Source organism: Mytilus trossulus, chromosome 12, assembly GCF_036588685.1.
Source record: "Mytilus trossulus isolate FHL-02 chromosome 12, PNRI_Mtr1.1.1.hap1, whole genome shotgun sequence".
NCBI lineage: Eukaryota > Metazoa > Mollusca > Bivalvia > Mytilida > Mytilidae > Mytilus > Mytilus trossulus.
In genome coordinates, this window is record NC_086384.1 from 23,040,991 (window position 1) to 23,113,079 (window position 72,089).

At 31.8% G+C, this 72,089-nt stretch overlaps 4 protein-coding genes across 4 annotated transcripts; all 4 read right to left on the minus strand.

Moving 5' to 3' along the window:
* Nucleotides 1-3,622: 3,622 nt before the first annotated feature.
* Nucleotides 3,623-6,003, minus strand: LOC134693052 (acetylcholine receptor subunit alpha-1-B-like). The gene has a single exon (XM_063553756.1). The coding sequence runs from the start codon at nt 5,983-5,985 to the stop codon at nt 4,798-4,800; it is 1,188 nt and encodes a 395-aa protein (XP_063409826.1). The 5' UTR covers nt 5,986-6,003; the 3' UTR covers nt 3,623-4,797.
* Nucleotides 6,004-11,101: 5,098 nt separating this feature from the next.
* Nucleotides 11,102-19,339, minus strand: LOC134693359 (xyloside xylosyltransferase 1-like). The gene is made up of 2 exons (XM_063554133.1): nt 18,887-19,339; nt 11,102-13,049 (listed from the first exon to the last, which is right to left on the minus strand). The coding sequence occupies exons 1-2, from the start codon at nt 19,307-19,309 to the stop codon at nt 12,360-12,362; spliced, it is 1,113 nt and encodes a 370-aa protein (XP_063410203.1). The 5' UTR covers nt 19,310-19,339; the 3' UTR covers nt 11,102-12,359.
* A 6,808-nt stretch (nt 19,340-26,147) lies between these two features.
* Nucleotides 26,148-40,345, minus strand: LOC134693085 (3-galactosyl-N-acetylglucosaminide 4-alpha-L-fucosyltransferase FUT3-like). Its single transcript, XM_063553793.1, has 2 exons — nt 40,223-40,345; nt 26,148-27,404 (listed from the first exon to the last, which is right to left on the minus strand). The coding sequence occupies exon 2, from the start codon at nt 27,392-27,394 to the stop codon at nt 26,153-26,155; it is 1,242 nt and encodes a 413-aa protein (XP_063409863.1). The 5' UTR covers nt 27,395-27,404; nt 40,223-40,345; the 3' UTR covers nt 26,148-26,152.
* Nucleotides 40,346-59,996: 19,651 nt separating this feature from the next.
* Nucleotides 59,997-68,225, minus strand: LOC134692317 (steroid 17-alpha-hydroxylase/17,20 lyase-like). The gene is made up of 6 exons (XM_063552767.1): nt 67,722-68,225; nt 66,476-66,685; nt 64,268-64,397; nt 62,629-62,894; nt 61,780-61,907; nt 59,997-60,207 (listed from the first exon to the last, which is right to left on the minus strand). Exons 1-6 carry the CDS (start codon nt 68,223-68,225, stop codon nt 59,997-59,999), a joined length of 1,449 nt encoding a protein of 482 aa, XP_063408837.1.
* Nucleotides 68,226-72,089: the final 3,864 nt, after the last annotated feature.

Sequence of the window (72,089 nt, forward strand, 5' to 3'; positions counted from 1 at the left end):
ATGGAAATTAAATCACAAAAGTCAATTGTGTACGGTAAGATTCAATTTTGTGAGACAAAATTGACTTTTGTGAAACAAAATTGACTTTTGTGAGACAAAATTGACTTTTGTGAGACAAAATTGACTTTTGTGAGACAAAATTGACTTTTGTGAGACAAAATTGACTTTTGTGAGACAAAATTCAATTTTGTCATTTTTGTTGAGACAAAATTCAATTTTGTCATTTTTGTTGAGACAAAAGACAATTTTGTTAATTTTGTTGAGACAAAAGTCAATTTTGTAAATTTTGTTGAGACAAAAGTCAATTTTGTTAATTTTGTTGAGACAAAAGTCAATTTTGTCAATTTTGTTGAGACAAAAGTCAATTTTGTCAATTTTGTTGAGACAAAAGTCAATTTTGTGACGACAAAATTCATTTTTGTGATGACAAAATTCAATTTTGTAACAACAAAATTCAATTTTGTAACAACAAAATTGACTTTTATGAGACAAAATTGACTTTCGTGAGACAAAATTGACTTTCGTGAGACAAAAATCAATTTTGTTGAGACAAAATTCAATTTTGTTAATTTTGTTGAGACAAAATTCAATTTTGTCAATTTTGTTGAGACAAAATTCAATTTTGTCAATTTTGTTGAGACAAAATTCAATTTTGTCAATTTTGTCAATTTTGTCTCACAAAAGTCAATTTTGTGTAACAAAAGTCAATTTTGTGTAACAAAAGTCAATTTTGTGTAACAAAAGTCAATTTTGTGTAACAAAAGTAATTTTTGTGTAACAAAAGTAATTTTTGTGTAACAAAAGTCAATTTTGTGTAACAAAAGTCGATTTTGTATGCAAATTAGTTCACAGAATCCAAACTAAACTAATTTAAATACAAAATTGACTTTTGTCGCTCAATTTTCAAATTAGGTAACAAAAGTCAAGTCTGTGTAACAAAAACGAATTTTGTCATGACAAAAGTGACTTTTGTCATGACAAAATTCATTTTTGTTACACAGACTTGACTTTTGTTACCTAATTTGAAAATTGAGCGACAAAAGTCACTTTTGTATTTAAATTAGTTTAGTTTGGTTTCTGTGAACTAATTTGCATACAAAATCGACTTTTGTTACACAAAATTGACTTTTGTTACACAAAAATTACTTTTGTTACACAAAATTGACTTTTGTTACACAAAATTGACTTTTGTTACACAAAATTGACTTTTGTGAGACAAAATTGACTTTTGTCTCAACAAAATTGACAAAATTGAATTTTGTCTCAACAAAATTGACAAAATTGAATTTTGTCTCAACAAAATTAACAAAATTGAATTTTGTCTCAACAAAATTGACAAAATTGACAAAATTGAATTTTGTCTCAACAAAATTAACAAAATTGAATTTTGTCTCAACAAAATTAACAAAATTGAATTTTGTCTCAACAAAATTGATTTTTGTCTCACGAAAGTCAATTTTGTCTCACGAAAGTCAATTTTGTCTCAGAAAAGTAAATTTTGTTGTTACAAAATTGAATTTTGTCTCAACAAAAATGAATTTTGTCGTCACAAAATTGACTTTTGTTTCAACAAAATTGACAAAATTGACTTTTGTCTCAACAAAATTGACAAAATTGACTTTTGTCTCAACAAAATTTACAAAATTGACTTTTGTCTCAACAAAAATGACAAAATTGAATTTTGTCTCAACAAAAATGACAAAATTGAATTTTGTCTCATCAAAAATGACAAAATTGAATTTTGTCTCAACAAAAATGACAAAATTGAATTTTGTCTCACAAAAGTCAATTTTGTCTCGCAAAAGTCAATTTTGTCTCACAAAAGTCAATTTTGTCTCACCAAAGTTAATTTTGTTTCACAAAAGTCAATTTTGTCTCACAAAACTTGACTTTTGTTACCTAATTTGAAAATTGAGCGACAAAAGTCACTTTTGTATTTAAATTAGTTTAGTTTGGTTTCTGTGAACTAATTTGCATACAAAATCGACTTTTGTTACACAAAATTGACTTTTGTTACACAAAAATTACTTTTGTTACACAAAATTGACTTTTGTTACACAAAATTGACTTTTGTTACACAAAATTGACTTTTGTGAGACAAAATTGACTTTTGTCTCAACAAAATTGACAAAATTGAATTTTGTCTCAACAAAATTGACAAAATTGAATTTTGTCTCAACAAAATTAACAAAATTGAATTTTGTCTCAACAAAATTGACAAAATTGACAAAATTGAATTTTGTCTCAACAAAATTAACAAAATTGAATTTTGTCTCAACAAAATTAACAAAATTGAATTTTGTCTCAACAAAATTGATTTTTGTCTCACGAAAGTCAATTTTGTCTCACGAAAGTCAATTTTGTCTCAGAAAAGTAAATTTTGTTGTTACAAAATTGAATTTTGTCGTCACAAAATTGACTTTTGTTTCAACAAAATTGACAAAATTGACTTTTGTCTCAACAAAATTGACAAAATTGACTTTTGTCTCAACAAAATTTACAAAATTGACTTTTGTCTCAACAAAAATGACAAAATTGAATTTTGTCTCAACAAAAATGACAAAATTGAATTTTGTCTCATCAAAAATGACAAAATTGAATTTTGTCTCAACAAAAATGACAAAATTGAATTTTGTCTCACAAAAGTCAATTTTGTCTCGCAAAAGTCAATTTTGTCTCACAAAAGTCAATTTTGTCTCACCAAAGTTAATTTTGTTTCACAAAAGTCAATTTTGTCTCACAAAATTGAATCTTACCGTACATAATTGACTTTTGTGATTTAATTTCCATATCAGGTAACAAAAGTCAATTGTGTATGCCTTTAAGACAAAATTGACTTTTGTCATGACAAATATGAATTTTGTCTACAAAATTGAATTTTGTCATGACAAAAATGAATTTTGTCTACACAAATGAATTTTGTCATCACAAAATTGAAGTTCTCACAAAACAAGTTTGTAGCACATAGTTTTGTAATACAAAAATGATTTTGTTATGACAGAATTGAATTTTGTACAAAACCACAAGAGTCCCATTCGGCGCCCCGTACGTACCCCATATTTATGTTTTATTTAATGACCTCATGATAAAACTTACTTATGAAATACAAAAATACAAAGATCAGTGGAGACAGGACATGTAACTGCTAATAATATAAATGCTAAAAGAAAAAGATGTTGTATAATTCCCAAAGCTATAATTCAAACCCACACCACTTAGTAATTTAAGACAATTCAAAGGAGAAAACCAACTGTCTAATTTATCCACAAAATAGTGAACGAGAAACTTAGTAACACAGTAACAAACTACAACCACTGAATCCAGACTCCTGACTTGGAAATAGGCACATACAGAATGTGACTGCGTCAACTTTAGCATGCTAGTTGGTGTCCAATCCTCCTCTAATCAGGTACAGTGTTGTAATAGAACAACATAAAGATTATTAAGTGGTAATTGAATAAAAAAAATCTATAGGGTGAACCAATGCATTTTTTTATAACAAAATCCATACTAAAAGTTATTGTACAAGTAATAAGTGAATTTGTACAAAATGCTACATGTTCACAGACAATGGAATTTATTACAAAGGATAATAATAATATATACTGGAATAGTCCTGGGTCCAATTGATTTTATATGTTTATGTGATGTATGTTACTGAAATTCTTCTGCAAATACAGGGCCACCCGATATCACCAGTAGAAAGACCATAATAGTTATACATTGTAAGAAAATGTGGTAAGCGTGCCAATGAGACTATTATCCATTCAAATCACAATTTTTAATTAGCTTCAATTTATACGGTAAATTGGCTGTCAAAATGCTAACATTAAAATTTTCAATAACAGTTAACAGCAAATAGATTTTCACAATAACAGAAAACAAAATAGAAAATAGTCCTATAGCACTCACACCACATCTTCCTATATCTATAACAGCTAACAAAGAATTAGACAATAACAGCTAACAGTAAATATATTTTCAGAATAACAGATAACAAAGAATTAAAATGCCCCATAACAGCATAACAGTTAAACCCCTTGCCCCCCCCTCTTCAAAGGTCACAAACCAAAACTATACCGACTACGTCGGAAAAATAAATGATTCCAAGTCACATGGCGGACATTTATAGTATATAACGTATGCTAACAATAAATAAATCATATAAGTGTTTTATTCGTAGAGCTTACATAAAGTTGACGTCCAAACTTAATAACACGTGTTAGAAGTAGACACGGTTTAATTGTTTTTTTAAGAGCTATTATAAAAATATTAGTTTTAACTATTTAAATGGTTTTATAGCTGAATATTTGATTTCGCTCATTAATTTTCGTTGATTTATGAACCATTTATTACATCTCAAATTATATTTCATTGTCGAGGATAAAAAAAATAGATAATCATGTTAAATTTGAAATAAAATTGTTATTACTGGACATCAGACTAGAACCAGTGGTGCTGTTGGAAATGTACCTTATTCGGTTTTTCTGCTAACGGATATCTGGGCAAATCTTAAATTTTTTGCATCGTCCTTCGTTGATTATTGCTTTGCCAAAAAGAAGACGTGGTGTGAGTGACAATGAGACAACTCTCAATCACAGTCACAGTGTGCAAAAAGTAAACATTTATAAGTTTAAGTACGGCCTTCAACACGGAGCTTTGGCTAACACCAAACTATAAAGGGCCCCAATATGACATCTTCCGGATCTTTTTTTATATTCAGATACATTGTAATGCGCTGTAGGCTGAAACTGACATACTTCTAATACTACGAATATTCCACCCCCTTTTTTTGTTTTACATAAAAACAACACAAATGTACATGACAAGGAACATACTGAGTAAAAAGTACGATAGAGTCATGAAGAATCGATCCAGGAGATGGGCATATTCTTTTCCTGAAATATTGTATTTTAAATCTAGTGTGTCGTCTTTCTCATATTCTATCACAGCATCTTGGACTTTATTCGTACACCTTGAAACTTTTATCAGACACGCAGCTAACTTTCCCGGCTTGAATGTTTCTGTGTGGTAGTAACGCATTGATATGATTACAAATATTACTATCATACCACTGATCGCTATAATGAGTATCATGACAAGCAGGAGAGTGCACAAGGGGTCAGATGATGTTGGAAGCGACGACAAAGCAATTGTCAAAAATATAGCATATGATAATAGGATAGTCACTGCATAAGATACACGCTCTCCTGAGTCTGGCGGCAACACGAACACTAATGGATTCAGAATACAGAACGATAAAGTCGGTACAACTAACATTACAGCATAGTAAAGTGGACGACGTGTTAAAGTTACTTCAACGTTAAACTTTATGGAGTATATAGAAGTCACCTCCACATACGAACGACTTTTTACTATCCAATCAGAGTTTGTTGAGAAGTAATCCATTATTACATAGTCGAAAAGCGGAGATAATGTGATATCCAGAGCTGATGTTCCCCATGGTTGAAATTCCAGAGTACAGACTTGTGTGTCAAACGGAAATTTTGTAAAGTCTGTAGAGCATTTTGCATTCAACACGCCACCGGGAAACCATGCCACCATTCCAAAACTATAAACAGTAAGAACGTTGTTTGTGTCGTAACCGAATGGTTTCATTTCATTTGGAGAATTCACGAGAAAGATATAAGGATGCCATATTTTTGAGTTGTCTAAAACAAGATTAGTAACACCGCCATAACTTGCTGGGTTCCATTGTAAAGAGACGTCATTCCATCTCATAGAAAGTCCGCCAGTCAAAGATAACGTTTCGTCGACACCATTAAAACCATTTACAGTAAACAGACAAAACCCGAGTTTGACTTCGACAGGACTTGATGCGTTTTCCTTCGGAAGAAGATGTTTTTCATATCCATTCATGATATAAGTGAGGACATTTTTCGAATCTTGCAAAGTTTGCGCTTGCGATACTGTATACAAATATCCAAACATAAAGAACAGAAATAAACGATTCATGACGGACATTAATGCTACTGGTATATAGCGTATATATACTAACAGTTAATAAATCATATAAGTGTTTATTCATAGCTTATATAAAGTTAACGTCCAAACTTAATAACACGTGTTAAAAGTGGACACGGTTTTAATTGGCCTTTTAAGTGCTTATTAAGATTAATATGAACAATATTAGTGTTTACTTTTTAAAATGATTGTAAAGCTGACTATATGATTTTTCTCATTGCCAAATGTAGAACGTCTCATTTGAGATCACAATTCACTTTAATAGTAATCTCCTAGTGAATTAAAAAAAACTGTTGACCCTGATAAGTCCACATGGACTGGGTAATCAGATTTTTAAAAAAAGTATTTCAAATATTTTTTTTTCGTATTTCCTGTCTATTTGTAATACATTTAATATTTGTACGTTTTCTACCGACCGTGCAAGTATATATATATAGCCAGTCCAGGTCGTTAACAAGTTCTGTCATCGTCATTAACGTTTTTTTTTTACGTTAGCAACATATTTTCCTTTTTTCTAGCAATATGCAGTTTACTATTCACATCCATACACTGTAAAAAAAAACAACAAAAACTCTGTTAACCGAGTCCCTGTTAATCAGTCGTGATATTGACAAAAAAAATTAACATTAGATCTCCACAGACCAATCTCCCTTAATTTCTTGGATGACGCTTCTAATTTATTAATGCATCTTAGTTTCGGACATTGAGTTTAAAAGTCTTTCGCAAATTATACCACTTAGCACAAACCTATCCTTAATTGACAATTTAAAACAAATATTTGCAATTTTAAAAGTATTGTACCACTTTGTTTCCAAACTACTAGTCAACGTGGTCCCTGTTATTTTACCATACTGCCTTCGATCTTCACATGATTTGAGACTATATCAATCCTTTATATTAAACACTAGCTCTAGAATATTAAAAAAATTACCACTTCACAGGTGAACATTATGAATACATGTGCAAAATTAGCTATGAACACAGAAACAAACTTTTATCTTAGATCCATGTACAAAGGATTAAAAACTGATACACCCTGCGAATGCGTACGCCTTGTAATATGAAAAACAGACAGCAAAGAAAACTTCACCTTTGACCTATGAATCATGAAAATGATGTTACGGTCAGATGGACCCTTCCAGATGGACATGAATATCATATAATCATTCCATATACAAATGTACATTTAACCTGTTACTGTATAAGAGGAACAAACTAAAACACGAACATAATTACCCTTGAACCTTGAAAATCAGGTCAAGGTCAGATTACACCTGCCAGTTGGGCATGTTCAAATTACAATCCTTCTATAACCAAATATACTAGACCTATTGCTTATAGTATCTGAGATATGGACCACCAAAACATAACCTCATTTGCTGATCCACGAAATGAGGTCGAGGTCAAGTGAAAACTGCCTTGACGGGAATGAGGACCTTTCAAGGTACGCACATACAAAATATAGTTCTTCTATTACTCATAATAAGAGAAAAATAAACCTTACAAAAAAATCTTAATCGTTTTTTCAAGTAGTTACTGAACTGAAATTGAGGTCAAGGGCAATGCCTATGTGACAAACGGGAATTTCGCATCTATATACAAAGTATGAAGCATCTAGGTCGTCCATCTTCTAAAATATAAAGCTTTTTAGAAGTTAGCTAATGCCGTTACTATCTTCTGCCGAGTTTTCTGCGACAAAAGTTGCATGCTCGACACAAAGATAGATGATCAGTATCTTTAAAGATAATGAAGTTGAATACAGGTAATTCTAGATCATAAATTAATTATCCAACCAGCAATAAACATGCATGCTGAAGATAGTGACACGCGTGTAATCAAAGTATATATCGTGCTTTACTAGATGACGAGGTCAGTTGTAAGGGAGCTACCGTTGTATTGGATGGGTCCAGGGTGCAAGGATGAATTATTTATTTTATTTAAGTTGTAATCTTTGTCCTGGATTTAATATTTAGTTTATCAAGACTTTTTTACATAAATTGTCATTCCGGCTTTTTTTTTATGACCCGTTTAAGGGCATTATATTTTCTGCTATGTGCGTCCGTTCGTCTGTCCCGCTTCAGGTTCAAGTTTTTGGTCGAGGTAGTTTTTGATGAAGGTGGAGTCAAATCAACTTGAAACTTAGTATACATGTTCCCTATGATATGATCTTTCTAATTCAAAATGCCAAATCAAATTTTTGACCCCAATTTCACGGTCCACTGAACATGATGGTGTGAATTTCAGGTTAAAGTTTTGGTTAAAGTTTTTGGTCAAGGTAGTTTTTGATGAAGTTGAAGTCACATCAACTTGAAACTTAGTACACATGTTCCCTATGCTATGATCTTTCTCGTTTTAATGTCAAATAAGAGATTTACCCACATTTTCAGGGTCCACTGAACATAGAAAATGATAGTGCAGATAGGGCATCCGTGTACTGCGCACATGCACGTTCTTGTTTTGTCAAGTGTCTCAACTTGCCTTTTTTCAAATTTCACCCCACCCCATAAACATCAAATTCAAATATTAGCTCCCTTTAAATGAATATTATCATTGTAGTGTAACAGAAGTCTGCCTCCAAACCAACCAGTCTTTGCTCTCAATTTCTGACAGAAAAGAAGCCAGTGCTTATAAAGACGTGACTTTGACAAAATCCAGAATCAGACTACTGATCTTCGAGGCCCCTCATGGGGGGGGGGGGGGTCCTAGTAATCACATAATCACAATTGTTTTGCCAATATAATCACATAATCATTAAATATTTGCTTATCTTTAGTAATCAAATAATCATAAACTAAAAATACAGTCCTAGGTAATCAAATAATCATGAAATATTTGGCTTAATAATCAAATAATCATTAAAAAAACGGCCAAGTAATCACATAATCAAAAACCCCATGAGGGCCCTCATTTTCAAGATTCATGGTGATCATCTCTAACATACTACACCACAAAGTGTTATATATAACTAGCAGTAAACAAAGGTGGATATTCTGTAAACCTAAATACAAGGCGAACATTCGTGTGAAATACAAATTCTATCCACATTGTGTTCATTTAATATGCAAATGAGATATAGTAATCAGGCCTCTATTTGATGTTCTGTCATATCCTATTTCATCATGAAAATCATAGTATAGTTTCATCAGCATTTAACCTTTGACAGTCATTGAATTATTACAAAATAGGGGGTGGGGTAGGAGGGGTCCAGATACCGAAATCCCGGGCTTAAAAACTCAAAATCCGAGGTCCCAAATTTAAATAAATTTAAACCCCGAAATCCCGAAATTCGAAAAAAGAATTCCTGGATCCAGAAAGGGTCAATCCCAATTTCCGGAGCTTAAAAACAACCGGAGTTCCGATAAAGGTCCTATCCCCCTCATAATATGGTGTGCTATATTCATACTAATTTATCTGCAGTTATAAAACTTTTTAATGAGGATGCTGAATGAACAACATGATTGAATGGCAATAATGTAAAATAATAAAAGATTGTTTCATAAAAAATCATTTTATTATTTTGGATTTCCAATAACAGAATATTGTATACATCTTGGTTATGACATAATTTCCACAGAAAAAAACTGATTTAAGGTCAAGATTACCATTTGGTTCTTTTTCAGAGTAACTCAGTGGCGGATCCAGGGTGAGGGTTCGGATGTTGGATTCCAACTTTTTTTTGGGTGAAAATCATTGCATTTGATTGGGGACATATGGTTGAAACCCCTCCCCCTCTTGAAAATGGCTGGATCCACCCCTGAAACTTAAATATAAATATGAACAAAATTGTATGGCTTGCCCTTATCACTGAAAACAGAGAACAAGACTGCAAAGCTAAATATAAGGGACAAATGTACATGAGATAATGTTATTACAATTTAACATGCAGGGAAATTATTTTTACAAAAAGAAATTACTTCACCAATGTAAATTTCAACTTCTGCTGTCTCAGATTTCATGTATAAATGGATACACTGACCCCCTGTTTTTGTGTATAACTAGGTGTCTCTGCCTTTCTGAGAAAATGTCTTAGGTTTTGATTATTAGATCTTTCCAACCTACCAGTGAAATTCGATTGTAATTATACTGAAGAATTATTTTTTCTTTATACCATGATTTGTTTGCTTTACATTTTTACTAATACTGAGAAATGATGGATTCAGAAAAAAAATGTATATGAGGTTAGACAGATGTTGGTCCCTAGTGAAGTATAAATAGGCTCTAAACTAGTGGTCCTTGCATTTCACATTCTAGGTAAAATTACCCTTTTAAAAGTAAAATAATATAAATCTTTGTAATGCCATAGGGACCATCAGAAGAGCATACTAATGTCTTGGTCTATTAGCATTCCACATTCTAGGTAAAATTACCCTTTAAAAGTAAAATAATATAAATCTATGTTATGCCATAGGGACTATCAGAAGAGCATACTAATGTTTTGGTCTGTTTATAAAAGCAAGACAGAAATATAACCCTTTAATGCAAAATGTGACCAAAAAAAGTCAAATATAACAATATTCACATAAAAATCTGTAGAAACATGCAACAGTGCATTTGTGAGGGTCTGGATAAAAGTCTTCTCATCCCGGTACAATTTTTCTTTTGAGAGGCATTTATCTCTTTTTTTTTAATTGTTTATGATCATGTTATTAATTATTCTCTTTTCTTTATATTTCAGCATACATTATTAACTATTTTTATATTCTAATACTATTATTATCTGTTCTTTATCTTTTAATACCACATTATTGTCTTCTTTTTTTTCCATTTTGTGGCCCATTTGACTCTAACCTGGGTTTCTTTTCGCCAATTAATCTCAATTTTCTTAACCTGTCATCCAGACTCTTATCTTATAAAACAAAATGCATTTTTATGAATATTTTCAGATTAAAGTTTTCTCAACAGGTCTCTCAAGCTGATTTCTCAAAAATTTAATAGTTTTGTAACTAAGTGTAACATAGATCATCATCTCCTTAATACAGATATAGCTCGCATAACATGTAGGGTAATAAAATACCATAAAATACTAAACATTAAATGCCAGCTCTGCTGATGAACAAACAGTCCAAAAATGCACTTTAGAAAAAAAAACCACAGATGTTTCTTGGAAAAAATAATATAAATATATAAAAGTCTTTTAATGAATGATGACTTCTACAAAAAAAATACCAAACAATAAAAATGTTACTAACCATTTCTAGTATACAACCTCAAATTGATCCACAACTTTCACATATGCAAAATAAACTAATTACAATTTTATTCTGGAAACAATACCAAATGTCTTTTCCCTTTTCAGGTTAATATAAATAAGCATGCATATATATATAAAGATATAAAAAAAAAAAAGCTACAAAGCTTCTAGAAAAGTGACAATTTACTTGCAAGGTTATTTATCAAAACCAGTTTGGACTGAAAGGGTTCTAAATTATCTAAGGCATGCAAATTCTCATCTTCACACTCAAGTGTGATTTTATTTGTGTTCTTCCTTAATATAATTTTTCCTTAAAATGTATTTTTTATTACAACTGCATCACATCTAAAGATATTTAATTTAATCCCAATGACCATAATATCCAATGTCAGCATAATAGAGGTGACAATCAAAGTTGAAAAGAAAATAATCCTGAAAAGAATAATCAATAAATGCTTAATACATGATGTAAACAGCACATGGCACATGAGATAGTATATAAAGGTATCAGAATAACATTCCAAAATTCTTAAAAATAATATGAAATCATCATTATGAAAATTGCAAGTAACTTAATCTAAATGGAAAAAAAAATATATATATATTAATTTAATACAACAACTGGCACTGTATAACAATATAAAAAATAACTTGAAAAGAAATTCAAAGTAAAATATTATCAACAACCAAATTCTATAAAAATAGAAATAGCTATACCATCTAATATGTTACCAAATTACAACCAATACATAAACTTGAACATTGATCAGTTCATTTCTTTCCCCTACATTTAAAGTACTGCATGTAAGCCATGTATATTAAGCAATATGTAAAATTACCTCTACTGTTACAAAATTAAAATATCACAAATTAAGTACTACTTAAATTATCTCCCTTATTAAAGCTACTTATAAAAAAGTAAAGTTATGCTATCATAACAACTTTTATATTTAAAAATATTATTTGAGCCATTTTAAAATGTTTCGTCATGCAATTTGATATCATTTGCTATTACATGTATAAGCAATTAAATGAATTGAATATAATTGTTGTCTTCCAAAAGATAAAAATTTCATATATGCATGACTCTTATTTAATTTCCCTGACTGTGTGAGGGCTTCATAGCCAGTCAAGGTCATTAAAAAAACCCATCATCATAATTTTATTAAAGCAAATATAAAATCTATTTTTCCCAATCTAATTTTGGAATATCTGTGTTACCATTTCCATGGTAAATATTAATATGACCTTCACATTTAAAATATAGGTCAAAAACAGACTCATAACCTTTATCTTTCCACCAAATACAAAGCTGTCGGTTCCATGTGCAAGGCAAAATATAAAATAAATTTTCATGTTCTAATGATAACAAAGTAAAAAAATCTTGATCACCCAAATGACCTTGGAATGAATATTTTTTTGTTAAATCGTCAACAACCTTTGGATTAATTAAGGAATTATATAACTCAGATTTTCTCATTTTGTCTAAGTTTAGAAGTAGCACACCACTGTTAAAACCTGTGATTCCGTTTGGTGGTGGATCACCGACCCTTGTACCTGGATTAGCGCCACGATATACTGACAACACATGTCTATACACAGGTTGATTCTCCCTGGCTATACCCATGACATTTGTGTCGGAAAAGTTATCAAATAGATCAAAAAGCTCCTTGACATCGTTATTGAATTTCAAATCGGCGTCCATCATGATGACTCTGTGTAATGTTTCTGGCATCACCCTGTGTATTGCGATAGAGAGAAAGAATAGGGAATGACTGTAATACGCTCCAGGTTTATAACTAAAATGCTGCTGCATCTTCTTTATAACTTCATGTAGTTTCTTGGCTAAATCATCAGTATCTAGCTTCACCAACTGAAATTACAAAAAAAAAGATTTTTTTCATACTTCATTTTTTCTATCATGCATATGATAAGGGGCACGGAAGACCTCATGATGGACCATTGCATAATTCTTTCATTATAATAAAAGCTAATTGTAACTCTTACAAATTCCAAGAAAAATGCAACTACTTATATTCCATTATCTTGAGTGCCTACAAATGTACCATGTCTCCCATGGGATAAATTTTGGAACTGCCCTATATTGATAGTATACAGGGGAGGATCCAGCCATTTTAAAAATGGAAAGTTCCCAACCCAGGACAAAAAGGGGTGTCCAACTATATGTCCCCATTGATATGCATTGATCGTAAAAAAAAGGGGGGGTTCCAACCCCCCGGAACCATCCCCCTGGATCTGCCACTGGTATACCAAAGTCTGATCAATATCTGCAGGCATAATGATAGCAAACTTGTACATACAGTAACTAACAAGTACAATTTTCATAAAAATGTTAAAGGTTGTAAATTTGTAATTCAAGGTAAAGTTATTCAACCATAAACCTCAAATGCTATCAATAAATACGTAATCATTTTACAAATGAGCCAAAATTAAGATACATGTATCAACAGGCATACTTAAAAAGTGCTGAACACTGTTTCATTTCAGATTAGGACTGAATGCCATTATAGGATTTACATTTGTGAATAAAAAGGTGACACATATGTACATTTATAAATACAAGTTTGAACCAAATATCTGAGCAATCTGCAAAAAAGGAAGAAAATATTAACTATAGTAACATGTTTTATGTATTCAGAGCAATAAAAATCACTGATTGAAAGATTTGTATCTTTTTGTATCCATAACTTCAAACTTTTAAAGTCCTCCATTGAGACAACAAAAAGCATGATATAGCACTATATTCTTCAGAATGATAAGAATTTGTTTCATTAACTAAAATGACCTTAATGTGTCTATGTTAAAGGTTCACTGAATTCATAGAACAATGTCCTTTTCTTTAATTAACTGACTTCTTCTTTATATTGCATCTTCCCTAAATCTGCTTAAAATAAATACCCCAACCTCCCAATAATGACTGGCATGTATTGTTTAAATTTGAAGTTGAAGTGCATGTCTTTAACTGTAATATTGGCTTAATATATTATAAGACTAATAAAAGACTATTACATTTACAAACCGTAGATTAATAACAGGTTTATAATTTATTATTACTAAATACCAAGGTCAAAAGAGTGGATTAAAACTTACATATATTTAAACTGTCAGAATAACATCAAATCAAAATGTATTAAATGATATCAAGGCATTGACATGCACAAAAATCTGTCAAAAGAATAACAGCCAACAGCATATCAAAGAGGTTAATTGTTGTTCAAGGTTAATGTTAAGAAAAGCAAATTATTGACTGCTGGTAAATTCTTCTATGAAAGTTATCCTCTATCTGCTAAAGTTTCCATAAAAAAAACAAAATAATGAATCTACTGTATTTTTACCAAAAAATGTAAAACTTAGCCTCTTTTAAGGGCAATTACTCTTTTAAACCAGATGCTCCACAGGACACAGCTTTATCGGACTGCAGAGGTCAAGCACTGAACGATTGCTAACTTGGGGCAAGTATGGACACAACATTTAAGCTTGATACAGCTCTGAATTTGGATTATAATTAAATAGTTGACACAGTATAATAGGTTTCTGACACAGAATGAATGTGGTCTAATGAAGTTAAAATATTTTTTTGCTGTTGAATATTAATCCTCTCCAAAAAAAAATGTTTGAAGAAATTTTCTTTTAACATGTCTAATTTCTGAAATCTGAAATGAGAAAAAATTACCCCCCCCCCCCCCCCCATTTTTTTCACCTCCTCCTTTTCCTTATTCCAAAAATAATCTCAATTCAAATTTCTAATGGAGTTTGCAACAAAAACTAGTCATTTAAATACATCATTAAGTATTTAAATATAAAATGTCATGCAGTCATGGTTAAAATTAATAACTTCTAAAAAAATAAATGGGGAATGCAGGTGTCCAAAGCTAGGGACACAGATGCTAGCATATAATGTCATAAAGGTATATTACTCAAGAACTGTCAAAGTGAAGCTGCCAAAAAATGAACTCAAACTGAGTTTAGAGGTAATAAGCATTATATACACATTTCATTTCATTTAGTTGAGACAAACTTAGGTTAAGCGAACAGAAAAAAAACTTTTCTTCAATTTTTCCACTTGTTAAGTGGCATAAACCTAGAATGGTAATCATAGTGCTTGTAATCACTGAATGGTAAAGATTGCTTTAATTTATCAGTTGTTAGTAAATGTGAATATTGCATTTTATATTGTATAATATATAGCATTGATTTAAGTTGATTCAACTATTATTCTGGACAAAGAAAGATAAATCCAATTTTCTAAAAAGATTTCCTAAACATGCTAAAGCATCAATGGTTTTAGATGATTCAACAACCATTCTGGACAAAAAAAGGTAACTCCAATTCATTGTCTTGAAACTATATAAATGCTTGTTTTTGGCCCTTTATTCCTAGACTGTTTGCCCCATAACACTTTAAATATATCACAGCCATCTACTTATGGCATTAAACATTGTGGTACAATTTCAGATTAATTAAAATACTTATACACAACTTATTGTCCTGACACTAGATAATGCTTTTTTGGGCACCTTTGGGCCTCTTAATTCCTAAACCCCAAAGTCAAACCCAAACTTCCTTTTGAGTTAATATCTTATTGATTTCTATTCACTTATACTGAAGTTATTATCAGGAAACCATCTGTTTTTGGAAGACGCTGACAACAACAACAATGCTGATAGGGACGTGATACCAATATATGACTGCAAAAAATTTTGCGGTCGTAGAAAAGTATGCTGAAGATTTTAGGCTTGTAATAGCTGTTTTCATTTACAAAATGTATTTGTTGTTCTTGTTCTGCTGATCATATTTGCCATTTCAGCTTCCCTTTGACTATTTGCTAAACATTTGTAACAAGAATGTGTCCATAGTACATGGATGCTCCACCCTAACTGTCATTTTCTGTGTTCAGAGGACTGTGAAAATGGGTCAAAACTCTAATTTGGAATAAAAATTAGAAAGATGATATCATAGGGAACATGTGTACTTAGTTTCATGTTTGCTGGACTTCAAATTCATCAAAAACTACCTTGACTGAAAACTTTAACCAAAAACATTAACCTGAAGACAATGGAAGAGGGACAGACAGATGGATGGACGAATGAACACACAGACTGAAAAACGTAAATGAGGCATAAAAAATGGGGCATAAAAATCACCATTTTAAGGACAATACTTGTCTTATGGTGTTGTTGTATAATTTTGATCACATAGAAGTTAGGGAGGTACCATTTGATTTTTATGGGGTGGGGGGGCTAGGATGAAAAAATTTGTTCGGTCCTGCCTTTTTTTACCTAAATTGTCGTCCCGACTTTTTTTTTTTGCAAGTGTCTCATCCTGCCTTTTTTTCCCTCAAAACTCCTGTTTTGTTTGGATACTTTTCCCAGAAACTTGATTTTTTTATTGGTAAAAAGACCAGAACCCCATTGAAAAAACAACTATGTACATGCAGAAATTGTCATTTGGTTGATAAGCCTGCCAGTTTTTATAGTTAATTTGAATATACGTATACATGTATGCAATTCTTGAATAATTTGTAGATCAGGACATAACCTTATAATTGTCGAGCCTTCGACTTTAGTCGAAAAAGCGAGACTAAGCGATCCTACATTCCGTCGGCGTCGTCGGCGGCGTCAACAAATATTCACTCTGTGGTTAAAGTTTTTGAAATTTTAATAACTTTCTTAAACTATACTGGCTTTCTACCAAACTTTGACAGAAGCTTGTTTATGATCATAAGATAGTATCCAGAAGTAAATTTTGTAAAAATAAAATTCCATTTTTTCCGTATTTTACTATAAATGGACTTAGTTTTTTCTGCGGGGAAACAAAACATTCACTCTTCGGTTAAAGTTTTTAGAATTTTTATAACTTTCTCAAACTATCCTTGATTTGTACCAAACTTGGACAGAAGCTTGTTTATGATCATAAGATAATATCCAGAGGTAAATTTTGTAAAAATAAAATTCCATTTTTTCCGTATTTTACTATAAATGGACTTAGTTTTTTCTGCGGGGAAACATTACATTCACTCTGTGGTTAAAGTTTTTAGAATTTTAATAACTTTCTTAAACTATCCTGGGTTTGTACCAAACTTGGACAGAAGGTTGTTTATGATCATAAGATAGTATCCAGAAGTAAATTTTGTAAATAAATAAATCCATTTTTTCCATATTTTACTTTTAAATGGACTTAGTTTTTCTGCGGGGAACCATTACATTCACTCTGTGGTTAAAGTTTTTAAAATTTTAATAACTTTCTGAAACTATCCTGGGTTTGTACCAAACTTGGACAGAAGCTTATTTATGATCATAAGATTGTATCCAGAGGTAAAGTTTGTAAAAAGATTACTCTGTTTTTTCTGTAATTTACTTTTAAATGGACTTAGATTTTCTTACAATCATAAAGTAGTAACAAGAGGAATATTTGTATTGATTTTTTTCCTCATTATTGTTGAGCCTGCGATTTACAGCAAAAATAGGCGAGACACTGGGTTCCGCGGAACCCTTACAAATTTTTATATAATAAATCATTCTAATTCTAAAGGAAACCAATCAGGTCACCTAATATTGTTAACCTTTGTCTGACAGTTTGAGTGAATATTTCATAGGCGGAACCAGGAGAAAAATTTGGTTAATTATACAGGTTATCATTGAAGCATGACTGGAGCAGGCCCCCCCCCCCCCCCCCTTTAGGTCAGTCAGCAGTGCCCCCCTTAGGAAAAGTTCTGGATCCACCACTGTATTTGATTACAGAACAATTCCCAAGGGTAAATTAAAAGCTTTAACTTACTGCTCAAGCGCACTTGTGAAATTGTTATCCCAAGATAAACATGATAAAGGGATAGTTGGATTTATGTAGGAAAATTAAAGATAAGTTTGTGAAATTATTGAAAATCACTGAAATTAGCATTTGAAGATCAAAGAAAACACCAAAATCACTTTAATAAATAGGTGTAAACTGAATATACATTTGTACATGTAAAAAAAATCACTGAAATAGGTGATAATGAAATCACTTGTTTAAGTAGCACCCCTGACTGGTGATAGCTAATATTTTACCAGCACATATACATGTATTAGCAAAAAGCTAAAACAGGGGGAATAACTCCAACATTAATATCCTACAGTTTGAAAAACACAGATTTATTTATGACTTGTATGCAGTCTGCACCTTTAGCTACTAGTCCGATGGCCCAGATTAGTAAATATTGATTGGGACTAGTGAAAATTTCCAAATTTTAAATAGTCATATATGGGCAAGTTTTGATATTTTGTGTCCGGACTATTAGATGGAAAAGTTTTTGGCACAGACTGTATATAATGGCTGAGGTAATAGACGCTAATTAACCGACTGTTTGACATGCAAGATGTCAATTGAAACCAGTGAGTTTTCCACTGAATTTGCTTGTAATAATCACCTTGATTAATGACAAAATGGTCAATTAGGGAATGACATCAATTGTATAACACTGAAAAGATCACTGAAAAATTATTGGATACAATTTTTGAAAAATGTTTTTTTTTTTATGTTTGGGACCTCAGGATTTCTGGATCAGGACCTCTCCAACCCCCTTCTAAAGAGGAGCAGATTCTTGACTTGGGTCAACCAATGCAGGTTTCCAAATAGCAATAAGGTCTATTGTGTTGTTCGACTGTATGCATAATTAAAATAAATATGCTTATTAAATGATTATAATATTACCTTGTATTGTTTATTGTATTTACTGACAGCTTGTTTTAAGATTGCATCTGCAATGACCTGACTAGCTTGGTCACCAATTATGTAAATGTTGACAGGCGCTGTTGTCCATTTAAACATTGATAAAACAGTTGTTTGGAACTTTTGTTGTAGATTGGTGTTGTCTTTGGCATTTGTAAATGTAATTACAACGTTAATTTCATGTACTGCTTCATTTTTCTGGGCCTTAGCAGTGCCCTGCGGTTCGTTTTCCAAAACAACTTTTACATTGCCCACTCCTTTTCCTAAAGGCACAGGGTCTGCCTGCGGTATTTTTGAGTCAATGTGATTGAAAATAGATGTTGTCAACAGAATTTGGTAGCAAATGATAAGTATAACACATGTAATAAGGAAAGCAAGTATCTTCAGCACTCCAGATGATCTCATATTCGGTATTTAGCTGCATCGTTTGCCTAGTTATCGTGAAAAATATGTATACAATCCCGGGAAGGTCTTTTAAAAAAAGAAAATGTAAAATTGACATATAGATTTGAAGTAATTTCTAAGTAACGGTTGTTCAGAAAATAAAACGCATTATAAAAGTTTGCGAATTGTTCTACAGTTTTGAATTGAACTATTTTGATTTTGAAATCTGCATCTATCAGAAAGTCGTCTGGAAGCTGGTCAAATTACCGGTTACGATTTTTCCACTTTTAACCAGAAAAATAAACAACCCTGTCAAAAATTTTGATACTTTCCCAGAAAATTTACTTGAGATGATATGGTTTGAAATAAATGTGCTTTAAATGATTGAACACAGAAATTGAAAAAAACATAGTCGAAATTAATCATTTTACACGGAAATAGAAAAGTTTGATATTCACAGCCTCTTTGATTTCTACCCATAAATGATAATAAAAAAAATTCTTTTATAGTCCTGGTATATTTTTTTATATTTTTTCTTTTGCAGTTAAAGTTATTTACTTATCAATGGGTATGCCTTCACATATTTGTTTTAAAGGGACCCGACTAATCTAGCTGTCAAATTTATGTTCACCGATAAAGGATTTGAAAAGAACTGCCATATTCCTGACTTGGTATAGGACATTTAGAAAAATGTTGGGTTGAACCTGGTGTAATGGCATGCCAAACCTCCCGCCTTATGACATTTAAAAAAATATAGTTATATCACTAAAATGACAAAACTACGTGAAAGAAATACAACACAAACACACACAAGGAAAATTAATTACACAGAAACGCACACACAAATAATATAATAGTTGACACAACATACAACCCTTAGAACAACAACGAACATATTCCATCAACTACAACTTGAACACCACAGAAAAGCAGCTTACGTAACTAACATGAAATCTCGAACTTAATACAATTATTGCAAATTCCTCGTTCAAACAATTTTTATGACAATGATTAGTTAAAAAGTACAATCGTCTCACCGATGGAGAACTATCACTGGACTTTTACTCTCATAAGCTTAACTATGGGTGACAACTGTGGAGCAGGAAATGCTAATACCTTTTGGAGCTACTGAACTCATAACCATATTTTGATGGGGTACATGTTGCTCAATCTTGAGTTTTCTATTTAGTGCTTGTATGGTCGTCGTTTTTTTGCTAAAGTGTTATCAGTTTTTCTCCAAAATATGTTTTTGGAGTAATTGTCATTAAAATATATCAGTTTGATTACAAAAAAATAATTGATTAGGACTTTAATCCAACTGCCTGATTCTAATCTAAACTAAGACCACTATATATTTTGTTAGCCCTTATTTATTTATTTATGTTTTTTTCAATTTCAATTTATGATTTTTTTTATGGGCATTGCTTACAAGAGAGACATAAGATATCAAGCTCATAGCTCATAGGCCAAAGACAAAAAAAAACCCAAAAAAACAAAACAAAAACGACAAAACTCGAACAACAGTCTATAACACAATAAAAAAACCTAAAGAATGAGCATCACGAACCCCACAAAACAGCGTGGCCAAGTTCGGATGGATATCTAGAGTAGATAGGATTGACATGGTCATATATAACACCTGTTATGATTGGATATAGCTTTCCCGCCATTAGGCAGGGTTCCTAGAGATCGACTCGATATCCCGGATGTTATGACGTCGATCCAATCAAATTTGAATGTTAACATATTCAGAGTAGGGGCCGTGTATTTCCGGTAATCTAGAGTCCTTACTCTTCAAAATTATTTACCGTTCATATGGAACTAGAGTCAGTACTCGAGTTCCATCCGAACTTGGCCCGTATGTTCTCTGGTGCCCCGGAAGTGTAATTCATCTTGCTCTACACGTGGCATCATTCGGGTTACTCATTCAAGTACGAATTCGATGATATGATATTCAAGGAAAAGTTGTCTAAATTGTTGTTACGGCAATTGGACCATTTCAAACATTATCTATGTAATAGATACTGTAGATTTATTTATTTTTGCGGATTGAAGAAACATAGTCGGAGATACATGCATTCTTGGTTTTGCAAACGTTTGTATGCAAGTCATACAAACTTTACATTTCCTTTAACATTTAGAGTCGAGGTTCCTTATATCCAATAGATCAACAAAATTGGTAACCCACAAACAGCAATGAATCCATAATGTTTCATTAAGATCAACCAACTCATGTTGGCGTTCATAACAGTTTCGAAGGAATAACCTAATATTTATAATTTTGTTTACCATTTGAAATATTTGGTTTCATAGCTCTCTTGTAGGTAACAATCATCGACAAAGGAAACATTTCAAGTTCGACGGGACAGAAGCAGCTATTGTAGAAACAAAACTCTCAATATTTTAGTGAGAGGACATCATCAACAAAGCGGTACATGAAGGTAAAGGATCATGCTTGGTTTGTTATTCTTACGGAGAAGCTCCTATATAAAGTAAAAAAATCAAGAACGAAAGCCTCTCGACACTGACAATATTAGTTTCATATAATGTTTAGTTGAATGTTAATTTTTTTTTCAATTGAATTTAACCATCTCTAAAACAAGATACTGTTTCCACGTAAACCTTTTTTTTTGTGAAATAAAAATGTGCTTCGGTGTGAGCCAAGGCTCCGTGTTGAAGGCCGTACTGTAACCTATAATGGTTTACTTTTTAAATTGTTATGTGGATGGAGAGTTGTCTCATTGGCACTCACACCACATCTTCCTATATCTATTTATTCTGCCAATCTCTCTTTTAGTTTTGCAAGGGAATATCTGTGCTCAGGGTACAATAAGCAACCATTTTTAAACCATGGCAAGATGGAAGAGACTAAGATCTTATATAGTTTGACAGTTCCTTGACATTTACGTTAGCACACCCAATTTATACCACCCTAAAGTAGTCAATTACACAATTTTTAGGATATTGAATTCTAATACGAAGTAAAATAACACAAAATCCTAACTCCGATGAAAATTCAAAACGGAAAGTCCCTAATCAAATGGCAACATCAACAGCTCAAACCCATCAAACAAATGTATAAAAATTGTCATATTCCTGACTTAGTACAGGTATTTTCTTATGTAGAAATTGGTGGATTAAAAATGGTTTTATAGCTAACTAAACATCTCATTTGTATTACAGTCGCATAAAATTCCATAATGATGAAAACAATGTGTGAATTAAACATACAGTCATAATAGGTAAAAAATGTCAAAAATAGGAGTACAGCAGTCAACCTTGTGCATACAAGCTTAATCACTATAAAAACGATCAAATATGTGAATAAAGAAAAACATAAAAGCATATAGACAAAGCACATAAGCAAAACGAAAGACAAGAGTACACTTATTTACCACATCGCAATAACACAATGACGAGATGTAAGCACCGAGTCACGTCATCTAGAAGTTACAAAAAAGACTGAACTGTACGTAATAATATGCAAAGACAAATAAAAGATCACATAATTAAGATGATAAAACACATCAGTACCTAGAATATATATTTTTAGACCATCGTGTATAATTTGTTAAGTTGATACAGAATATTTATAAACAAGTTCTAGGTATCTTTTGATGAAACTTGTTTTAGAAAAATGACGAGACATTGTCTGACATAACCCTGGTTCATTAAACTTCTGCTCAAACACTGGTGACGATATAAAAAGTCTTAATGTCAGCTGAAAGCTCTTGAATTCCGACTGAGTAATGAAATGCATATCCCATATGCAGGTGAAGTTTATATATTGCTACTAAGGTGGGGGAAATTGATAATTTCAAAATCAAAATCATCTCGTTGTCATAGATGTCATGGCATTGTCGAATTCGAGGTATACGATTACAGAAGATGATATCGAATATCATCCTTATATCGTTACTACACTCCCCTTCTCTTTTTACGAATTTTACCTACCAAATTATACTATTTACCGGGTATGTAATTAAACGAGCAACACGACGGATGCCATAGGTGGAGCAGGATCTGTTTACCCTTCCGCAGCACCTGAGATCATGACTGTCCATCTAGTATCATCCGCCCCTCTTCTAAGACATTTGTTCATTATAAATTCAACATATAATACTATCAAGCTACAAATACTTAAAACTAGGAGGCATTATTCTGGTCACAAATAAAATCCGATTCAAAGAGGTATTGCTGTAAACATACAACATCAATGTTCTTCATGACATCCTATATCATATCATTGAAAGCGGATTTGTAGCTGAAACAGAAAGTACATTCAATTTGGACCAAGTTATGCTTGTACGATATGAATACAAGTATTTGGATTTAGTCATACGTAATCGAGTTCTGTATACGACAGACCACGCAAAAGAGAAACGATCATGCCAGTCATCTCCATTTATGTCACTGATGTTTGATTATGATGCATAAAAAATACTTTGTTTTTTCGAAGTAAGTAAACATTAGGGGCCAGCTGAAGGACGCATCCGGTTGCGGAACTTTCTCGCTACGTTGAAGACCCATTGGTGGCCTTCGGCTGTTGTCTGCTCTGTGGTCAAGTTGTTGTCGCTTTGACACCTCCCCATTTTCTTTCTCAATTTTATTATTGAACAACTTAAAGTACAGATTATTTACATAACGGCAAACGTTTTCCAGTTCTTTTTATAATTAATAGAATGTAAAAAAATAAAATAAAACCCTTTCATCAACACTCAAATATTCGAAATAGTACCGCTTATTTGAAGACAATTTTGGTTGAATAAAACAGGAATTCCAATGGATACTAACTGTTCATCACTTATTGTGGACATGTTTCTGTATTGTTACGAGTTCCAATTTATGACAAAAATCAGCAAAGACACATCCAAATAACATCAGATACAAATATTTAATAACACTTTTAGATATTTGGATGATATTAGCTCTCAATAATGTCGACTTAAGTATGAATATTTTTGAGATTTATCCTGCTGAACTGTCTGATATAGCTAATATTTACAACAAATAATACTGTCTATTTCATTAACTTGGTACCTAAATCTTTAACGGGAAACTTAATACCAAAATGTACCATAAGAGATTATTTTTCGTCATCTATTGTTAATTATCCATTTTAAGACGGTGACGTTCCCTAGTCACCATCCTATGGTGTTTACATATCTCAACTTGTTTGTTTCGCTCGGGTTTTTTTTTTTTTTTTTTTTTTTTTTTTAACTTTTTATGTAACAACGATTTGATTTTAACGTTAGAAATCGTTGTATTACAGACAAACATATAGCACAAACTTTTCAAACATTCACTAAATCTTATCATCGGTACAAGGACATTATTCGTAAATATAAATCAACATGAGGACAGTTACTATTTTCAGGTTTTTTACATTCGATCTTTTATGGTAATATTATATGCGAAGGACAACAGTCTCGTGTTTCATTTCAGAAGCTAACCAAAACTTTAAACAACAGAATTATTAAGAAGGGTTATAGTTACGATACTGTTGTCAGGTCATTAAAGATTACATTTTTTTTGGAATTTATATTGATTTAATCATAGGGTCAAAAACACATTTATTCTAAAACAAGTTGTTGGCATGCTTTAAGAGTTATGTTCTTTCTCGTAAGGTTTATTTTATGATAGAATGATTTGAAACCCATAACGGGTTGGATTGTGTTTGATTTTCATATGATGACGACATGATCTTTCAATCAGTTTAAATGAGTCTGAATCTGGCAGCTTGCATGATAATAACTGCTAGATGTCCTTTGTTAATTAATGTTTATCATTGTCATTTAAGGGGGCTTGCGGGTCTAAATCAGATATTTTATTTAATATAGGATGTTGCTATAGTTTTCTATAAATGAACGTTATCATATACTTAATAGAAAAATGAAATAAAAAATGGGGTCACAGTTCATTTACGCTCACTATCTGCCTTCAGAAGAAGCATTCATTTTTGTAAATGTCCTTTTTTTGTTGAACTAATAGGAGAAACAGCGGTGATATCGAAATACAAAAGAACCTAATTACAGAAATCGCTTAAATTTTACAATTATTTAGTTTATGTACAGCTTTTTCGAAAACAACATTAAAAGTATAGGTCACCGATGAGTTTAAAAAGATATTCCAATTTTAATACCAAACAATGGCATTTTTGCACCAAAGGGAGATAATTAAGAGCTTTTTTAATTATATTTACATTTTAAAAGTCACCTGGGACAAACACAAATTGATATTTTGAAATGATTTTTGTACTATATGATAAAGAAACAACTATTAAAGGTAATAAATAAAATTTGTAATGAAAAATAAATTTTTTTTTCTGAAAATCTTATACCCGCGAGTCTCCTTAAATAGAAAAAGCTCCGTGTTGAAGGCCGTACCTTGAATAATAATGATTTACTGTTATAAATTATTACTTGGATGGAGAGTTGTCTCATTGACACTCATACCACATCAATAAAAGAACCACGTTCCGATGTCCACTTTGATGCACATATTTTATCACTTCAAAGGTAAGAATTCCAACACAAGAGCACGCTTTGTTTTTTTAAAGCATAGCCAATTCGTTATTCAAAATTACTGAAAACTCTTCACTGCCGAGCTGTTGGCCACATAAAAATCATTTTCTGTGGCAATAGAAAAAGGAGTGACAGATTATTCTAAAATTAATTCAACATTTTAAAAAGTCAGACAGCATGCAGATATCTGACGAATTCAAAAGTGTTCATGAACAGTCGAACGGACCCACATACCAAACAAACAGACGCACATACGCCGAGGTTTTTAGTATTTCATGCAAAACGTAGTGACGGAGACACAAAGCTAGTTATAATTAAAACAATAACCATTAAAGTATTATCATATCTCATGTATTATATCAGAAGGGTTGAAGCACTTGTCCTCCTTTAGACGATCATACACATTGATTTTTTTATTTACAAGTTTTTCATTTTTGATTCGTGTACATACATCACATATTGCTTTTTTGAAATTAAATGCCCAGTTTGTTACACTGTATGAATGTTTCTTCCTAAGATAAGATGTATATTTGTCTTCGGACGAACCAATCTTTGCTAGAAATGCAGCAAGCTGTTTTGGAGACGTAAAATCACTGGTTGTAATAAAGGTTCCCGCAGGAAGGATGGATGCAATATTTGGAGCTCCTCGAATTACTGGTAACATCATATTATCTTCCTCAAATATGTCATATACTTTTTCGGAAACGTAATTATTACACAGTGAATTTTCAAAAGACAAATAGAATTTGTAATTTTGGCTAACATACGACTTACATACTTTTAGATCGCTTGATTTTTTCAATCGTTTTCCACACCTCAAGTGTCCACACCCACCATAAACATCTATCTGAATATATTTTTGTAATTCTTTTACATATTCCTCTCTTCTGGAATTTGTTTGACAGTGACTTACTATCCATGCTATATCTTTATTTTTCTCCTTGAAAATTTTAGTATAATTCAACTTATTATGATTTTCTTTTTTAGCCAAAACACCGAATGGTAGGCTAATATCAGATCCAGGTCGATACGACATTACCCAATCAAATTTCGACATAGATTTTTCCCAGACAGTGTTTGGCGGAGGAAACATGTATTCAGGTGATTCGTTTGTAAAATAAACCCATATCTGGCCAGCTAGTTTTTCAGGTGGAGGTTTTGTAAGAGTTCTGAAGAAAATAACGACTTTGCTCATATTATAAAACTTGGAATTACTAGTAAACAAACACTTTGTACAACACTTGTCTGTTATGTTAAATGCTTTAAACCAATCTAAATGGTGTTTTTCGTACATAAATATTGTTGGTATGTCATTGTCGTTATTTGACATTTCAGCTGTGTTATCAAAATTATGACCTCTCTTTGTAAAGTTGTATTTTTCATACGTCCTTCCAAACAGTGAATAAATATTTTGGATGCCATTTGAAAGTTTGTTTTTAAGATCAATGGACATCAATCGTCTGTGTGTTTCATGGTTATACGTGATGTTATCATATTTCTTGATGATGATATTCAAACAATATAAAGTAGACAAAGTTATGATGGCAACCAAAGCCTGTTTTATCCGTGGAATCACGTTCATGATGTTATGTCTGCAATAGAAATAATTCATAAACACAAACAAATATAGTAAAACTAGAAGATCAACCTTCAAAACAATATTTTATTGTTCACCAAGCCATGAAAGAATACGTGTAGACTCTACATGAAAACAAACATCCTGAAGCAAGTCAAATCCACCATTTTCTACATTAGAAAATGCCTGTACCAAGTCAGGAATATGACAGTTGTTATCCATTCGTTTGATGTGTTTGGACTTTTGATTTTGCCTTTTGATTTTGGACTTTCCTTTTTGAATTTTCCTCGGAGTTCGGTATTTTTGTGTTTTTACTTTTCCCTGTTTAGTTTCCGATGATAGTGAAAACTTTGTTCGGTCTCTTTAATTTTGGCTTTTGAACTGCATTATAGTTTTTGTATCAACAAATGTGACTGCATGAACATACAGTTTCATAAAATGCAATGTTCATTTTGTTTTAAAAAAATATGAATGAATAGTTTTAATATTAATAAATATATTATAATCATCAATTATTTAACAGATGTTTATGACTACTGCAAGTGTTTTTATATCTTAGAGACTGATAAATATGTTGGAAGTAGAATTGTACACAGATACAGTTAAGTCGGCTTCATATCTTGACTTACATCTCGAAATTGACAATGAGGGTCGTTGAAAACAAAACTTTACGACAAAAGAGATGATTTCAGCTTTCCAATTGTGAACTTTCCATCTCTTTTAGAGTACATACAATCTAACTCTCTTTCATCTTGTAACAGTATTAAAACATTTGACTTTTCTACTCTTTACACAAGTAATCCACATTCCAAACTAAAAGACAAATTAAAAGAGTTGGTATTACTTTGCTTCATAAAAAAGAATGGCCAACGTAGATACAAGTATCTTGTCTTAGGGAGGGATAAATCATACTTTGTAAAGAATCATTCTGATTCAAACAAAAAATTCTCTGAAACCGATATTATCAAGATGCTTGATTTCTTGATTGACAACATATTTGTTACGTTCGGAGGACGTGTTTTTCAACCGACTGTCGGCATCCCAATGGGAACAAATTGTGCCCCTTTACTTGGTGGCTTGTTTTTTTTATTATTATGAGGCTGACTTCATGCAGGAACTTCTTAGGAAGAAAGATAAGAAGTTAGCAATATCCTTTAACTCTACTTTCCGCTATATTGATGACGTTCTTTCACTAAACAATTCAAAATTTGGTGACTATGTGGATCGCATCTATCCCATCGAATTGGAGATAAAGGATACTACAGATACAGTAAAGTCGGCTTCATATCTTGACTTACATCTAGAAATTGACAATGAGGGTAGGTTGAAGACAAAACTTAACGACAAAGCTTTCCAATTGTGAACTTTCCATTTCTAAGTAGCAACATTCCAGCAGCACCTGCATACGGGGTATATATCTCCCAATTGATACGATATTCCCGTGCTTGCATTTCCTATCATGATTTTCTTGATAGAGGGTTACTGCTCACAAGGAAGCTATTAAACCAAGAGTTCCAAATGGTGAAGTTGAAATCATCCCTTCGTAAATTTTACGGACGCCATCACGAGTTGGTTGACCGTTATGGAATAACCGTTTCACAGTGATATCGGATATGTTCCTTACGTCGTAACTACAATCCCCTTCCCTTTCATGAATTTGACCTACCGAATTAGACTATTTACCGAATTTGTAATCACATAAGCAACACGACGGGTGCCGCATGTGGAGCAGGATCTGCTTACCCTTCCAGAGCACCTGAGATCACCCCTAGTTTTTGGTGGGGTTCGTGTTGTTTATTCCTTAGTTTTCTATGTTGTGTAATGTGTACTATTGTTTTTCTGTTTGTCTTCTCATTTTTAGCCATGGCGTTGTCAGTTTGTTTTAGATTTACGAGTTTGACTGTCCCTTTGGTATCTTTCGTCCCTCTTTTAGCAACATTCCAGCAGCACCTGCATAAGGGGTATATATCTCCCAATTGATATTCCCGTGCTTGCATTTCCTATCATGATTTTCTTGATAGAGGGTTGCTGCTCACAAGGAAGCTATTAAACCAATAGTTCCAAATGGTGAAGTTGAAATCATCCCTTCGTAAATTTTACGAACGCTATCACGAGTTGGTTGACCGTTATGGAATAACCGTTTCACAAATGATATCGGAGATGTTCCTTACGTCGTAACTAAAATCCCTTTCCCTTTCATGAATGTAACTACCGAATTAGATATACCGGATTTGTAATCACATAAGCAACACGACGGGTGCCGCATGTGGAGCAGGATCTGCTTACCCTTCCGGAGCACTTGAGATCACCCCTAGTTTTTGGTGGGGTTCGTGTTGTTTATTCTTTGGTTTTCTATGTTGTGTCATGTGTACTATTGTTTTTCTGTTTGTCTTTTTCATTTTTAGCCATGGCGTTGTCAGTTTGTTTTGGATTTACGAGTTTGACTGTCCCTTTGGTATCTTTCGTCCCTCTTTTACCAATATCTTCTTCAGAAACCCAATTACTCTAGCCCCATTTTTAATTTTGTCTACTTTTTTAAAATATATTTTTGCAATGCGTTCTTTTTTTGTGGGAAAGCAACAACCATTTCTTCAGAATCTATAATATTTGCTAAGATGTAATCTTTTTTAATGTTTTTAATTATAATATTTAAGAATGAATCATTTAACCCCGTTAATAAAATTGTTTCTGAAACATTATCTTTACATACTTTTTGTGTATCAACACATAGCAGGCTATCATCAATATAGCTAGTATTAGAGAAACCTACAATTCTCAACCGGGAACAGTGCGTGACAAAATATTACCTCCGCTGTAAACAGTGCGCTCTTCTGACTAGAGGTAATCGGTAAGGAACAGCGAAAAATGGTGTACATTGTTTACGAGCTTGAAATAAGCTAACACAGACGAACTAAGACGTGTCAACGTAATGTGAATATGATAATGCACCAGGTAAATTATTAGTTGTTAAGTTTATCACATCATCGTATCTTCATATGATAGTTAAATAAGTGAATTTTCGATTTTAAGTGTCGTCAGGATTCAAACCTGTAATCATGCCATCCTTTCATTATTTTTTTTTTTAATACTAACCTTTAGTCGGAACATCTTGATTTTCTCCCAATTCGTAAGGTTAATTATGCTGCTTGACATATATTTTTTTTGGGAAAAAAAATTGGTATGCAGTCAAATCTGGCAGTTTTTAATATTTGTTGCTATGTGAAATAAAGGGAAGTAAATTAAAGTGAAAGAAGGCGGGCTTTTTCAAATAGTAAACAATTTAATTCAGATGCATAGTATTTTGTCAAATGATAAAGAATATCGTAGAAACTTGCTAGAAATTCATCTAATTTATAAAAGATATACAACATGACATACTGAAATCTGAAAAGGGGTAAAACCACCATGTACCTTGAACAAATTCAGTAATAAAAAAAAAAGGGGGGGGGGGTGGTAAAATGCTACGAAATTTAGATTTTATTCATTTGTGTTGTCGACAGGCAAACGATGATTTGACATGCAACTAACTACTTTTTCAATTTCATTGTAAAGTAAAATTGGCTTTTTTTTGGGTCTCTGTTAGTTGTGGTCTGATATTTTCAGGTTCTCGTTGGAATGCCAAATAATATTATAATCATATAATTGAATGTTCAAATTATTTTGCAGCAATGGTCTGTATGGAAGGAAGACTGTCATAAAACCCAAAAGTTCCGGATGGCCCTTTAAATAATTGCTTAACATCAATAGCGATGTAAGATTCAAGTGTTTGATTAAGCACAAGTTTAGACAGGTTTTCTTTGTAATTGTGGAAGAAAAAACACTAGACAGTGTCGTGCATTGAAAGGATATCAAACGGATGTTTCATGGAATGATTTTCGTACATATGACAATCATATGCATACGAATTTGGAGCTAGTCTCTTTCATGCAGCAATTTTTAATTTCCAATATAAACTCCGAAAAGACGAGCATAGAAATGTATACCAATGAGAAACATTCTTTGTGAATAAAATAATTCCAAAACTCAAATGTGTCATTAGTGTTGCATTATTTATCAGTAGAGATAATCAGATTTCAGTAATGTGTTGTTTTGACAAGCTGGGTTGTGCAGGTTGCTGGCTGCCCCTTTCAGTGTGAGACAATATTTTGTTTATGATAAACAAAATCACTGATTCAAGACTGGAGCGGACCCCTTTTAGGCAGTTAGTGCGAATCCTTTAGGTTTAAACCATTGCATGCAATACGAGGGGAGGGGGAGATTTTTCCTAATAACAAATTAATACATTGAGATTTAATATATACTTTACTATATGCAGTGTTTATATTAAAGTATTGCCAACAAAATTCATTAAATTTGGGATCATAATAGTGTTTAAGAAAAATCCTTAACCCCTGTACATCGTAAAAGTTCATAATCTTCTGTAACACACGTGCATAGTTAATTCTGATCACATATTTTCTATTCCGATATTATAAGAATTCGAAGGTTCATATCATTTACAATATCATTCAAAAAACTTCTGGGATTTTTTTTTACTATCAGCGTTGAGCCTCGAGGTTACATTGTAGTAAAAAAAATTCCAATAAAAATGTTGAATGTAAATGATATGCACCTTTAAAATCTTATATTGTAGGACTCATGTTGTTCAACATAATGTGTTAATCAATTATGTTATGATGATTTTGATAAACTTCACATTAGGTAATCTTTCACGTATATTGATTACATTATATCGAGTTGTCCCAACGATATACTTGTCGGTGTGCTCGATCATACGAATTTACCGACATTCATATTAGTGCGGTGACGGAAGTGTAAAAAGTCGTCTAGATCGCGAGTTTAATCTCCCCAAATAACACACGGCTAAAAATGGTCTTAACGTAAAGACAAATATGTCTTCTTTAGTTTTTGCCCTGTCGTCAGAATTTCGTACGGTCACATTTTTCTAAAAAGTCGTTTTAATGACTAGTAGTATATTGGAGAGTTTCGAGTCCCCTTTTTCAAAATGAAAAATTGTGTATGTTTGCTTACATATAACTGAAAAAGTTTTTCCTGAAGCTATGTTTATATGTCAAAATATTCTATTCAGTATTTCATTTTCTTATAATGTATAAAATTCGCGAAGTTTAGACTGTTTAAAATTGAGGTAATTTTATTTGCAAATTCAGACACAAACTTTAGTTTTTTCTTCATAGTAGTGATAAGAATAATCCCATAATATTTTAAGCATATAGTATTTCATAAAATTAATCAGTGATAAAAATTTCGGAACCAAAATATGAAAAAAAACTTAAGAAATCAATGGAAAAAGAATTGAATAAAAACCTTCAATTTCAACACGGAACTTAATCACTTGCCTTCCGTCACACTTTGTGTATTAGTCAATAATTTGCTCTCAACTGATAATTGATATTACCACCTCTCCGCTTTTCTATAAACATATTTCCAATTAAAGTGCACTGATATATGATGCAAACTTTATTCGTATGTGTTTATACTTTATGTTTTTTGTTATAAAACATCAAATATACTTTGTCAGAAAAGTCTTATTGTAAAATCAAAATAATTGACGGATAGTTTCAGTAAATATTCCGTGATATGTCAAGTCCGTTGCAACTGGCTCCATTTAGTCCAAAGAAAAGACAAAAGTTGTTAAATTTTATTCAGTGCTTAATCTGCCAGGAAAAGAAAAAAAACTCGACCGAAATTTTGAGTCAATTTACCCGTATAGGGAAGTCAATTTTTGTATCTGCATTGAATACAAGATTAGATGAGGTGAACATTAAGATGTTTCATGCGATAGCTGTTAATTTACAGAAGTCCATGCAGGCAGTTTATCATCTTTCGTGCTACAAAAGTTATACAAGTAAACATATTTGTTCCCCCTTTTAGAACGAGGAAGCTTCTAATTTGATATTTAATGACGACATAGAATTATCGGACTGTTGTCCATCAGTTTCTGGTATGTGTACACGTTATAGAATGCAGTCGTTCAACTGGAGCGCTGGTATATTTTGTTGCAACAAAACATTTTAGAAAGATCAAAAACTACTCAAATTTGAATCAGATGAGCGTATTAAGAATGTTTTAACCGTGTCAGATAAAGTCAAAGTTGTAATAGATTCCCGTCCATCTTTTAAACTTCAAGCTCTCTGTCATTTTGTTTGCAATACAAATTATTTGCCAAAAACGAAAACAAAAATAAAACCCGTGGAAGCAGATATCTTAGTTCACGATACTGCTTTTACTAATTTTATTTTGGCTATTGACAACGATTTAGTGGTCATTCCTCAAGACACCTTTACTAGATAAATATATATCTTTTCTTCCAGCTGATTCTAATTTAAAATATTCTTCTTTTAAAATGCAGTCTAAATTCATTGATTTCTATAGAAATTAAGTTGTCAAACAACTTCAACAAGTTCAAGGCAAATATAACAATATTTTGTAGCAAAATAACTATTTGAGATGCCATATCAGCTGCTAGTCAATTGAAAACTGGCCTCAAAATCTTAATGTTAAATGTAATAGACAAAAATAACGGACAGATATTTCATTTCGCTGCAAGTATACAATAGAAAAGACTTCTCTACAAACTCTATAGAAGTATACCCAACTTCTGAAGAGTTGTCTCTTTCTTCTCCAATTCAGTCAATGCCTTAGTCTTTATTGTAATTTATTTCATGGTAACTCGATAAAACTGCATACAGCCAAGACTATTCTCAGGAAATGGCACCAGAGAAATTGCGTAAATGCTAAGTAATTGTTGAGTCAACCGTTCGTGTGGCCATTTTTGTTTTACTCCTTTTCATTTAGGATTGGCTTTACAAATGTAACATGAGTTTGGTTCGAAACACCTTGTTGAAACATTGAATGCCAATGGATTATATGCTTCTTAAAGTAAAGTGCGACGCTATCTAATGTGTTGCTAACCATGAAATTGAGCAAATTCAAGATAGTGTGTACGTCTCATGCATAAGTTTCCCCATCATCTTTGCAGACAAGCATATGGATGTCATATTAACCCCATTTTAGATCTATGTTAAATCTTGGATGAATTAAAAGGGATGGTTTGAAGCTAGTATTTTTTTTAGGAACAAATGTCTTCGGACTTCCTCCAATATCTTGTCTGTACTTGAAAAGAAAAACTCAAAATAACGTGTTTGGTTTGAGCAGAACCTGTCATGTGCAGACCTGTGGACATGAGTGAAATGTGTAGAAATATTAAAACATGTCTTGTGATGGTTGATGAAAATGAAGATGATGGCGATAACGGTTGATAAGTATAAAGTTTGTTGCACTAATACACAAGGTCCCAGTCCCCGGGTAAGGGGAGTGTTGGCGAGCCCTTAAAAAAGTTTAACTCCGCCACATTCTGTTTGTGTCTGTTTCAAGTCACGAGACGGTAATGCAGTGTTTGTCGTTTGTTTCTATATTCTATATTTGTTTGTATCTTATTTATTTTGCCTTAATCAGGTTGATATATTTTTGGTTTATTCTACATTATTCATTTCGGGAATTGAAGACTATGCAGTATAAATTTTACTCATTGTTGAAGCCCGTACGGGACGTATTGGTAATTAATGCATCATTTGCAATCATATTACATCTTCTTTTTTTTATATGGAACACTTTTAAAGTTTGTGGTGTGTTGCAAGAAAAAAAAAGGGGGGATATAGGTACAAAACTTATAATGTAATAGATATTAACCAGAGTAAAATACACAACAACAGATAATACTATATGGAAGCAGTAATAAGTGTGGAAAAAAACAAAAGCAACGAGTAGTCTATAATAAAACCTGAAGTATCCGCAATTCAATTTGAGGTCATATTTGACTGTAGTGTTCTATTGCTTTGATTTGATACCTCAACCAATATGATAGTTTAAAAAATAATTTTAAAGTATTGTCTTGCATGACACTTGATTTATACCTGAAATTGTAATTTTTTCATAAGGTTAAGGTGCTCTAAACATTTTATAGGTCGAAAACTGAATTTTTGAAGATTTGTTTATAAAACGTCGTTTTAGGATTTTTTTGATAAAATAAATCTGAATGATTAAGGTTTAAGTATTATACCAAACATTAATAAAGCCAAAACAGTATCATTTGTATTTATGTAGAGTTTAGAAATAGAAAAAAATGTCAAAATTGAAAATCTCCCAAATTTTAACAGATTTTTACATATGACCTTTGCCCTCAATTTAAAAAAAATGTGACCATATTAAGTCTTGACGACAGGCATATTATTATAGTTCTCGATTTCCTCTTTCCAATGATATGTTATATAGGTGTGTGTTCGGTGGGGAGATTAAATTCCAAAAAATCTACCTTCAGTCACCGCACTATATAGACAAAATGACACAACTTTGAAAAATTCTTGTGACGAAACTACATTTCGGAACACGTTAAAAATTGGATACCCAGAAAGCTACATTATTAAGGTTTGATATATATTTAAAAAAAGAAAAGAAAAATATGCAGTCAAATCTGGCAGTTTTTTACACCCCCTATGTTGAACAATAGGTTGTTCAATTAACTGCATGTTTGGCAATTAAAAAATTATATATTAACAAATTTAGCTTTAACATATACTTTATCTATAGTGGTTGTATAAAAGTTATATAATGGTTTTGTGTTTTAAGAGATATTCATCCCTATGCATATCGGTTTTATGCGTAAATTGTCTCTCCTGTTTTTAGACCTTTTCTATCTCTTTCATAAGAAGAGTGACTTTTCTATTGTTCTAGTGTCACTGGAAATCCCACTGGGAATAAACAGGTTAACTTGTCGTAAAGTTAATAAAATTAACGTCAAAAAATTTATATATGTTTTGTTATAGTTCAATTTTTTTTTTAACTGAATAAATAATTTAACATATCAGGGCAAACTATGTCTGATCTCGTCGAACTATACAAACACTTTTTAAGTCAATCATGCGCAAACACTGTCTATGGAATGATACAATTGCTCATTAATTTTTAAGAAAAATTACAGAATATTATTATACGTAGAGAATGACTGACACTATCTTTGTCATCAAACACAAAGCCAGTCGACTTGAATATGTAGACTTATTTTGAAATACTGTGAATTCAAAAACCATGGCGTGCATTTATTATTGCGATTTTGTCATTTTAGACAAATATGCGATTTAAATTTTTTTCAATATTCAGAAAAAATCCTGTTTTATTCATATACAAAATTTCAAAATGCGAGTTTTAAATATGACGATGATAAATAAGGATGTCGCTTTTTCCCCCAATCATAAACACATTTCATTATTTTTTAATTTTCTGTACGGAAAAAGCACAAATAATCTCAAAATCAGAATAAATAAAGAAGTACCGTCTTAAAAGAAAGTATAACAACTATTGGTATATTGTTGAATAAATTCCAGCTCTGATAAACGCAAAATGCAAAAATAAAAACAAAAACTTACCACTGATCAATATCCATGTGAGTCTAAGGATGATTTAGCTAAGATTATATAAACCACTTTAATTTTACTAATCGTTTGGTAAGCTTAATATACTAGCGTGGTAAATTGATAACAAAATGATACAATAGTTGCAGCCTGTTGCAGTTTGTATAAAATAATCATTCAAGCTGTGCTTATCATTCATATACTACATAAACTTGAAATATTGATTTCTCAGAGATTAAAAAATATTAAAATTAAAGATAATTTGTTGTAAAATATGTATGTGAAAATGATTCAACTTTTACTCCACCATTTTCTACATTTGAAAATGCCTGTACTAAGTCAGGAATATGACAGTTCTTGTCCATTCGTTTTTGTTGCGTTTTGTTATTTGATTTTGCCATGTGATTATGGACTTTCCTAATTGATTTTCCTCTGATTTCAGTATTTTTGTGATTTTCCTTTTTTCTCAACAATACTATGCAATTAGATAGAGAAAATATACAGTACTTTATGAAAAAACACAAAAGGCGCAATAAATGCATATGTCCATGGGATTCATTAACAAAAACACGCTATTTGTATCTTTAATGGTCGTATTCCAATATTTCATTGCTCAATAAAATAAGGCAAAGTCGAGGTATGAAAATATTAATACTTTGAAATGCTTAATGAAAATTATAGATACAAAATAAAACAATCTTAAATTTCATAATAACTGACGAGGGACAGACAAATATAGTGATATTGCTATAATTCACCTGGGTATTTGTGGTGTTTTTAGGTGTCACATCACCAATTACTCCCTCTAATTTAGAACGTATGTGAAAGTAGGCCTACTTTGACACAAAATAGTGTTTTTGAGATCATTGTTTACTTAAACTAACTAACACATTGTCAGAAATGAAACTTTTGGTGAAAGGGAGATATATTAAGACCATTTTGAGCTATAAATTACTTGTTTATGAGTTTGCATTCAAAATTGAGGATTAAAGCACTCCATAGTATACTAATTTAAAACTTCCAGAAAACCAGGGGTTATTTTTAGTAGTACTGCTATTCGGAAGACCTCTTCGTTTTTATATCTGTTGAAAATTGGCATGTAGAAAGCTGACACATGTACGATTCAAGATATACATGGTTTCTATGAAGTCCAACTTAAGGTAAAATATTGATAAAACTGTGAAAATTGTAAAAGATAGGGACTTTCAATTTACGGTATGACCCCTTTAAGCGAAATGCGAAGAAACATCAAAATCAGAAAACAATTGTTTTTTTTTGTCTTAACTGATCATTTGGAATAATAGTAACCACATTTCAAAATTTTTGGGGACTAAATGTCACATATTGCAAATTTAGAGCATAAACACTTGAGTGAGTGCTATTTTTAACTTTTCTCGGCCTGACAATATGCTTTTATATAAAAAAAAATGTCCTAAATTGCTATAAATACAGAAGCTGCTATGTTTATTGTACGTACAGGCGTTGGAGGCATTAGCCGGGGATAAAGAAACGATGCGAAAGAGGAACAATGTTATATGCCATGTGTTTATATAATGTTTCGATTGAAGAAATATGTACAATTCAGTAAAATAAAATATTGTATCGCAAGAGAAAATAAGATGTTACTGCGAGCAACTAATCCTATATCTGTGTTTGTGTTGTTTATAGCCTATTGAATTAGAGATTAAATACTTTAAATTCGGACGAGCAGGGCGATGGAGAATTTAAAGCTGATACATGTACGATTCAGGATATACCTGGTTTTTATGAAGGTAAAATATTAATAAAGCTTTGAAAATTGCAAAATTCGGTTGAACAGATAGGGACTTTTAATTGGTGGTATGACACCTATAATATAGTTAAATCCGATTAAATTACACGATTAACTCCCTAAAATTTACGAAGGGATGATTTCAACTTCACCATTTGGAACTATTGGTTTAATAGCTTCATTGTAAGCAGCAACCCTCTATCAAGAAAATCATGATAGGAAATGCAAGCACGGGAATATCGTATCAATTGGAAGATATATACCCCGTATGCAGGTGCTGCTGGAATGTTGCTACTTAGAAATGGAAAGTTCACAATTGGAAAGCTGAAATCATCTCTTTTGTCGTAAAGTTTTGTTTTCAATGTCAATTTCTAGATGTAAGTCAAGATATGAAGCCGACTTAACTGTATCTGTAGTATCCTTTATCTCTAGTTTGGTGGGATAGATGCGTTCTACATAGTCACCAAATTTTGAATTGTTTAGAGAAAGAACATCATCTATAAAGCGGAAAGTAGAGTTAAAGGATATTGCTCACTTCTTATCTTTCTTCCTAAGAAGATCCTGCATGAAGTCAGCCTCATAATAATAAAGAACCAAGTCGGCAAGTAGAGGTGCACTGTTTGTATCGATTGGAATGCCGACAGTCTGTTGGAAAACACGTCCTCCGAACGTAACAAATATGATGTCAATCAAGAAATCAAGCATCTTGATAATATCGGTTTCAGAGAATTTTTTGTTTGAATCAGAATGATTCTTTACAAAGTAGAATTTATCCCTCCCTAAGACAAGATACTTGTATCTACGTTGGCCATTCTTTTTTATGAAGCAATGTAATACCAACTCTTTCAATTTGTCTTTTAGTTTAGAATGTGGAATACTAGTGTAAAGAGTAGAAAAGTCAAATGGTTAAATACTATCACAAGATGAAAGAGAGTCAGATTGTATGTACTCTAAAAGATCTCATCAGTGACACTCATATCAAAATATTTATAAAGCCAAACAAGTTGTGCCAAATACGGATAAGGTAATATATGCCTGGGGTAAGAATATCTTTTTAAAATCATGTATGCAAACATATATTCCTGACTTGGTTCATGCATTTTCTTACATGAAAAATAGTGAATTATACCTGGTTTTATAGGCGGCTTTACTCATCACTTGTATGAAAGTCGCATAAAAGTCGATTAAACTATTAGAAATACTAAGGATTTTCTTATCCCAGACATAAAATTACCGTAGTCGCGTTTGGCACATATTTTACAAATGTTGGTTCCTTCAACTTTATACTTGTTTGGCTTTCTTATTATTTTGATCTGAGAGTCACTGATGAGTCTTATGTAGACAAAAAGGGAGTTTGGTGTATCAAATTATAAGCCTGGTACCTTTGCTAACTGTTAACTAATGCGATGAAAAGCCTGTTGCTATTTTCTAATTATAAAAACATTGCATTCAGTTTGGAATTTTCAGACCGGAAAAAGAACAAATAATCTGAACAACAGCATACATGAAGAATAACCTTTAAGAAAGTTTAACACCTAATCGTAAATTGTTGAATAAATTCAAGATCTCTCTGTGTGATAAATGCACTATACAAAAATAAAAACAAAAGCTTACCACTAATTAATTATAACTTACCAGGTGAGTGTCAGGGTGATTTAGCTAAGATTATATGTACCACTTTTAGTTTACTTATCCTTTGTCAAGCTTAATATAATAGCATTACACATTGATTAAAACATAGTTGCACCCTGTTGTAGTTTGTTTGAATTGACCGTACTAATTGCAATGCAATACGTGCACAAATAATTATGGTTCAATCATTTAACTACTACATTACCTCGAAACATTGATTTCTCAATCATCAAAGATTTTCAAATTAAAGATAATATTGTGAAAAATATATTTCTATAGTTATTAATTGATTGTTAAGAAACACGGTACATCTGTACTATTATGTGATGAGGATGATTAACAATGCCTTTGTTTTCAATTCTAGTATGACGTGCATCTATCGCATTGTGAATAAACCCAAGCTCTTAATCCAATAAAATGTGTTTGCACATGCGTATATTGACTACGGCAGAATAAGTAATTTTATCGAATTACAATCACTTGGTCGATGGCGCTGCTGGTGGTAGTTTCGTCACCGAGGGTATCACCAGCCCAGTAGTCGGCACTTCGGTGTTGACAAGAATGTCTTTTATAAATTCATTTTTATAAATTAATTGTTTGCAAAATACTAAGATATTGTTCTTATCACAGGCAAAGATTACCTTAGTCGTACTTTGGGCACAACTTTTTAGAATTTGGTGTCCTCAATGCTCTTCAACTTTATACTTGTTTGGCTTTATAAATATTTTGATCTGAGAGTCACTGATGCGTCTCATGTAGACGAAACGTGCGTAAATACAATATGGTATCTATAATGAGTTTCTTTAGAACAATAACACATCTACGGTATTTGGAAGTACAAAGCCAGTTCAATTGGATGTTACACAAATAGATTTAATCGTACAAGAAATAATAAACAAAGAAAAATAAATGAGCACTTTACTACACAATTAAGATGATGATTAACATCATTACCTAGAATCTATATGTGAAGACCACCGTGTATTATATGATAGGATGATATAGAATAGTTATTAAATTGATACCTTCCAATGACCTTTTAATATAGAAAAAGGACGAGACATGCATAGTCCTAGCAGCAGATGCTAGCTTTTGAATACCGAATGAGTTGGAAAATATATATCCCATATGCAAGGAAAGTTGATATGTCGGTACTAAGGTATGGGACATTGATAATTTCAAATTCTAATATGATGTCCTTATAACGCTTTGTAAATAAAGCCGTGATATAATGAGCACAAAATATGTTTTACACAAGTGCACGAACTTACTGTTTATATTAACGTTATTTACATCGTTATCCTTTAAAATATATACATTTAAGGAGGTAACATAAACTTTCATCGTATATTTTTGCCACACAACATATATGTACCCTGCTTGTAGTTTTTAAACTTAACAAATATAAAATGTAATGTACAGACTCATAGGGGAGGAAATGGGAACAGCCAAACATTTTTACGGTATTTTCATACGCTTCACCCTTTAAAAATACTATATTTGTCCTATTAGAATCGAAATCAAATAGTCTCGTTTTTCATGTATTCTGGTACTGAGATGACCGCTTATTGTCAAATTCGAGGTATAAGTCTAAAAATGAGGCAAAGAAGCCGTGTCTGTTAATTCTATAATTTCTAGTTCTAAATGATAATTTTATAAAACCAATTAAAAAAATTTGAATTGTTTATGGAAATAACTTCATTTGATTATAGTTATCAAAGGTTCCAATATTATAATTCAGCACGACAGGCGCGCGTTTCGTCTACATAAGACTTATCAGTTACGCTCATATCGAAATAGTTATAATGCCAAAACAAGTACAAAATTGAAGAGCAATGAGAATCCAAATTCCAATCAATTTTGCCAAATAGGGGAAATTTATAAAAATGAATTTATAATTGATATTCTTGTCAACATCGAAGTGCTGATCACTTGGCTGGTGATACCATCGGGGCCGAAACGTCCACCAGCAGTTGCATCGACCCACTGCCAGTGGTGTAAATAGTTATCAAAGGATTAAAGAAATAAATTTAATTGACAGAATCAGTTATAAAACGTTGTTTGTATGGGAATTTGTGTAAATTTGGTATCGGGATCCTACCGTTCAGCGCTGTTGTTTTTTTTTTAGTAAAATCTTTTCTGATGTTTACCATCTGGTTTTAGAGATAAGGACGGCTTTATTTAATGTCAACACGTATTGTTCTGTAAGCTCGATTTCAGAAATTGCGAACATTCTTAATAGATTTTATCATCTTATTATTTCCTTATATTTTTCAGTGTTTTTGTTGTTTATTTTATCGCTGTCATAGGGTTGAGTGCATTTTTTTTTTATAACTGTGATCATTGTATATTCGTCTAATGTTTAAGTGCATAGTTTCACTGCAAATATATATATAACCTGTCGAGCAACATAAGGCATTGTCAAGGTTTTCTTTTGTCAGATCTAAATTAAAGTTAGAGCCCTCTTAGATCTAATTTGATGGCCGTGTTTATTATATTTTCTGTTAAATTTAAAAACAGCTTTCCTGGATTTTTTTTACAAATTGAATAAACTATTACTATTGATATTGCAATCATACTACATCTCCTTTTTTATATACAGGTACATAACTATAATTTATAACTCGTTTTAAGACTTAAATTTTTTTTTACACATGTTTGGCTAACACTTTTACAAGGAAATATGTTAAAATGGTTAGTCGTACAACACCATATACTAGTACTAAATACTATGCCGAAGAGCAAATGGACAACTATATAATGACAGCTCTAGCGACACCATACCACATACAGCCATTAGCAGAGAACACACCAGACAGTATTTATTTTTATCTTGGCATTAAATTTGCTGCTAAATGTCGCAGATATTTACTTCATGAAAAACGACAATTTAATGATATTGATCTTGTAACTTTATCTACGACGAAACTACTGCTATATTTTAAAGACTTGTTAGGTTTAATTGATCAGTAATTGTGTCGTTTTATTCGAAATGTACAAATCTGCTCCGTGTTTCAACTTCTTTGTTAGTTATAGCAGCAAGAGTTGCCTGTTTTGATGTCGACGTTTTTGAAGCGAGCAAATGGATTTTTGCTGCATGCATCACATAATTGTAATCTGTTGTAAAAATAACCTTGCCTGGTCTAACCTCTATGGCGTCTATAATGGATAACAAAAGCCAAAGAGGCAATGTTATTTTTACACCATATCACCATAATGTGATTGTCCAAGCTGATAAACGGACCCACAACAATAAATGTATACCACCAACCCCATGTGAAATTGAAAAATCACCTAAAAGAAATAATCAGCAATGCCTTTCATCATAAAAATGGTAGCATACGCTAAAAATTTATTACTTTGGGATTTCATAAGGCATATTTCGTTTATAGTGACAAACAAAAAGGTAAAACATGCTACACAGAAGAACAAGTGGTCAGGTTGCGGGAGTTTCTTATCGACAAGATATTTGTTGAGTTTGGAGGTAGACTTTTCCAACAAATTGTCGGCATTCCTATGGGAACAAACTGTGCGCCTCTTCTTTCCGACCTCTTCTTATTTTCATATGGAGTTCCTCCAGACACTTGTCAAAAACAAGAGGATCAAAGAAGCCAGATTATTCAATTTCACTTTCAGATACATTGATGATGTTCTTTCTATAAACAATCCGAACTTTTCTGATTGGGTTCCATTAATGTATCCCCCAGAACTAGAGATGAAAGAAACAACAGACACGGCTTCCTCCGCCTCATTTTTAGACTTATATCTCGGATTTGACTCACACAGTCATCTCAGTACCAGAATCTATGTCAAACGAGACGATTTTAATTTTAAAATTATAAATTTCCCCCACCTTAGCAGCAATATACCAACTTCACCTGCATATGGGATATATATTTCCCAACTTATTCGATATTCAAGAGCTTGCAGCTCAGACTTTGTAAAACGTCATCAGTGTCTGAGTAGAAAGTTGATGAACCAGGGGTATGTCAAAGAACGTCTCGTCCTTTTTCTAAAAAAAAGTTCATCGGAAGGTACCAAGACCTTGTTGATAAATATTCCGTATCAACGTTGGCCATTCTTTTTTATGAAGCAATGTAATACCAACTCTTTCAATTTGTCTTTTAGTTTAGAATGTGGAATACTAGTGTAAAGAGTAGAAAAGTCAAATGGTTTAATACTATTACAAGATGAAAGAGAGTCAGATTGTATGTACTCTAAAAGATCTCATCAGTGACACTCATATCAAAATATTTATAAAGCCGAACAAGTTGTGCCAAATACGGCTAAGGTAATCTATTCCTGGGGTAAGAATATCTTTAAAAAATCATGTATGCAAACATATATTCCTGACTTGGTTCAGGCATTTTCTTATATGAAATAGTGAATTATACCTGGTTTTATAGGCGGCTTTACTCATCACTTGTATGAAAGTCGCATAAAAGTCGATTAAACTATTAGAAATACTAAGAATGTTCTTATCCCAGACATAAAATTACCGTAGTCGCGTTTGGCACATATTTTACAAATGTTGGATCCTTCAACTTTATACTTGTTTGTCTTTCTTATTATTTTGATCTGAGAGTCACTGATGAGTCTTATGTAGACAGAAACGGAGTTTGGTGTATCAAATTATAAGCCTGGTACCTTTGATAACTGTTTACTAATGCGATGAAAAGCCTGTTGCTATTTTCTAATTATAAAAACATTGCATTAAGTTTTGAATTTTCAGGACGGAAAAAGAGCAAAAAATCTGAACAACAGCATACATGAAGAATAACCTTTAAGAAAGTTTAACACCTAATCGTAAATTGTTGTATAAATTCAAGATCTCTCTGTGTGATAAATGCACTATACAAAAATAAAAACAAAAGCTTACCACTAATAAATTATAACTTACCAGGTGAGTCTCAGGGTGATTAAGCTAAGATTATACGTACCACTTTTAGTTTACTTATCCTTTGTTAAACTTAATATAATAGAATTACAAAATGATGAAAAGATAATTGCACCCTGTTATAGTTCGTTTGAATTGACCATACTAATTGCAATGCAATACGTGCACACATTATTATATTTCAATTATTTAACTACTATTTCACCTCGAAACATTGATTTCTCAATCATCAAAGATTTTCAAATTAAAGATAATATTGTGTAAAATATATTTCTATAGTTATTAATTGATTGTTAAGAAACACGGTACATCAGTATTATTTTGTGATGAGGATAATTAACAATGCCTTTGTTTTCAATTCTAGTATGACGTGCATCTTTCGCATTGTGAATAAACCCAAGCTCTTAATCCAATAAAATGTGTTTGCACATGCGTATATTGACTACTGCACAATAAGTAGTTTTATCGAATTACAACCACTTGGTCGATGGCACTGCTGGTGGTCGTTTTGTCCCCGAGGGTATCATCAGCCCAGTAGTCGGCACTTCGGTGTTGACAAGAATGTCTTTTATAAATTCATTTTTATAAATTAACTGTTTGCAAAAGTATGAATTATTCAAATTACTAAGAAATTGTTTTTATCCCAGGCAAAGATTACCTTAGTCGTACTTTGGGCACAACTTTTTAGAATTTGGTGTCCTCAATGCTCTTCAACTTTATACTTGTTTGGCTTTATAAATATTTTGATCTGAGCGTCACTGATGCGGATCATGTAGACGAAACGCGCGTAAATACAATATGGCATCTATGATGAGTTTATTTAGAACAATAACACAACTACGGGATGTAGAAGTACAGAGCCAGTTCAATTGAATGTTACACAAATAGATTTAATCGTACAAGTAATAATAAACAAAGAAAAATAAATGAACACTTTACAACATGTATACAAGATGGACTTTCCTCTGTTCAGATGAAGACAGTGCACGTCTTTCATTTAAAAGATTAAATCGAAGTTTGGCAACAGACGGCGGCACATCGGGCACAACATTATACCCACTTCCACGTTGAAGCTTCATCCCAGCGGCCAGAACGTCGTCTCGATCTATCAGACTATTAAAGCGCACAATAATCTTTCTCTTCTCTTTGTCTCCCTCTTTTCCTGGTAGCCTATGCACGGTCTGGAACAGCATTTTTTCGATGCGCTCCTTGGGTATTTCTAAAAAATTTTCAAAGAAGTGTCGGACATACACATCAGTTGCTTTAGGCATCTCGGCCAAGGGGGTTCCTCTCACACCACTTACCACCAGGTTCCATTTCTGCCCCAATACTCTAGCTTTAGTTTAGTTTTCTGTAATTAGTTTTTACTTCAGTTGCATTATGTATATCTCTTTCATATTCATTTGTTAAAATTTACTGTTTGCAATAGTGTGAATTGTTTTATATAATATGAATGTTCTTATCCTGGGCATACAAACAATGCCGTATTTGGCAAAACCTTTTCAACTTTTGATCTTCACTGCTGTACAATTTTGTATTTTTTTCGTCACTGGTGAGTCTCGTGTGGACTAGATGCGTTTTTGGCGTATTGAATTTTAAACCTGATGCTTTTTGTTATCTATTAATCATGCTTTTCTTTGTCTAATATGTTCTGCTTTTTATTTGTATTGTATTCCTGTAATATTTTGTTTTCATTTCAATGTTATATTTAACTGTGCCATTAAAGTGCGAGGTTTGGCATGCCTTAAAACCAGGTTCAACCCACCACTTTTATTCCCCTTTAAAAGTGTCCTGTACCAAGTCAGGAAGATGGCCATTGTTATAATATTGTTCGTTTCTGTGTGTGTGTTGCATTTTAACGTTGAGTCGTTTCTGTTTTCTCTTATTTTTGAGATAAGACGTGGCACGGTACTTGTCTATCCCATATTCATGTATTTGGTTTTGATGTTATATTTGTTATTCTCGTGGTGTATTGTCTGTTGCTTGGTCCGTTTCTGTCTGCTGTTGCGTTTCGGTGTTGTGTCGTTGTTCTCCTCTTATATTTAATGCGTTTCCCTCGGTTTTGGTTTGTTGCCCCGATTTTGTTTTTTGTCCATGGATTTATGAGTTTTGAACAGCGGTATACTACTTTTGCCTTTATTTAGTCTTTCTTTTTCTTCTGTTGATATTTTTTCCTCAATATCAGGAAGGAGAGTGTTATGTATGTCTTTAATACTGTCATCCGTGAGTTTAGCATGAGATTCAAGGTTTTCTACATTGTCCTTTAGTACCTTGACCTCTGTTTTCAGAAATTCAACATCCCCCTCTAATTTGAGGTGCAAACTTGCAAAGCATTCGGACACAGATTTAGATTCATACATTTTTTTTAATGTCTCATACCTTTCTTGTTCCCTGGGGTCCATGGTTATCAGTTGTCTCCGTATATTTCCGTCAAAATGTACTTTAAGTAACGATTATCGATTCTGACTCCGACCACTGACCTGACCTCTGTTTACACGAATAACGAAGTTCGGTCCACTCGAATAATATTTCCAAGATAATGTTTGTAACAATTAAAGACTTTTGTATCAGGTTTATGTCATTAAAAACTTGCTAGAGTTTTTGTGGATCATCTATTGTTTTTAGTTTACGACCTTCACATAACTCACATACATTTTTCTAACTGGTTTTTCAATAAAAAAGGCGGAGAGAAGAAAAACACCACTTCATGCAATCGCCATGCTACCGGAAGTACTACATAATTAAGATGATGATTAACATCATTACAAAAAAATAAAGTACAAATAAGTAGAGAGAAATGAAAGTGACATAAAAATGTTTTTTTCGAACCGTTTAACCCACAACAACCTGAGGTCTCCCGTTTCATGGTAATACAATTCTAATTAAGTAAATTAATTAACTAAAATACAATGGGTGTCTCTCTTCCCCAGCCCTTTATATATAAAAACAAAATATAGTTTTTATAACAAAAACAAAAAAAACAAAAACAAAAAAAAGATTATGGTGCAAATCTCTGTAAGTCTTTTCCCATTTCAAGTTTTGTAATGTTTTTAATTTTGAGGATCAGAAGTTCAACTGTTTATTATTGTTGTCCGGGGTGCCCCCTTTTTTTTCTGAAAGCAGATAATTCTGCTTTTATTTGAGAATGACATGTCTCTCAGATTGTTTAATTGTTTTTTAAAGGTGATACAGTTTTGAACAACTGTTAAGTGACATTCTATCTATATGTGGGGTTCTTTACATAAAAGTAGACAGTATGAGGAATTATAGCCATGTGCGTTTTATATGATGGACCGCTAGTAATTAAGTCTGACCACGTTTAAAACTTAATAAAAACTATTAACACCTACTAGACGAGTTCAATAAGGGTGTATATTTGGAATAAAGTTTACCTAAGTACTCTTGAAAGGCACATGTAATGTATTTCTTTAGTTTAGAGAGGGTTTTATTATTCTCCGTGTTTTTGTCTGTATCATGAGCCAAAACATCCGGTTTACGTTGCGCATGCCCACCTGAGCAATCTAATATGCAAATTAGCCATGTGCGGATGATCCAGGACATACAATTTATCAACATAGAAAAAAAAAACCGAATAATTAGAGAGAGTTTTAGAATCCACAATGTAGAATAAAAACAACCCAAAAAACAGGAACGTAGTAATAAAATACAATAATAATAAACAGAATGTTACTGTGAGTGTTCCAATGCAATTTGTTTAAATATTTTTTTGTTTAAATCAGTTAAAAGTTATTTATTTGACATGAGAAGGTCTGCTTTATTTTTTTGTATTGCTCTGAATATGTTGATTGACTGTATAATTTTAGATCATTCATCTGTTACAATTGTAAGTGATATAAAATATGGGTAGTTTGAAAATTGGTTGCATAAATTGTAGAGGCCTGTCTTCTGATAAAATTAAAAGAAGAGATATATTTAGTAAATGTAGAGAAAATTATGATATGGTCTTCTTGGTAGATACTCACTGTAAAAAAGAACTTGAAAAGTATTTGGCAGGCAGAATGGGGTTATAAAATAATATTTGGGTCGCATACCACGAGCAGTAGAGGCGTGGTTATCTTGTTTCGAAGCACTTTTTCTTTTGAAATTTTTGGTCAGAAAGTGGATCAAAACGGGAACTATGCAATTCTAGATATAAAAATTTTCAATCATAGAATGACAATAGCAGTGGTATATGGACCCAATGAGGACAAACCAGCTTTTTATGAAATACTCCAAAGAGATATTGAAAATTTTGGTAATACTTTAGTAATAGTGGGGGGTGATTGGAATTTACCACAAAATTATGATATGGATACTTTAAACTATTTGCATAAAAATAATCCTAAAGCTCAAAAAAAGGTTAATGAAATGATGTCAGAAATAGATCTGGTTGATGTTTTTAGGGAATTATACCCAGAGAAAAAGATGTTTTCCTGGAGAGGACCTAACAAGAAGCAGGCAAGACTGGACTACTTCCTTGTCTCATCTGATTTTCAACCACTGATAACCTCGTGTGATATTGGTGTTGCATATAGGTCTGATCACTCACCCATATCTCTGTCCATTCAATTTAATACCAATGAAAAAGGCAAAGGGACGTGGAAATTTAACAATGCTTTATTATACGACAAAGAATTTATTACTAATACTAAAACTTGTATTGCTGATTGTATTGATCAATATAAAATAGTTGATTCTGAAAATAGGGAAGAAATAGAATTTTCCATTTCCGACCAACTGTTTTGGGAAACTTTAAAACTGATGATACGAGGAAAAACAATTTCTTATTCATCTTTTAAAAAGAAGGAACGCAGTAGGGAAGAACAAGAACTAGAAAGTCAATTGAACAATTTGAACAATAATGAAAATATCAATGATAAAAGGGAAGAAATTACACGTATTGAACTTCAGTTAAGGTCGTTAAGAGAATCTAGAATAAAAGGGGCAATAATGAGAGCAAAAGCTAAATGGCAAATTGAAGGGGAGAGAAGTACAAAATATTTCTGTAATCTAGAGAAAAGAAATTATATTGACAAAGTAATACAAAAATTAACTTTAGATAATGGTGAATGCATCACTGATCAAGCAAAAATTCGTGCGGAACAAAAGTTATATTATGAGAATCTATATTCATCTAAGAAAACACTTATAAATAATACACACAGAGCTAATTTCTTTTCTCTTGAAAACCCATTTATCAAAATTCTTTCTGATGAAAAAAATATTAATTTAGAGGGGGAACTAAAAAGCTCAGAAATTCATAATGCATTAAAAAATATGAAAAATGGAAAATCTCCTGGTCTGGATGGTTTTACAACTGAGTTTTATAAAAAAAATTTGGCACGACATTAATCCTTTCCTACTGCGTTCTTTCAAAGAATCATTTCAAGAAGGTAAATTATCAATTTCACAAACACAAGGTGTTATCACCTGTCTACCCAAAGATGGTAAACCAAAACATTTTCTAAAAATTTGGCGACCTATTTCACTGCTTAATGTAGACTATAAAATAGTATCAACATGTATTGCAAATAGAATTAAAAAAGTCCTTGATCACCTGATTAGTGAAACTCAAACTGGCTTTATGAAAGGCAGATATATTGGTGAGTGTACAAGACTTATATATGACCTCTTGAAAAAAGTAGATGACGAAGATATTCCTGGCTTGCTTGTCTTGTTGGACTTTGAAAAAGCCTTCGACTCTCTTGAGTGGAACTTTATATGTGAAACCTTGAAATTTCTAGGTTTTGGGGACACAATAGTGAAGTGGTTCACAACCCTTTACTATAATTCAAAAAGCTGCATTCAAAATAATGGTTATCTATCTGATTTTTTTGTAATAGAGAGGGGGTACGACAAGGGGATCCATTGTCTCCCTATCTTTTTATTTTATGTTTGGAACTGCTTAGTGCATCAATAAAATATGACAACAACATAAATGGTATAAAGATTAAGAATTCTGAATTTTTACTCAGTCAGTATGCTGATGATTCGACTTTGATCCTGGATGATAGTGAAGAATCTCTCAACAGTGCTCTAGATAAGATAGACTTGTTTTACTCATGCTCTGGTTTGAAGGCTAATTTTGAAAAAACCCAAGTAATATGGATTGGGGCAAAAAGGGGCTATGGTGAGGAGCTAAACACAAATAAAACAATAATATGGAACCATTCAGGAAATTTCAAACTCCTAGGCATTCAATATTGTTTGTCAAAAGTTGATATATGTGTTGATAATTATTTAGAAAAAATTTAAAAAGTTAAAAATCTTTTAAGTGACTGGTCATTTAGAAATATTACTATTTATGGGAAAATTGTAGTTGTGAAAACTCTCGCCCTACCAATTCTAATTCAATGTTTTACTGTTTTACCAGATCCATCCCCAGATATATTAAAGCAGTTACAATCTATGCTATACAGATTTGTGTGGGATGGTTAAGGGGACAAAATTAAAAGAAATATACTTATCTCAAATTACGAGGATGGTGGTGTAAAAATGCCACATATTGAATCATTTATAAAATCACTTAAGTTATCCTGGGTTAAAAAAGTTTTAGACCCGAAAAATTATTCCTCATGGAAGGTTCTATTGGCAAATCACCTTGAAATGAATGGTGGTGAAAATATGTGGCATTTATCAAAATCAGCACTCAATGAAATTATAAAAGAACTTAACCCTTTTTGGCAAAATGTAATTTCATCATGGACCTCATTGTGTGAACCTCTGACCACAGCCCCAAGTGATATTTTGTCTCAACCATTGTTTTTAAATGAAAATATTATGATTGATGGAAAAACAGCTTTTTACAAAAAATGGATACAGAATAATGTATTTTTCATAAATGATCTCATTAAGGAAAATGGAGAATTTTACAATTATGATGAATTTATAAGAAATTATAATATAAAAACAACTTTCTTAGATTTCTATGGACTAATCTTAGCACTGCCAAAGGAATGGAAGAATGTTATTCATTCTCAAGTATTTATCAAACTAAATACTGTCAGTCACAAAAATGTTACCGCCATAAAAACAGTTGATAAAGTATCAAAACATTTTTATAAATTTTTTCTAGATAAAATAAAGGAAACCCCATCACGCATACAAGAGAAATGGAAAATGAAATTGAGAATAGATATTGTGGCCGAAGAATGGAATTATTTTTTTAGTCTTCCTTTACTTATAACTGAAGATCCCACTTTAAGGGCATTTCAATACAGATTACTCCATAGAATTCTAGGAACAAATACTTTACTTATGAAGTGTAAATATAGTGAAACAGAACTGTGCACTTTTTGTACCGAAACTAAAGAAACATACATACACCTCTTTTTTGAATGTAGTTATGTTCAAACATTCTGGCTTAATTTTTTTCAAAAGTTAGAAGATGTATGTAATGTAAGCTTTCTCCCAACCTTATCAAGTATAATCTTGGGTGTTAAACATCATCTATTTAAAGATATTCTTAATACATGTATTCTGATATTGAAAAGATATGTTTATTTATGTAGAGTTAGATTTACAGTCCCATCTGTTGCTGAAGCAATTGAATGGCTTAAATATTATTATAGGGTTGACATGGTCTCTATGAATTTGTGCTCTACCAGTAAAGCAATAAGATTAAAAGAAAAATGGTCAAGCATTGATAATATTATTAAGAAATAGAGCTCAATGCAGATGTACTCTGTAATCTATTACTGACTTTGTATTTTATAATTTGTAACAAGTATGGTTAACTATATGTTTAGGATTTATAGCAGAATAATTGGTTTGTGCATCTTTATTTGTAGATGAGATTTGAAAGTGATATGAAAATAATAAAATATATTAGCTTTTGAATACCGAATGAGTTGGAAAATATATATCCCATATGCAAGGGAAGTTGATATGTCAGTACTAAGGTATGGGACATTGATAATTTCAAATTCTAATATGACGTCCTTATTACGCTTTGTAAATAAAGCCGTGATATAATGAGCACAAAATATGTTTTACACAAGTGCACGAACTTACTGTTTATATTAACGTTATTTACATCGTTATCCTTTAAAATATATACATTTAAGGAGGTAACATAAACTTCCATTGTATATTTTTGCCACACAACATATATGTACCCTGCTTGTAGTTTTTAAACTTATCAAATATGAAATGTAATGTACAGACTCATCGGGGAGGAAATGGGAACAGCCAAACATTTTTACGGTATTTTCGTACGCTTCACCCTTAAAAATACTATATTTGTCCTATTAGAATCGAAATCAAATAGTCTCGTTTTTCATGTATTCTGGTACTGAGATGACCGCTTATTGTCAAATTCGAGGTATAAGTCTAAAAATGAGGCAACGAAGCCGTGTCTGTTAATTCTATAATTTCTAGTTCTAAATGATAATTTTATATAACAAAAAAAAAATGATTAACATCATTACATAGAATCTATATGTGAAGACCACCGTGTATTATATGATAGGATGTTATAGAATAGTTATTAAATTGGTACCTTCCAATGACCTTTTAATTTAGAAAAAGGACGAGACATGCATAGTCCGAGCAGCAGATGCTAGCTTTTGAATACCGAATGAGTTGGAAAATATATATCCCATATGCAAGGGAAGTTGATATGTCGGTACTAAGGTATGGGACATTGATAATTTCAAATTCTAATATGACGTCCTTATTACGCTTTGTAAATAAAGCCGTGATATAATGAGCACAAAATATGTTTTACACAAGTGCACGAACTTACTGTTTATATTAACGTTATTTACATCGTTATCCTTTAAAATATATACATGTAAGGAGGTAACATAAACTTTCATTGTATATTTTTGCCACACAACATATATGTACCCTGCTTGTAGTTTTTAAACTTATCAAATATGAAATGTAATGTACAGACTCATAGGGGAGGAAATGGGAACAGCCAAACATTTTTACGGTATTTTCGTACGCTTCACCCTTTAAAAATACTATATTTGTCCTATTAGAATCGAAATCAAATAGTCTCGTTTTTCATGTATTCTGGTACTGAGATGACCGCTTATTGTCAAATTCGAGGTATAAGTCTAAAAATGAGGCAACGAAGCCGTGTCTGTTAATTGTATAATTTCTAGTTTTAAATGATAATTTTATAAAACCAATTAAAAAAAATTGAGTTGTTCATGGAAATAACTTCATTTGATTATAGTTATCAAAGGTTCCAAGATTATAATTCAGCACGACAGGCGCGCGTTTCGTCTACATAAGACTTATCAGTTACGCTCATATCGAAATAGTTATAATGCCAAAACAAGTACAAAATTGAGGAGCAATGAGGATCCAAATTCCAATCAATTTTGCCAAATAGGGGAAATTTATAAAAATGAATTTATAATTGATATTCTTGTCAACATCGAAGTGCTGACCACTTGGCTGGTGATACCATCGGGGCCGAAACGTCCACCAGCAGTTGCATCGACCCACTGCCAGTGGTGTAAATAGTTATCAAAGGATTATACTTATGTACCCTATGGTATTTTAAAGTAATAAATTTAATTGACAGAATCAGTTATAAAACGTTGTTTGTATGGGAATTTGTGTAAATTTGGTATCGGGATCCTACCGTTCAGCGCTGTTTTTTTTTTTTTAGTAAAATCTTTTCTGATGTTTACCATCTGGTTTTAGAGATAAGGACGGCTTTATTTAATGTCAACACGTATTGTTCTGTAAGCTCGATTTCAGAAATTGCGAACATTCTTAATAGATTTTATCATCTTATTATTTCCTTATATTTTTCAGTGTTTTTGTTGTTTATTTTATCGCTGTCATTGGGTTGGGTGCATTTTTTTTATAACTGTGATCATTGTATATTCGTCTAATGTTTAAGTGCATAGTTTCACTGCAAATATATATATAACCTGTCGAGCAACATAAGGCATTGTCAAGGTTTTCTTTTGTCAGATCTAAATTAAAGTGTGAGCCCTCTTAGATCTAATTTGATGGCCGTGTTTATTATATTTTCTGTTAACAGCTTTCCTGGATTTTTTTACAAATTGAATAAACTATTACTATTGATATGGCAATCATATTACATCTCCTTTTTTATATACAGGTATATAACTATAATTTATAACTTATTTTAAGACTTAAATTTTTTTTTACACATGTTTGGCTAACACTTTTACAAGGAAATATGTTAAAATGGTTAGTCGTACAACACCATATACTAGTACTAAATACTATGCCGAAGAGCAAATGGACAACTATATAATGACAGCTCTAGCGACACCATACCACATACAGCCATTAGCAGAGAACACACCAGACAGTATTTATTTTTATCTTGGCATTAAATTTGCTGCTAAATGTCGCAGATATTTACTTCATGAAAAACGACAATTTAATGATATTGATCTTGTAACTTTATCTACGACGAAACTACTGCTATATTTTAAAGAATTGTTAGGTTTAATTGATCAGTAATTGTGTCGTTTTATTCGAAATGTACAAATCTGCTCCGTGTTTCAACTTCTTTGTTAGTTATAGCAGCAAGAATTGCCTGTTTTGATGTCGACGTTTTTGAAGCGAGCAAATGGATTTTTGCTGCATGCATCACATAATTGTAATCTGTTGTAAAAATAACCTTGCCTGGTCTAACCTCTATGGCGTCTATAATGGATAACAAAAGCCAAAGAGGCAATGTTATTTTTACACCATATCACCATAATGTGATTGTCCAAGCTGATAAACGCACCCACAACAATAAATGATCGGATTGCTTACGAATAAGTATAGATTCTTAAAAATTCTAAAGAACTTCGAGACAATTTTAAATCTCGATCTTTTTCTGAAATTAGTTCCATCAAAACTTTAGATTTTTCAACCCTGTATACCACCAACCCCATGTGAAATTGAAAAATCGCCTAAAAGAAATAATCAACAATGCCTTTCATCATAAAAATGGTAGCATACGCTAAAAATTTATTACTTTGGGATTTCATAAGGCATATTTCGTTTATAGTGACAAACAAAAAGGTAAAACATGCTACACAGAAGAACAAGTGGTCAGTTTGCGGGAGTTTCTTATCGACAAGATATTTGTTGAGTTTGGAGGTAGACTTTTCCAACAAATTGTCGGCATTCCTATGGGAACAAACTGTGCGCCTCTTCTTTCCGACCTCTTCTTATTTTCATATGGAGTTCCTCCAGACACTTGTCAAAAACAAGAGGATCAAAGAAGCCAGATTATTCAATTTCACTTTCAGATACATTGATGATGTTCTTTCTATAAACAATCCGAACTTTTCTGATTGGGTTCCATTAATGTATCCCCCAGAACTAGAGATTAAAGAAACAACAGACACGGCTTCCTCCGCCTCATGTTTAGACTTATATCTCGGATTTGACTCACACAGTCATCTCAGTACCAGAATCTATGTCAAACGAGACGATTTTAATTTTAAAATTATAAATTTCCCCCACCTTAGCAGCAATATACCAACTTCACCTGCATATGGGATATATATTTCCCAACTTATTCGATATTCAAGAGCTTGCAGCTCAGACTTTGTAAAACGTCATCAGTGTCTGAGTAGAAAGTTGATGAACCAGGGGTATGTCAAAGAGCGTCTCGTCCTTTTTCTAAAAAAAAGTTCATCGGAAGGTACCAAGACCTTGTTGATAAATATTCCGTATCAACTTAACAAATAATACACGATGGTCTTGATGTATAGGTTCTGCATACTGATGTTGTTTATCATCTTAACAACGTGTTTTATAGTTCTTTCATTTGTCTTTGTTCTATTATTAATATTACTTTTATTGTTGAATGGGTTTATGTGATATCCGTTTGACGTGGCTCGGTACTTATACATCTCGTCAATGTGTTTCTATTGTCTTTCATTTTTTGGTGGTGTGTTTTGTATATGCAACTTTTTGTATTTCTTTGATTCTTATAACGTCACACTTTACTTTAAAAGATGCCGTCAGTATGATATTGTTCTATTATATGTCATTATGATAGTTTTCTATAAAAATTACAATATACGTTGAACCATAAACGTCAAAATCATTCAATCGCGTAGTGGAATTAACTATTTGTGGATTCTTATAAGTTCTATATATAACTTTTGGACTAGTTTAAATCTCTCTATTTCTGAAAGTTATTCTTACATACTTTTGATTTTTTAACCCTGTATGCTAACATTACCTATGTGAATTGTAAAATTGTTTGTGTGCACAATGAACGACAAATCTGTGTGACGTATACAATTTTCTGACGTCAGACACACAATGTGTTTGTAGATAGTATATGTTTTTGTGTTCTGTTAAATTGTTCCTTTTAAAATTGTTATACGATGATGACTGATGTACCCATAATTTGTTTACTATTTTATTTATTGTGTCTGTTTAGTTAACGCATCAATGTAAATATAACGGAATTTAATGAGACTGTCATCAAAGTGAGAGGGTTAAAAAAAAATATAAAACCAGGTTTAATCCACCATTTTCTACCTTTGAAAATGCCTGTACCAAGTCGGGAATATGACAGTTCTTGTCCATTCGTTTTTGATGCGTTTTGTTATTTGATTTTGCCATGTGATTATGGACTTTCCGAATTGATTTTTCTCTAAGTTCAGTATTTTTGTGATTTTACTTCCTACAGTACTGATTTTTGCAGAACTTTTACAGTTCTGATTTTTACAGTGCTGTTGTATTGTTCACTTTTCAGTATAAATATTTCACTATTGTTTACGCACATGATGAAGTTCTTCTTTTTCAGTATTTTTTTTAATGTTAATACCACATTCAATCAATGTTTCCATAATAATTAAGATTTTTTATCTAAAAATATGCTTTGGTTAGATTTATTGCAATCGTGATAGATAGAGCTTAATGTAAACAATATTTTATTTAGAAACAGATAAATAAATACGTACTTAAATACAATACATGAATTGAAAAACAAGTGACAAGTCCATGTATTGAATTTATGTACGTATTTATTGTTATGGGTGGAGCTTGTGTAATATGACCTTATTTCCAGAATATAGTTTATGAATATAAATTCCATTTAAAGTCTGGGTGGCCTATACTAGTTATCATAGTCCTGAATCTGGTCCAATAACAGATGCACATTGATATAAATAACATTCATTTAATTTTTGGTTTATCACGATACATGTACGATTATATTGAACGAACGACCATTATCATGTTTATGGTGCATTAACATTTAGAAATTATATGAATTATGTTGACGATTGCATTTTTTCTTAATTACAACGAAATTACAACAATGAATAAAACATGATTTAAGGACAATAACCCCTATGATGCTAATCATCCATGATTGTAGTAATTTCTCCCTTTATGTTGTAGTTTTACGTAAAGTAACGTGACATTTTTATATTTTTTGTATTTTGTTATACTTAAATTGCAAAAAATCTTACAAATTTCCATTGAAAAGTTCGGTTAATCGACATATTTAAGATCTAGTTATGGCAGTTTCTTGCTAATTGTAGTTTAGTTTTCAGGAAAATGGGAATCACGTTTATGTATTCATTTTTTTGTTTTTTGATGAAGGCAATTTTAATGAAAATATTATTTTATGCTGTCAAAACCATCAGTATGCAAAGTCTCTTTTCAATATACATGATTTATATCTATTATTAAACTATTTATCTAAATTAATGACGTTAAGGAAAGATTTTTTCCTAATTTTTTTTGGATTTTTTTGGATTTTTGTTATAAGAGTTGGAGAAGGTACTGGGTAGTTTTGCAATATTTTTCAAACAGTTTTTATTCTTTAATCTATTTAGGAGGCTCATGCCTATTCGAAGTTTCTATCAGAAGTGCCGTATTTTTGTTATTTTATTCTTTACAGAAAGTGAATCAAATTGGTCGAAATTTTTACTTTAAAACAGGTATGTAAAAGGGAAATGATAGGGAAAATAGAGGTGTTGACATATTTTTATCGAAATATAAAAAAAAAGTTGTATGACACTTGGTCCAAAACGCTAATATAAAAAGTTGATATATAGCTCCAAAGAAGGAACAAATAAAAAAACATAGGTCACCGATAAGGAAAAGAAATGTTTTGCCCAAATTTTGGCGGGAAAATGGTGAAAATGAGTGAAATGTCATCTTGAGCCTTTTACAGATACACATTATAACGAAAATTTTCTTTTAGTGACATAACTACAATGATTGAACATTTCTAATCAATCAGACTAGTTAAAAAAATAATATCGAATTTACGACAAATAGTTTCGTGTGCATTGTAATTCATGCGTGAAATTATGCTCAGTCGAATAGTCCCAATCAACCTTAAGGGAAGTTTTCTGTCCTTCTGTGCTTAATTTTCAGTTATCTCCACCTTGACATACGTTTTTACCAAAAGATAGATTATAACGAACACATTTTTTTTTCAAAACAGAACGAAATCCGATTAAAAAGTGATATGTGTGTTGCTTACCATGTCATTCTTTTTTTTTAATGTAAAACCCCAAAGACATTGCTTCCATTTCAGAAGTATTCAACCTTTTGTCGTATTTGGACAGTTAAACATATAGACTAAATGTATTTGTACCATACATTTATTATTTTATAATACATAACGCTTTGATTTTTAAATGAATGTCCAATAATAAGAGTCATTAAAAGGTAAATATTTTAATCTATTAATTTTTGGTCAATACCAAAATGGGATATGCATGTTATAATAAACATGGTTACTAAGTTTTAACTTAAATTGACCATGACTTCACAACGAATACCTTAAAATGAAACTTTGCCACGAATATATTAAAAAAAAAGTATCGTATACGTGGTAACCAGACACATCATTATGTCCTACGATTACTTTTGCTTCAAATTAACTGTAGTGTTCTTGTTTTGTAATCACTGTCGCATAACGAATTTTATCTTAAAGGGCTTCGGTTGCATCACCAGACCGGGATTCAGGTCATCTAACCCAAACTCAGCAATAATTTCATTATCTGGTTTTTCGATTGAAGCCGTTTGCAACAAGGTTGCAAGAAAGAGGAACATTCTTGATCTGGCAAATACCTCACCAATACAGGATCTTTTTCCCACACCAAACGGCATCAAACTACAAAACATAAACAATTGTCTAAAGATTTTCTAACCAAGATTGAATATATAACAGAAGGAACGAATTCGTTACTTTTAACGCGTGTCTCTGTAAGGAATGTTCGTGCATGTGTTTACGCTGTATTTCTGTCACGTAGTGATGTCATTTTAGTAATAATTGTTTTACATTGTCAAAAAGCGGGAGATTTGGCTAGTCATTAAATAACGTTCAAAACACAAGTTTTCTTAAAATGTCCTGTACCAAATTAGGAATATGGCAGATGCTATCAAATATGGTGTGTATATGTATGTTTGCGTTTGTTTTTGTTTCACTTCAGTGTTCTTATTGTTCCTTTGTTTCCTCTTATAGTTTTTCCTATGTTTTAGTTTGTAACCCGGATGTGTTTTTCTCAATTAATTTGTGACTTTTTTGAACACCGGTATACTACTGTTGCATTATTTAACATTTAAAGAATAGTTTGGTAAGAAATGTTTCATGTCTGTAATTATTTAAAATTGCGAAGAATTGTTTAAAAAATGCAAAACAACTGCTCGTTAAATTCTTGCAGCTATTCAACCTTACCATAGAATGAGTTACGTATAATGGATTGCACTCTATCTTAAACTAATTCAATATTGTCGTTAAAAAGCTGTTTTGCAGATCAGACGAATACCAATGTATATGTTTTACTTTAGCTGTACGGTTGTATTTTGAACTTTAACCACGTTTAAAAAAACAAGTTTTTCCCACCTTTGTCTACATAAGTAATGCCTGTAATAAGTCAGGAACATGACAGTTGGTTTTTTATTCATTTGATGTTTTTGAGCTTTGTTTGTAGGACTTTCCATTTTGAGATTTTCCTGGAGTTTGGTATTTTAAGTTTTATTGTTTGCATTTAGAACGGTGATGTTCTCATTTCTTTCAAATAGAATCGTTGAAATCAATAAAAAAAATCAAGCAAAGTTATTGAGGAAAATCGTTATTAAACATTAAAAAAGTATATTGGTGCCGCTTTTGACGTATATTCTTTACAGTAGCAGACTTGTTTTTGTACATTCTTAATTGGTTGTTTGTCTGGTGGTTTAAATGCTTCACATTTGTCAGATTGTTGGTTTTGGGATATGGTGCTATGAGTGTAAAAAACATGCAAACTTAATTCAAATATTTCCCAAATTAAGTATAATTTGCCTTTCGTTGTAATCTTAATATAATCTTTTATGAGCTGTCAAAATGATAATTATTATTATTTACATGATCAAGCAAAGTTTAGTTGAAAAAAAACATTACTCAGTTGTAAAACTTGTGTCGGATCTATTTGTCTTTTTGAATAATAAAATATGTTTAAAAATGTGTTTTTACAAAATACTGATAACAAATTCATGGTCAACCAGTTGTGAATATCAGTAACAGACGATGTTCAGGAGAGCATCAGGACTCATTTACACTTCAGTCTACGTTTGGTCAATTTGCTTGTTCGTTGTTTTAACGGTATTTCAATACGTCTGTTTTTATTTTGTAAACACCTCTTTTAACATGAATTGCATTAAACAAAATCCAGAAACAATGTGTACCTTAGATTACAAACTATACCTTTTCCGGATCGGTTCTGTTGCTGGAACCAAGTTACCAGATTTGTCTAGAAATCGATCAGGAACAAACATATATGGATGTTCAAAATCTTTATTATAACGATGAGCAGTCCAAAGGTTTGGGATTATCTAATAATAGATATAAAACAAGAGAATAGTAAAATTTTATCAATAAATTCAGAACCAAAGCATTGTCAACTGAGCTGATGATATCTATGTTGAGTAATAGCTCATCGAAGTGGCATCGACCAAGTTCTAAATAGTGATAAATTATATTCTGAAAATTTTGTCAGATTAATTATGTTGTATGTGTCCTAAGACAACCTCCTTAATCAGACATGAAAAGGTAGAGCTGGATAACATTGATTTTGTTAAGGACTGTGACCTTTTTTTAAATTGTGTTATCTTTACTATAATCTTAGTATCACTGCTTCACAGTATGTGTCATTTCAGGTTGAAACAACATTTCGTCACATTTATCAATATCAGTATAAATGTTAACTATCCAAAATATTAATAATGACCACTCTTCACCAAAACCAAATTGTCATTATACTGCAGTTACGTTATGTATGGTCTTAAAAATGTAAATTAATTCATGTTAGATTAAGATGTCATGTGGTTTTAAATTATTCAACAACATGATCATTGTGCAAGCTTCTATCAAAATGAGCAAAGAGCAGCGTGGAATAACATCTTATTTGTATTGCTATATTTATTTTTTATTATTTTTTTAAATATATGTAATGGTGATTCTTTAGCATTCAAATTCCTAATTTGTTTAATCTGAGTTTTTAACACTGTCAGTATATCAACTTAAAGGGAAATAACTCTTTAAAATTTTGCTTACAGTTGTTCCTTTCTGTATATTGTAACCATTTATTTCACAATCATCTGCAGTAAAATGAAATACTGATAATGGGACGTGTGATATATATCGCAATGTTTCTAATAGAACAGATTCGATTAACGGACAATTTTCTCTGTCACGAAGAGTTGGTTTTCTGTCAGATCCTATGACATTGTCAACTTCTGTCTGTAGTAACTTTTGAAGTTCCGGTCGTGTTGCAAGGATGTGAACAAGTGAAAGAAGTGTGCCTCTTGTTGTATTATACCCTACAAAGAATAAGTGTATATCAATCTAAAATATTTTTTTTTTTTAAATAAAAGGAGTCATTTGTGATATATGATTAAAATAAAACACTTTTCATTCGCTTGGATCCATTTCCGGTGTCATTTATGACCAAGGATCTACAAATGTTTTCTTTCAGATTCACTAACGGCATCTAGTACCCCTTTAGGCTCGACGAGTGCAACACATGGATAATTTTATTCACACTACTGATACCAAATTTTATTTAGATTAGTAATGTATTGTCAGAGAAAATTATCATAATTTTGATTTCAAGTTGAGTTCAGTTTGAACATATGTATGACACCGTTGTCGTTATTGACATCTAGTACAAAATTGGAAAGCATTGAGGACCATATTTCCATTTGTAGTGTTAGTGAAGTAAATATGAAAACTAAACGTTATAAATGTCAGGCGTCTGACGAAATTTGTAAATAGACAAATCAGAATCAACACGGGCTTCTTGTGGTCATGCACATGTCTATCGTTCATTTAAATGAAATTTTACCTCTTGTATTTTCATATGAGTTGGCGATAAGAAGTGTAAATTGACATTGTACGGAAGGCATAAATATGTCTAAAAAGGCAATGAGAATTAAATTATCTTATAATTATCATAAAACTAGACAACAATATTCACATTGCATGTATGTTTTATTAGAATTCGTAATTTGTATTTGCTGACAACAATCTTAATGCAATTCAGTGTCATATTCTATTCCCGCATAAATAGAACAGATATGATTGCACTTGGTATCTGTGACAATGTAAAATTAATGCGCTGAGAAAAAATGAAATTGGTAATATAACTCTTAGTTTTATGGTGGAAGGTTAGAAATTGTATTATAAAATTGAATGCTTCTTTTTATAGTTGTTATAGGGTTGCTAAATCGTTGAACGTGTGCATATTTCATATATGAAGTGTTTCTGAGCTTCATACAAAGGTATTTCTGTCAATGCTTTTATATCCTAATAAATCATAAAAAGAAGCATTCAATTCTTAAATAGATATGACTATATGAATAAACAATGAAGTTGTTAATTTGCCTGATATAGACAAGTAAAATGATATCAGTTGGAAAGCAAGTCATTTGAAACGTCCGTTTTCGTCAAGTTCTATCAGCAGCAATAGAGACGGGAATTAATGAGGTGGCGCTACAGTCGTCCGTAACGTCAAAAAATCAATCAGTTAAAGGATTGACGTTTTAAGTATTTTTTTTTCAATTTTTCACGCTATTATTACAATTGAATTTTAAAATGTGTAGGTTTTTCTACCAATTTGTAAAATTCAGACCTTTGTTTTCCCTGATATGCAAAACAACCTTGTTTGGTGGGAAAAAATAGTTAAAATAAATACCTGCTGAAACTACATTCAACATAGTTGCTTTTACATTCACTACTTTCAGTCGTGGCCTTCCTTCTTTATCTGTCTTTGTTACTTCCTCCATCATGTTCTGATACACACCCTTATGTTCTGGATTGTCTTCCTAAAGGTAAAACGTTCTTAGCATAAATATAACTTCCTTTTATAATATTAAGGTATATTTTTGATTAACTTCTATTATGTTCTTTTTAGTTGTGATACTAATATATACGAATCACCTCTATGCAAATGCTTGTGCCAAATTTGTATGTTTACAAAACTGACAACGAATAGTGTTCGAGTTTTCTTGGTTATTTGTGCTTGCGTTGTGAAACTAAACGCAATGTTATACAGTGCTATAATCACCACAGAGTCGTCTGTGTCGATGTTAAGTGAGCTATCAATCCAAGAAGGTACCTACATCTCAGAGAGAAAACAATTGGTAGCGATTATTCAAATGATAAATGATTTGTAGATTTCATTTTCCATGAATCGTGTTATTTTCCTTATTCGAATGTAAATTTATAAGAGTTTAAAGGGGCACTAACTGCCATATTCATGTTCACAGATTTGACTCAAATTCTCATATTTTATTTATTAACCATGTAAAACATTTTCCCAAACTAACAAAAGTATAAAATAATCAATTTACAGGACATGGTCTCAATAAGATGTAGCTTTGTTTCGTGTGAATTTTAGCCAAGACGCCATCTAATTAAGGTTCATCATAACCTTTTGGCTAAAATGACCGTATTTACACCCCAAATTTTACTCTGAGTACATACTAACCTATACACCTGCAACAGTTTTAAGGGATGGCAGGAACTAGATATATAAATTTTAAATGCATTTTATGTTTCAGAAAATTATAAACTTTTCTAGATTTTACTATCCATTTTTTTCGTTCTTGCAGAAGGTGCAAAAATTTACTTAGTAGTGAACACGATTGAGAAGCTCCCCTCATATAATCAATGTTGTGAGTAGTATTGATTTAAATGGACAATAAATGGACAATAGACACCTGTAAACAATAGGTGATTTAACCGGATTAAACTGTGTAACTGAGTGGACCGTATCAAATGAAACTCGGGTGTTTGTTTATTTTTTTATCTTCTGCAGACTGAAAAAAAATTTACATCAAAATCCAGGTAAGTTTTCAATTTTCTGAAACGTATACTTCATATAACTTTTATATATCTTGTTTCTGCCATGCCTTAAAACTTTCCTAGATGTACCAGTTTCTCTGTACTCATAGTAATTTTTGAGGTGTAAACACGGCCACATTTTTCAATTCCTTATGATGAACCTTAACTATCGAGTTGACCTTCTATTACCATATTAGCGATGTAAACATAAACATATATATATAAATAAATAAAGCAACGCATTCACTTGGAATTTTATAGGTCTGTTAAATTTTGAATTATAGATAAACAATTTATGTTTATCGTCGTTTTTACCAATATAAGAATTATGTTTTTAGGATAAAATCAGATAATCATTTGTTTACCTTTGTTTAACTCTCAATGTTGACATTCTTTTCCTTTAAATAACCGTACACGGTCTCTTTGTACAGGATTTAATTGCAGTTCACATGAATACGGATTTAATGAGGACGACTTATTCACTTGCAAGTGAATAAGTCATTATCGATGTTAATTAGTTTAATTTGACAAAAGTATACCACTTTAGTTGATAAAAGCAAATTATTTTTTCACATTCATTAATGATTGAAGAAAAAATTCATACTTTAGATCTTTTTAATACATCTCGTTGCTAGTGTCCCTTTAACAGTTGTGATTATTTTTGGTTCCTTTCATATTTGTAAAACAACGGATACTTGTGTATTTATTTGATTGAAGACATTACATACACAGACAAAACCAATATTTTGTAAAGCTTTTATCTGTTACAATGCAATGATGTATAGATTATGGAAAGCTTAAATAACTATAAAGAAAAAAGTAAAATAAAAAACCTACTGAACTCCGCGGAAAATCCAAAACAGAAAACTCCTAATCTTATGGAAAAATCAAAAGCTCGAACACATCAAACGAATTGATAACAAATGTCCTTTCCTGACATGGTTCAGACATTTTCTTGATGAAAATGGTAGATTGAACCTGGTTTTATAGCTAGTCAAACCTCTAACTTGTATGACAGTTGCATCAAAATTTGAATTTACATAGAATATATAGTTACCGCTATCTTTGCAAGTAAATTCATCATCTCGTTCTTCTGATCTTCGAATTCTTTTAACATTTTTGAATGCTTCAACGGAAAAAATCGAAGGAATGGAAACAATCCAAACAAAAAATCCATGCCTAAATTACTGAGCATATTAAAATTGTAGTCCATTTCTCGTAGGATTTTTTTCAGTTTACTACCGCTTCCAAAACTTCGACCTACGATCTATAAAGATATACATATATATATGTTATAGTTTGACATTGATGGTATTCATAAAAAAAAATATTTCATATTCATAACATCCCAAGTTGTATCTCGGTACACCGGTGCATTTGGCGAGGGGTTGAAAATGTGCTAATAGTGCTAAATATATGGTTAATTTAGCGGATCCGTATCGGATATTCTATGCAGGTTCAATTGTTTTTCCTGATTTTTTATTATCGAATGACAAAATGTTTTACAGTGCTGTTTTTGTATGTACATTTATCTCGATTGTTGGTACATTGTAATCTGTTATAACCGAACGCCGTTTACAGTTTAGTGTGTTTTTTTTCTTTCTAAATTTGACAGGGGATTGCATAAGTCATGAGTTTGTATATGACCGGGCTAACTAGTCTGAAAGCAGTACGGTACGGTGACTTATAGCTTCAACTGTTTGACTAATTGATAAATATATTAGTATGTGTTCCAATATAATATTTTTACTGGACCGAATCACTATTGTCCTAAAAATAAAAAGACCTGGCATAATAGAATAGAAAAACTTTAGATTTGGGCTTAAAAAATCAAAGATTGCCATGCATATATTGCTTTTTGAATGCCCTTTTGTATAATTTGAATTATATTTGAACGCCCATTTGATGTATCTGATAAGACATTAAAATCAAAACCAAGGAGTCAACAAAGACTCACAAAACCGAAGGACATTTACATCAACAGTTATAAATAATTAATTAGAAACATAATAAATGACAATTGTTCGAAAGTATACAAATAACAACCAATGTATAGAATCATTGAGGATAAATACAAACCTTGGGCCTAGGTCTCTGTTAAGAAAAGTACATTACTGTGTATATACCAACGTATTGGTAACCAGGTATTTATACAGTACATATACAATAATGCATGCATTATTTTTTTAATCTATTTAAAAACTTTAGAAAAAATGTAAATGAAATAACGGAATTGATATTCGTATTTATCATATTCGATTATAAAGGTACTTCATTATTTAACCTGCTAGTATATGACTCACCAACTGTTCCACTGTACCCATTATGAATTCTTCAATGATAATAGCCGGGTCCACAGAATTCCCAGCTTCTTCGGTTAGTTCCAATTTCATATCTTCTAAGCTATTTTTGATCTGGTTTTCCATATTAGCAATGCCCTCACCATATGTATGCATCAGTTTGTAAACTAGTTTTCTACGATTTGTCCAGTCTTTACTTGGAGAAGCGAAAGCTGTGTCAGAAAAATTATCCAAGGCATACTTTCCGAAAAAGGTTGGAGGTCTCGCAGAAGTTGCAGTACCAGCAGGTTCATGCAAAAATGCATTTCGAATTGCATCGGAAGTATTGAGGCTTACTAACTTTTGTCCAAGGATATTTATCTCCAAGACATCTCCATAAATCTTGCTCCATTTGTCTATTGTACGATGCATACTTTCATAGTCCATTTGGAAAAGATTACCAACTAAAACATGACCTTTAACAAGTGGAGGATTCCTTTTCGTCCTGTTCTTTGATTTGAATATCATTACAAGAATCAGAAGAAAGGCAAATACAGATAATATTATTTCTGAAAACATTTTTAAAGTTGTATTTTTTTTTATATATTTCAGTCCAACCGCAAGTGACCTGGTCCTGTGAGTTAACACTTTGTAGGTAAGAGGTTTATTATATAACTTATGTATACTCCCCTTCCAAACTAAGACTTAAAATTACTTGCACCCATGAGACCATATATACATGTATGCAAGAGTACTCGTGTTTACTTAAATATAGTGCACAGTAGTTTTTAGATAACTAATGATAAGCTGTATGATTTCCAATGAGAAAATTATCTGTCAAATAAATGCTTGTCCTTGGCATGCAGTCATACAAAATGTGTGTTCGTATTGAGTCCCAGATAATTTACATTTGTTATCAAGTTTATGACCTAGTTTTGTGATACCCATTATTCTACTCTGTTTATTTATATGTTTGTTTACCGGTTTGCTATTATATACAGTCACGTAATACAAATCAAAACAGTCTCGATTTTATATAATTTGGTTAAGTATCTCATGTTTTGTCATTTACCTGCTGTTAACTTAGTTTGACATTCAAAACCCATACCATCAAAAGCTGTTATCACAGTGTTTCGTGATATTCATAGCACATTAATGTGCATTATGTGTTATTACACTAAAGTACACGGATGTGTGTCAACTGTGAATCCTGCATATTTAAATTATTTTTTAAAGCTTTTAACTGAATTAGTCATTAAAAACGACCCGATTCAAGCTCAAATATGAAAAATCGACCAAATATACCGAAAAATTGCACTTTTCAGAAGGTTTTTGTCAAAAATGAAAATGGCCGCATCCGTGTTCATCCTCAACCTTTATATATGTTATGTATTATCATCAAATACAACTTACGTTTCAATATTAAGGATGAACAAGGAAGCGGCCACTTTCGTTTTACACGGAAACCGTCTAAAATTTAACTAAAATGCTAGAATTGTGAAGATTTCAATAATTTAGCATGACTTAATGGTGCTGGTACCCGATATATGTGCATTGTATTGTCAAAAACCGCCCATATCTATGTAACAGAAGCATTCTACTGTCCAATGAATAACTTATAGTTTACATTTTAACAATTTTGTAAAACTGCTATATTTTGGGGCCAAAAAGGGGTCTTACTGAACCTACTCCTTTGTTCCATATAATCTCCCTGCAAAATGAAACAAGATGTTGTTTTAAAAAATGGGGGTTCTTGCACTCGTTTTCAAATTAAATCAGTCTGAATGATAAAAGCTAATCGAAAAATGCATCTTTTCCCGATATGTCACAGTTTGACGTCGCGAAAATAACATTTTACGTTAGCAACGTCATTACCTCCCCTGTTACTGTATCGTGTGCCCATAAAAGGTCCCGACATGAAAATTTCCTAACAGTTCAAGCGAGAAAGAAAACTTACGAACTTATTTATAACTAGATAGTATAAAAAAACAAATATAACAAATATGAACTAACAACCAAGTACATAAAGAGTAATTTCAGCCGGGATCATTAAGAAGCTTGTCGAGTTGCCAAACATAAACTGACGCATATTTAGCGATCGAATATTTTTCGTTTTTCCTCTTGATAATTCCAAACAAGAGACTGGGAAGTATTTTACGAATTTTTAATTAATAAGAATGGCTACCAGGAGTGAATATAACATGTATAACGATATAGAGTAAGTGTTTGTATGGAGTGAACGGATTTTACGTATTCAAAATATCGCGGAGGACGCTGATTATTGTTAAGGTGTTTTAATGAAACATTTCTAGTTCGTATATACCATTTCAACTGTGAACGTCTGTCTTTATGAGACCATGCACATTTCGTATTGATTATTTGATGTAGTCATTTGCGATTATTCCTGATTACTCGTTTGGTTGTTTTGGTTAATCCTAAGTTGAACGGCAGGAAGAAGTTTATTTATTGTTACACATTTGAAATGCCTCGTTATTGACAGGTTTTCATGATGTTTTTATATTTATAGCGTGTTGATTTGCGGACGGAGGTTAAAAAGATTATCTTTAGAGTAGTTGAGGTATTATATCCTTTTTCTCTTTCAACAGAGGAATATTATCTCATGGTATGTTAGCAGCGTTATAGAGTCTTCTTGAATTTCGTCTTTAAACACTAGGTGAAGCTTTTCGTTTGGAGCCATTTTATTTTTTTACCAGTAAGACAAGATTACAAATAATTCAGCATGGATGAATTTGTATAACTACCACTTATAGGGGTTATTGATTTTCAATGACAATTTGTGGTAACAGTTTCGTATGAACATATCTTAATAAATTACAACAGCAAATAGATAAGAAATATTTGTAAGTTATTTAATAATAAAAATAAGGAAACAAGAGCAGAGATGTCATTTAAATCCGTCTTGTTTAGTAGTCAATTAATGTAAAACTCCCATGTGGAGTAATAAAAACAAAGTTTGTCCTTGTTGGTTTAAAAGTCTAATTGGTAATTCGTCCATCTATATAAAATAGTTTCCAATAGAAATAAATTTGAATTGCAATATTACTTTCTATTCATTTATTGAAGTTCAAAATTAAAACTAAACATGTAAAACATAATAGAGGAGTCGAAATATACAAGAGGGACATGTTAACTCATAGATTAATAAAGTAACAGCGCCACGGCTAAAAAAGAAAAAGACAAACAGACAAATAATAGTACACAAGACAAAATAAGAAATCTTAAAAGTAGGCAACATGAACTCCCACAAATACTGGCTCAAATGAAGCTGTTTTATGATTCAACAGGTATTTTTGCATAAAATTGATACAATAAACTTGGAGTAATGTGTCAAGTAAAAAACGAAAACTATCTTATCGTGATTTTGTCGTGTTCCCTTTTTCATATTATAGTATATTTATGTCGCTTCAAATTTTATCTATCTATATATTAAGATTGTTCTTTTTTGGTAGTAAGCAATACATTTCAAAGGACAATAGTTTAGCAAAAGCTTACAGACCAAGATGGACAATAACCGATAGAAAAGTCCAATGTGCCCTGTAGGCTAGGCTTGCAAAATAGTAGATATCGTCTTTAAAAGAGGGACGAAAGATACCAGAGGGACGACTGTTAAACTCATAAATCTAAAACAAACTGACTACGCCATGTCTAAAAATTAAGATGACGAACGGAAAAACAATAGTACACCTGAAAGAACATATAAAACTAAAGAATAAGCAACAAAACCTCCACCAAAAACTATGGGTTATCTTATGTGCCTCGGAAGAGTAAGGAGCGTGGCACCCGTCGTGTTTAAAAGACATTTTAACCATTTTGTAACTTTTAATCTAAAAACGTAGAATAACTGCGAAATTTGCTCAAAGCTGACATTGAATGTTGTACAATTTATGATACTGTGGTATTATTTATGTTTGTGGGTAACAATTTTCGTGTCTGAGGAAATCTTGCATTTTCGTGGACATTTGAATTCGTAGTTTTGTCACTGCCTGTCTACAACCGATTATTAAATTTGTGATTCGATGAATATTTAAATTCGGGGTTCACCTGTACCAACGAAAACCACGAAAATAGATATCCCACGAATAATAACGAATCCACAGTATATCAATATCTACTGACTTTTAACATGTCTCTAAGTAAGTGAGTAAGTAAGTAAGCAATAACATTTGAATTAAAGTCGGCATAAATGTACATAATAAAATATGCGAATATAATGAAAGCAGGTTAATTTTGATTTCTGAACCTCAAGGGTCAATGCTAAAGTGGCAAAAACCTCTTTGTCCATTGAATGGATGAACCAGCAATCTGCTGAAATATCATTAAATTTTAAGAAACTAAAAACAGATAAAGGGAGATGTGCTGTGAGTGCCAATG

Excerpts from the sequence above, each read along its gene's own strand:
- LOC134693052 (XM_063553756.1), bottom strand. The coding sequence starts at position 5,985 with ATGTCCGTCATGAATCGTTTATTTCTGTTCTTTATGTTTGGATATTTG.
- LOC134693359 (XM_063554133.1), bottom strand. The coding sequence starts at position 19,309 with ATGAGATCATCTGGAGTGCTGAAGATACTTGCTTTCCTTATTACATGT. Across the intron at positions 13,050-18,886 it reads AATACAATAAACAATACAAG|TTGGTGAAGCTAGATACTGA; the intron begins GTAATATTATAA and ends TTGTAATTTCAG.
- LOC134693085 (XM_063553793.1), bottom strand. The coding sequence starts at position 27,394 with ATGAACGTGATTCCACGGATAAAACAGGCTTTGGTTGCCATCATAACT.
- LOC134692317 (XM_063552767.1), bottom strand. The coding sequence starts at position 68,225 with ATGATATTCAAATCAAAGAACAGGACGAAAAGGAATCCTCCACTTGTT. Across the intron at positions 66,686-67,721 it reads TGGGTACAGTGGAACAGTTG|ATCGTAGGTCGAAGTTTTGG; the intron begins GTGAGTCATATA and ends ATATCTTTATAG. Across the intron at positions 60,208-61,779 it reads ACAGAACCGATCCGGAAAAG|TTTGATGCCGTTTGGTGTGG; the intron begins GTATAGTTTGTA and ends TATGTTTTGTAG.